Raw genomic sequence first — 72089 nt, 5'->3', positions numbered from 1 at the left:
AGCTGTTGAATTGCGACTCGATTTTGTCTCTGTACTGGGACTTAGCCTGTTTGATTGCAAGATGTACAGTACCAGTCAAAAGTTTGGACACCTACTCATTGAAGTTTTTATTTTATTTTTTACATGATTCCATGTGTGTTATTTCATAATTTTGATGTCTTCACTATTATTCAACAATGTAGAAAATAGTAAAAAAAAGAATAGAAAAAACAAAAAGTGTGTCCAAAACTTTCAGAGGTGCTGTATATGCAACAACTATCAGTGGAGTATGTAGCCTAAAAAGCATGAGATAAAAATATTTTATCGTTACTATGACATGTTTTGTTATAAAGTAAATCAGCCGGTTGGGGAGATATTACATTGCAACAATAAAACCTGGAAGGAACAGACAAATCGAGCCTGGACTTTAGAACACACCGGACCATTTTTTCCCTCAAGGACCCCAAACTAGCCTTTTTTCCCCCTCTCGAGGCCCCCTCACCGGCCCATTTTCTTCTTAAGGGCCCCGCTATTAGCCATATAATTTTACACAACAACAAAAAATCTAGACAGGCCCATCTGGCATTAGCCAGAAATGCCAGATGGCCAATCCGCCCCGGTCCTAGGCTACAATACTATGAATGTGCAAATAGCCTAATAGAATCCCTCAGTCAAGAGAATCCATTACAGAGAGCTGCAGCGCTTGCATTAAAACCAGTGGAAACAGTATGGAATGGACAATTTATAGATACCAGTGTTTTAAACACAGATTAGATGCATGTGCTTGTTCCATAATATATTGAATCCTTAATTTGTGTGCGGTTAAATTAACAATATAAAAATGTAAATTACTTGGGGGGGTGCATCAAGATGGCTTGAGAATATTTTCAGCTAAACTCGCAGAATGGAGAAAGCAAGGAATTTATGAATTATTTTCATATTTTTAAAAACAAAGACAATGCGCATTTCACCCTCATTCAATGGACAAGAAGCCATTTTCTATATAAAATTGTACAACAGAAACATAAGTATTTTTGTCTGGCTGAGCCTGAGATACTGTAGTTACAGATTAGTAGTTAATAGTACTTGTACATTATTTAAGCACTAAGGCCTGAGGTGGTGTGGTATAAGAGTTGCCTTATTGCTATTATAAACTGGTTACCAATGTAATTAGAGCAGTGAAAACAAATGGCTTGTCATACCCGTGGTATACGGTCTGATATACCACGGCTGTCAGCCAATCAACATTCAGTGCTCGAACCACCCAGTTTATAAATAGTTATATAAATGGTAGTTAGTAGTTTCAGCATATATAATATGGTTTCAACAGCTATGAGTTTCAGTACAAACAAAGATGTAGAACGCAGATTTGATAAAACTATGACATTGCAGTAGGGCAGTGAGAGGTTCCGAGGCAGGATTTGAACCTGGCACCTTAGGGCCCAGAGGTGGACACATTACAGCGTTGCAGTGAGCTTGGGATAGCTATATACATTCCAAGACAAGACAAGCAAACATGCAGCTTGTCGTTCCATATAAAAACTGTGTTTCAAATGTACATATTAGACAGACCAATGTGGATCTTTCAGCTCTAGAACCTACTGACTGTTCTTTTACCTTTCACACAAATGTGTAACATACAGTGTGAGTGTAACATAAATGACAGACGAGTGTACAAAACATTAGGTACACCCGCTCTTTCCATGACAGACTGACCAGGTGAAAGCTATGATGCCTTATTGATGTCACTTGTTAAATCCACTTCAATCAGTGTAGATTAAGAGGAGACGGGTTAAAGAAGGATTTTTTAAACCTTGAGACATGGATTGTGTGTGTGCCATTCAGAGGGTGAATGGGCAAGACAAAATACTTTCATGCTAAACAGTTTCCCATGTGTATCAAGAATGGTCCACCACCCAAAGGAAATCCAGCCAACTTGACACAACATGGGCCAGCTTCCATGTGGAATGCTTTCGACACATTGTAGAGTCTATGTGGCCGTGGCTTGCTATATAAAGCAGGCAGACAGGCATCAACTCATTCAGTTACTGTCCGGTTGAACGTTAGAATGGGCAAAACAAGTGACCCAAGCAACTTTTGAGCGTGGTATGTCATCGGTGCCAGTATGTCAGAAACGGCCCTGGCAAGACAAAAAGATCGAAGTGCCTTTGAACAGGGTATGGTAGTACGTGCTAGGCACGCCGGTTTGTGTCAAGAACTGCAACGCTGCTGGGTTTTTCACACTCGACAGTTTCCCGTTCCTAATGTTTTATACACTCAGTGTAGTGAACAGGATGGAAAACAGAAAAGCAACATCAGTTGATCATGTAAGTCAGCCATTGGGGAGGGGGAAAGGGGGATACCTAGTCAGTTGTACAACTGAATGCCTTCAACTGAAATGTGTCTTCCACATTTAACCCAAACCCTCTGAATCAGAGAGGTGCGGGGGCTGCCTTAATCAACATCCACGTCTTCGGCGCCCGGGGAACAGTGGGTTAAACTGCCTTGCTCAGGGGCAGAACTAAATGTTTTTCCTTGTCAGCTCGAGATTCGATCCCGAAACCTTTTTGGTTACTGGCCCAATGCTAACCACTAGGCTACCTGCTGCCCCGTGGAAGGTGGCGATTAGCAAAGAACTCCAGACTTCACTGCGACAACAACTGAAAAACAAAAGGCAAAACACAATAATAGTGTAACAGAGTTGGAAACCATATTCAACCATGGACGATAAATCGATAAATACAACCATTCAAAGCTAGAATAACAATAAATCACAGAACTCATCATACCTTATATTTTAAACTCCAGCTGTGCAGATTTATTCAAGACGTGTTACTGTAAATATGCTATTTTTTTGGCAACATTTTATTTTTATGGCAATGGGAAGTCCAACATGGTACAAAGGAAATCACCTTTTCCACTGTCTCCTTGATGTAGGACTTCTTGTTTGACAGGTCATGACGAGGGTACATTTTAAAAACCTGAAACCCATTGTAAGAGAATAAGCAAACCGTAAGTAACGACAATGACTATATATTGTAAAAAAAAATAAGTTAATCTATCAGGTTGTTAAGATGCACTGTTAAATGAATCCATGAGGAAATGTGTGAGCGTTCAGTGTATGAACTAAAAGATTACAATGACTAACCTTCTTAAAATGTCCTTCATTGTGACTTTCTCCAGGTCGACATGGGCCATCAGTTTCTTCACTGTTGTTTTCAGCTCCTCATTTGATGACTTCCTGGTCATCATCTTAACCAAGGGTTCGTCATCCGAACTGTCATCTGTGATGTCATCATCTGATTCTGAAAGCAGCACTTAAACCAAAAGTGAGAGAAACAATGAAAAACACACAAGTTTTTTTTAAAGAGTTGTGTCAGTGCTGTAAAAACACATACAGCACCCTGTGAAAGCATTTATTAGGCTACCTTGCAGTTTTAACATTGCTGTTTGTTCCGGACCTACACATCCTAAATTGCAATGTCTTGACTAAAAACTCACCTGTTTTCCTTTGCATCAAACGCCTTATCTTTGCTTTCCTCATTGCTTCAATCTGTATTCCAACAGGTGCCAATTTAATATCTGGCACTAAGAAACCATCATTCACATGACATTACAATAATCTCAAATCGATCTAGAGACTAATGACAACCTGCTATGCACAGCCATTAAGCCTAGACCTGGGACGATAAACCAAAAATTATCGACACCGACCGTACGATCACTTTTCACAGGCATTTTGATGATATAATTTATTACAATGAGTATTCTACACTAGAGAAATGTGAAGTTTGCAATGAAATCAGTTTGCTAACATGGGTGATTGTTAATGGGACAACTGATGGCTACAACCATTAAACTAGTAGTAGTTTAAAAGAGAATAAAAACTGTGGTGCACATTAATGTTAAACTTATCGTTCTATTTACCATCATCGCATCAGTTCAGGCAATTCATCGCGATATGGATTTTTGTCTCTAATTTAGCCTATATCATCCAAATTAATTTAAACTCGCCTGCTGTTCATATTCGTTGTCCTCAAAATCTGTTGAGGTAAGGTCAGAGATCTCAGAAACATCCTCCTCATCTGAACATGGTTGCCACATATTTCTGTGTACTGCCTCAATCTTTGTATGTGTGTTTGGCAATACTCTCTTCAGGGGAAAAATAGTCTGCAGGGAACAACGTGTGTTAGTATTCCAGTGAAGTTCTGCACTTTACTGCATGTAAACATTAGGATGAGGTGAATATCTATGGGAATATTTACAGTATAGCTTAAATGCGTAGATTCGGGTACATTATAGCAGATTCAATATAGCCCTGTTTGTTCAAAGCTATGCTCAATCAATAACTTCAAAGTATTGAAAGACTCCAAGATCTGAAGAACCCCCATTCCAAATCACAGTCAGGTGAAAGATGATCACATTTCCTCTTACCTTGGCTGAGGCTTGGTTGATACCATAACCATCCTCATCGTTGGAGTTACCAACATAGTCTAATCTCTTGTGCCTCAACCCAGCCCTCTTGGTTTGAGAACCGCTGCTATTTTGTTGTTCAGCTTCCAGTTCTCGGTCTCTCCCCTCCTCAGTACTCTGATGTGACCTGCTCTGAGTTCTACTGGATTTACTTGTTTGTTTGACAAGAAACATAGCAGAGCGATGGGCACTTCTGCTTAATTTGACAGTAGAGAAATTAAGTATGGTGGGGGTGTACATTGATGGCGTCGGTGGGATTTTTAAGCATGATTCACATGCCTACATATATTTCATGATAATTAGCCAAAACATTAATGAGCCACTCTAGATCATTAACGTATTTCTGTCAGGCGTTGTGAACTAAAATGTCTGATAATTACCTGCGGGAGATGCAGTTTCACCCTCTGAGGGAGAAGTAGCAGGGCTGGTTGGGGGTTCTCTGCGGCATCGGGGGGTTGTGCGACGAGGAGACGGTGTCTTGATGTCTCTTTTCCTTGCCGACTCCAGTTTCATCTCCCTCTCATACTCTTCCTCAGTAATAACCCTAGCTTTCAGTGAGGTCTTCATCTTCTTTGGTCTCGTCTTCTTTTGATTATCTATCTCTGTGAAGACCTCAGCCAATTCTGGATTATTCAGTCCTGCTGCTACCAGGGGGTGGGACATGTACTTGCTGGGAGTTACTGCTGGTGGTGGCGCTGATGGAGTGGGGCTGGAGGGAGTCGCAGTCTTTTGGGGCTGTTGCTTTTTGGATGTCAAGGGAACTATTTTACTCCAATCTATGGCACTGGGATTAAAGGGGAAGATCCCAGCTTTTCTGAACCCGCTGACTACAATCTTCCGCTCTTTGCATTGCTGGTACGGCTGATGGAGAACCATGGGAAAGTCCATCTTGGAAATGACTACGGAGTTTTTGAAGTGGCAAAGGTCTCCAGCCACCTTGAAAAACCCAGTCTTCAAAGCAGAGAAGTAGGTCAAATCCAGGGGCTGCAGAATGTGAGAGCTGTTTGGAGGAAGAACTAGGAGCACAACGTTTTCTTTTCTTGCTGCCTCAATCACCTCCGGATCCAGGTGACTTTTGTGTCCTTCAAACACCAGCAGCAGGGGATGTGTTTTCACAGCATACTTGATGAAATTATTCACAAACCACCCCCTGAAGAGTTCATTGTCAATGTATCCTGATGGTGATGTGCCATAGAGAGCATTAGCTGGACCTTCCTTGGTGTAAAGTTCTCCTGGGAATCTCTTTCCAAAAATTATGAAAGGGGGGACATCTTCACCAGCCGCATTAAAGCAAGCCAGTACTGACACACGGTCACGTGTACCAAGTGCCTGGATGCAATTCTTCTTTGAGCCCTTTGGTGCAAGGACCTTTCTTTTAGATGCATCCATCTGGAACCCTCTCATTACAGTTGTAAATCTGAGAAGGTTTATCCTTCAACCCATGTTGCTCCAGCGTCTTCTCCATGAGCTCAAAGTATTCAGTCATATCAGGTTTTGTAGCCTGGTTGGCTCTGCATCTATTAAGGACGTCGTCTACCTTCTGCATGCTCTGGGTTTTGCATCCGTCTAAAAAACAACCACTATGTTTGGCCTAATGGTGTGACGTTATCTCCTGAGTTTCTTCTACCTCCTAATGGCAGTGCCATATGCCACTCTGGCCTTGGTCAGGGGGAACCTTTCCACTTTGTCTGTCACCTGTGGTGGACCTTGGTACTTTAAACATTACAGATGCCATTACTGATTAACATGCCCTTTTTGCATGCCCCTATAGCCTTCTCCGTGTTTTCATTACTACAAACTTTTATTTTGGTTTGTAATTGAATATACCATGTGGTCTCTGCAAGGACATGCAAACAATATAAATACAAATTATCAAGTCAAGGTTAGTCCCATTCGCATCTCAAAGTTGGCTAACGTTAGTTACTTGTAGCTAGCTATATACTTTTCAAAATCTCTTAATAAATGTCATAGTTAGGCCCTACCAGCTAAAATAATAAATCACTGGTTAATTTATCAAATATCATGACAAAGACATGATAAGCACGGCATCGTATCTCTCTAGCTAACGTTAGCTAGCTAACAGTTATATTACCAAAATGCATGCCAGCCAGGTCACGTTAGATAACGTTAGCAAGCTAGCGAACGTAAGTGTTTACCAGACACTTCACATAGCTAGCCACTACGCATATGCGTCGATTTGGTGATTTCATTTCAGCTCGCCGGGTGAGAGGAATATTACTTTATGACCAATGGAATTTTCTCAATGTGAAACGTCGTCCAACTGGTGCCCCGAGCGAGCTAAAGCAACCGAGTTTTGTTTGTCAATCACTGCCACCTTCAAATGTTTTTTGTTTTGTTGCAAAGTTCTGCTTAAGTAAATAAAAGTAATGATAATATGATCACTAAAACAGCCTATATGACTAATGGGTTGTTATGTAATTCCAATGTCCATTGACTTATATAAAATGACTTTTTATAAGGTATATCTCAACTAACCTCAATTTATTCTACTCATACCCTGCTGTCACTGCAAGACGTACTGCAAATTGTATTAATTTGAATGGGATTAATAGGAAGTGGAATGGCTGTCCTAGAATGGCTGTGTTATGCAAGCATACTTCAAAACAAAACAAACTATTGAAACATTAAAGTAGTGATGGCGCCAGATCACCATTGACATTAAACTCACATGATGATACAAACTTAAGCACAATTCAGTACTATCATACCCCCCCCCTTTTTTTACACTTTTTTATTTATTTATTTCACCTTTATTTAACCAGGTAGGCCAGTTGAGAACAAGTTCTCATTTGCAACTGCGACCTGGCCAAGATAAAGCAAAGCAGTGCGACAAAAACAATACAGTTACACATGGGATAAACAAACGTACAGTCAATAACACAATATAAAAATCTATATACAGTGTGTGCAAATGTAGTAAGATTAGGGAGGTAAGGCAAGAAATAGGCAACAGTGGCAAAATAATGACAATTTAGCATTAACACTGGAGTGATAGATTTGCAGATGATGATGTACAAGTAGAGATACTGGGGTGCAAAAGAGCAAAAATAAATAACAATATGGGGATGAGGTAGTTGGGTGGGCTATTTACAGATGGGCTGTGTACAGGTGCAGTGATCGGCAAGCTGCTCTGACAGCTGATGCTTAAAGTTAGTGAGGGAGATATAAGTCTTGAGGATTTTAGACCATCTTTATCAAGAGCTCACAAGCAGAGATCTCCTCTAACCCTCACAAATAGTTAATGAAATACAGTATAATAAGGTAGTCTTTCCAGAATCTAGCTCACTTTTTCACAAAGCATCTCCAACCATTCCAGCTCCAAAGCCTCAGGTAGTCCCTTTCCAGTCAACAGTGAGAAAAGCATTAGACAATAGCATCACCAAGTGGTGAGAAAGGTGAAGTGTGACAAATCAGTTTCCTAGCTTCTGCTTCTTCCAGTGGAAATTCATGTACCAAACAATATAGGAACTCTTCTTTCAACTATCCATTCCGTCTCAAAGGACCTAAAGGTAACTACAAACATTGTGCCTAGTTCTGCTAGCTCAATGAGCGGGAATAGAGCACCCAAAGTCTGAGAGAAAGATTGAATATCCTCAGAATTACAAAAAAGACCAACTCAGTTGGGAAGGGACTACAGGGTCTATGAACAAACACATTCACCCAGTTGTCCTGGGCGGTAGATTTGCATGACTATTGTGAAATTGCTGGATTTGAGCACCCAACCCCTTTTGTCATACTCAAGCCAAAGGCTAGCTCATTCCCCAGCAATCTCCAACCATTCCAGGCCCAAAGCACTCAGCTTCTAATATTGAGATGGGCGAGGAGCGAACAGTGCCATTAATTCATACATAGTGGGTTTCATTAATACCTTCTGGTAGATTTTGTGTGTGTGGGGGAACTGTAACTCGTCAACAAGGCTTCTGTTTGCAGCGAACATGTTGCCAGAGTAACAATTTCAGTGGAATGAACATTCCAAAATGTAATTTTTTTAAAGGATTACTGTGGATTTTTAGCGACAATATTCAAACTGAAAATGACGACGCTATTCCTAAAATATAGTCAAAGTCTGCATGGACACTTGATTATTTTTTGCGGACGTTTAGACCTGAAACAGACACTTGTGTTCGCGGCTAACACAAATGTCATGTTAGCAAACTATTTCCCTTTCCCAGGAAGGGACAGGGCAGATGGGAAACCGGAGTTATGCTCCTACGATGTCTGGGTATTTATATCCCCACTTTCCATGAGCAGGAGTGTCACCTCAAAAATAGCCATGAAACTCTCCGAATAGGAATGGGAAAGTGTGTGTAAGACAAAACATCGCTCTCCATTGAGGAATGCACCTAGTCAACAAGGACCCTATTTTGGCTCACACATTGACATGAACAACTCAAACATTGGCAATGGCATACAAGAGAGCAATGTGCATTGATGACATTGCAGTATCTGTGGGTTGGAGTAATGTAACGTGTAGACAACATTGCCCATCATAAACATGAATATTATACAACATATAAAGACAAATGGATCGCTGTTTACCCATGCCACTGTTTTTTCTCTAGATCAGGGATATTGAAGTCCTACCCTGGAGGTCCAGAGTACGGTTGCTTTTGTTGCGCTTCTACCTGATAATTAATTGCACCCACCTGGTGTCCAAGGTCTAAATCAGCCCCTGATAAGAGGGAAGAATGGGGGGGAAAGCAGTGGAACTGGCACTGAGGTCCAGGTACTATATACGCTACATAACCAAACGTATGTGGACATTCGTCAAAAATCTCATTCCAAAATCATGGGCATTAATATGGACTTGGTCACCCCTTTGCTGCTATGACAGCCTCCACTCTTCTGGGAAGGCTTTCCACTAGATGTTGGAACATTGCTGCGGGGACTTCCATTCAGCCACAAGAACATTAGTGAGGTCGGGCACTGATGTTGGTCGATTAGGCCTGGTTCGCAATCAGCGTTCCAATTCATCCCAAAGGTGTTTGACGGGGTTGAGGTCAGGGCTCTTTGCAGGCCAGTAAAGTTCTTCCACACCGATCTCGACAAACCATTTCTGTATGGACCTTGCTTTGTGCACGGGGGCATTGTCATGCTGAAACAGAAAAAAGCCTTCCCCAAACTGTTGCCAAAAAGTTGGAAGCACAGAATCATCGAGAATGTAATTGTATGCTGTAGCGTTAAGATTTCCCTTAACTGGAACTAAGGGGGCCATGAAAATCAGCCCCAGACCATTATTCCTCCTCCACCAAACTTTACAGTTGGTACTATGCATTGGGGGAGGTAGTGTTATCCTAGCATCCGCCAAACCCAGATTTGTCCGCCGGACTGCCAGATGGTGAAGCGTGTCCAATGGCGGTGAGCTTTACACCACTCCAGCCAACGCTTGGCATTGCGCATGGTGATCTTAGGCTTGTGTGCAGCTGCTCGGCCATAGAAACCCATTTCATGAAGCTCCTGAAAAACAGTTATGGTGCTGACGTTGCTTCCAGAGGCAGTTTGGAACTTGGTAGTGAGTGTTGCAACCAAGGGCAGACTATTTTTACGAGCTACGCGCTTCAGCCCTCGTCGGTCTCGTTCTGTGAGCTTGTGTGGCCTACCACTTTGCGGCTGAGACGTTGTTGCTCCTAGACATTTCTACTTCACAATAACAGCACTTACGAACTGGTCCGTGTTGAAAGGTGGCATCCTATGAAGGTGCCACATTGAAAGTCACTGAGGTCTTCAGTAAGGCCATTCTACTGCCAATGTTTGGCTATGGAGATTTCATGGCTGTGTGCTCAATTTTATACACTAATTAGCCGAATCCACTAATTTGAAGGGGGTGTCCACATTCCTTTGTATATATAGTGTAGATCTGGGGTATTCAAATCTTACTCTATGAGGTCCGGACTACTGCTGTTTTTCTGTTCTATCTGATAATTAATTGTCCGCTCCAGGTCCTAATCAGTCCCTGATTAGAGGGGAAAATGACACTGATGAAGGCCGAAATGTTGCCTGAATGAAATAAATACTAAAAAGAAACCTTGTATCTCCTTTTTGAGTGCGGACCAGCTACACAATTTTGGTATTCTATTTGCATTTTGGTCGATGCACCTGTTTTGAGTTTAATGGTCACAATACGTTTCATTGATTCAAGTATTATCATAACAGCACAAAGTTGAGCTTGTCAAAGGTCACAACAGGACCTGATTTATGACAGACCTAGATCATGTCAAGCCCTCCCTGGTGTGAAGTCATACATACATGCAGTTCACATTTTGAGAACCGACTAGTAAAAAGACCCACTGGAGCCATGTCGCAATGTGGCCACTTTTAATACAACTATAGCAGACGCAACGCATAGGTGCGTAACGGACACCACTTCCTCTTCAACTTTGACCCCGGGGAGCATGAGTAACACCCTTCAATCGCCGACGACTGCCATCCCTCGCTCATTTCTCTTTTCACTTGACCTTTTTAATACTAACCGGTATATCACCCCTTCTCGCCTTCTGACAGCAAACTAAATGGGACTTGCGACATGGTGTGCGGCGAATGCCAGGGATACTTGAATACCTTTGACTAAACACGAGCCATTTCTAGAGAGAGAGGACACCCTACTGTCTGCACGTGTGTGTGTGAGTGATTGAGAGAATTCTCTAAGTTAGCCACCGATTCAATTTCCACCAGGTAATATCTCCATTGGAAATTATACTGTATTTCTTATCAACATTAACATCAATGAATGAGGTCAAAGCATCCAACAAAGTCCTGTGTCATGCTAAATCAGGTTGACATGGTTAAATACTGCCAACAGCTATGGAGTCATACATTGCCTGGAGTCCAAAAGACAGTGAGGAACAATCATTAGCAAACTCCTGTAACCACCATGCCATGTGATACTGTGATTAAAATGACAATTATCCACATACACTATCAGATTCAACTAATCAGGGTGTTGTTAAGTTAGATGAAGTGTGGTAGGGCTGGGCTGGAACAAAAACGATTGCACACACATCTAGCCTCGAGGAACTGACTTTCAATCAGTTCAATCTGAACCGTTTGTGATTGTGTTTGTTATATCTCACATGACACTTTGGTTTTAGAAGTGGGGTGGCATTTGTATTAGTATTTTTTTATTTATATTTTTCAGTTGGATGAACAGCCTACACGACCGCTCGGAGGTGTCCGCATGGTCCTAAAGGGCACCCGTACCACGTTTTGTATCACATTCCAATGATACAAATGGAGGAGGGGACAAAAATGCAATTTCAGAATGTGGGGGGGACATGCCCACCCCGTCCCCCAGTGAAAGTTGCGCTCCTGCATGACACTACATTTAAGTCATTTAGCAGACACTCTTATCCAGAGCGACTTACAAATTGGAAAGTTCATACATATTCATCCTAGTCCCCCCGTGGGGAATGAACCCACAACCCTGGCGTTGCAAGCGCCATGCTCTACCAACTGAGCCACACGGGACACTATCCATATACATGTCCCGTAAATGCTATTGGTTGTCACAGCACAATAAATTGAGAAGTGGTATAACTACCTAGATAGTACAGAATCATGGTCAATCTATTCATATCCCATTCAAGTCCGCCAAATGATTGTCTCCTGAGGTAATATTGTAATAATATTATAATTTTCCATTTAGCCGATGCTTTAATCCAAAGCTACTTACAGTAATACATCCATACATCTTCCGATGGGTTGCCCCAGTGTGATTCAAATGCACAACCCTGACATTGCAAATGCCATGCTCTACAAATTAAGCCACTGAAGGGTTAAACGTTTAGCGAATTGCAGAGATGTCAACAAGTCCCTCACTTACCTCAGCCAGCTGCAGGATTTCAACAGGGACACCGTGGACCACTACTTTTGTGGATCCATCAGGTTCTGGATGCATCTCTTTCCATTGTGACGCTGGGTACTGTGAACGCATCCCATAGATACGGTAGTACTCTTCTCTTGTTTTTTATGTCAGTTATCCGGTTATCCCAAGGACCTGCACTCCTTCCTTATATTTATTTTCAAAGGGACCCACTCTCTTTTCTTCACAGTGTATCTGGGTTCTCCCTTTGCTTCTTTGGCACTCTTATTTTAGCCCCCCCCAAACCCTTCTCCCTTTCCTTCCCGACTGCTCACTCCAATCTGCCAGGACTGGACCCCTCAGCCTCCACTCAGTCCCTCTCTCCTCTCTCTGGCTGTCCCATCTCTCCCTTTCTCCCTCTGTCACGAGCTGTTCTCCCTTCCCTTCCAGCCTGCACAAACCTTCCTCTCTCTCTCTCATCTCCTATTACACCTCTCTGACTGCCCTCTCTCTCCCCTTTCAACCTTTAAAGAAACACCCTTCTCTTGCTCTCTCTCGCTCCCCATCTCTTTTTACAATGTTCTCTCTAGCTGTTCCCCCCTCCTGTCAGCCTGCTGCACAGACCCTCCCCTCTACCCCCCTACAGGGAGAGGGGCAGCTGTTTTGGTTAGGCTGACATCAGCCTTCCCCATTTCTTGGTGTATGTTCAGCCTCTCTCTTTCTCTCCTCTCATATGGGAGCGATTAGATAGCGCCGCTCACTACGACACCCTGCCCGGACTCTGATGGGGAAGCAGATAGTGAAACGGTTCCTTCCTACCATTTTTCCTCTCCTCCATGTCATGTGGGAACAACAAGAGAGAGTGCCTCACACACTCAAATAGCCTGTCCACCCACCCGGAACTTAAAACTCTACTTGGAGAGAGAACACACACAGGACATCAGTACTGTAGTTCTCTCTATTTCTCACCCTTTCCCCCTCTATGTTTTCCCTAAATATCCCTCTCAACTGAAAACAATGAAAGACTGTTCCTTTAGAACTGTATATATCAAGGGGATGTTGTGGTTAGTAAAAGTAGCGAGGCTGGAGAGGGTCTGCTCCTGTCCTGCGGGAGTCACATGGGGAGCTGGACCTCCTCAGAGAGCCAGCTGGTATTCCGGCCCAACCATCAGGAATAACACTCCACAGCAAAGAACAGCAGGTGGGGAACACAAACACAGTTACACCCCCCCCAACAATGAATTCCCATTCAAAATCCTATTTTCCCTGACCCTAAAATAGCCTTTTTACAAGTAAGGACTGGCAAAATGTCAATTCCCTGAATTTTAGGTGGTTTACTATTCTTGTGAGGACTTCTACTACTCAAGTATAGTAAAATGTGTACACAAACACCTGTCAGCATTCCTGAGGCAAATCATCAAGATGCTGATGACTGTTTTAGCAGAGGAGTCCAGGACCCTCCTGTCCCTGTCGAGCAGGCGTGAGGGAGGGGGACGGGTGGCACAGCAGGACCCTCACCACTTGCCATCATGAGTTCTGTACACAGTGGGGGTTGAAGAGTGATCACTACCAGAGAAACAAACTGACATCTATGTTCAGGTCAGGACCACACCTGGGGTGTATTCATTGAGGTGAAATGTTCCACAACGGTGCAGATTGAAATAGAGCAGACTTCCATATTCTGCATGACAATCATATCTGTTAAACATAATTCATTTCTATCTGAAGGTTTAACTGCGGCACAATGCAAACTGACACCTAATTATTGCTGATTAATGGCCGTCCTTGTCAAGGAACTGCATAAATACAAATTCATATAATGGGCTCTATGGAATAACATTACATATACAGATGAAGTAGGAAGATTACATACACCTTAGCCAAATACATTTAAACTCAGTTTTTCACAATTCCTGACATTTAATCCTAGTAATAATTTCCTGTCTTAGGTCAGTTAGGATCACCACTTTATTTTAAGAATGTGAAATGTCAGAATAATAGTAGAGAGAATGATTTATTTGAGCTTTAATTTCTTTCATCACATTCCCAGTGGGTCAGAAGTTTACAATTAGTATTTGGTAGCATTGCCGTTAAATTGTTTAACTTGGGTCAAACGTTTTGGGTAACCTTCCACAATAAGTTGGATGAATTTTGTCCCATTCCTCCTGACAGAGCTGGTGTAACTGAGTCAGGTTTGTTGGCCTCCTTGCTCGCACACACTTTTTCAGTTCTGCGATACATTTTTAAGGTCAAGGATTGGTGATGGCCACTCCAATACCTTGACTTTGTTGTCCTTAAGACATTTTGCGACAACTTTGGAAGTATGCTTGGGGTCATTGTCCATTTGGAAGACCCATTTGCGAAAAAGCTTTAACTTCCTGACTGATGTCTTGAGATGTTGCTTCAATATATCCACATAATTTTCCTGCCTCATGATGCCATCTATTTTGTGAAGTGCACCAGTCCCTCCTGCAGCAAAGCACCCCCACAACATGATGCTGCCACCCCCGTGCTTCACGGTTGGGATGGTGTTCTTTGGCTTGCAAGCCTCCCCCTTTCCTCCAAACATAATGATGGTCATTATGGCCAAACAGTTCTATTTTTGTTTCATCAGACCAGAGGACATTTCTCCAAAAAGTACAATCTTAGTCCCCATGTGCAGTTGCAAACCATAGTCCGGCTTTTTTATGGGGGTTTTGGAGCAGTTGCTTCTTCCTCGCTGAGCGGCCTTTCAGGTTATGTTGATAAAGGACTCGTTTTACTGTGGATATAGATACTTTTGTACCTGTTTCCTCCAGCATCTTCAGAAGGTCCTTTGCTGTTGTTCTGGGATTGATTTGCACTTTTCACACGAAAGAACGTTAATCTCTAGGAGACAGAACGTGTCTCCTTCCTGAGCGGTATGACAGCTGCGTGGTCCCATGGTGTTTATACTTCGGTACTATTGTTTGTACAGATGAACGTGGTACCTTCAGGCATTTGGAAATTGCTCCAAAGGATGAACCAGACTTGTGGAGGTCTACAATTTTTGTTTTCTGAGGTCTTGGCTGATTTATTTTGATTTTCCCATGATGTCCAGCAAAGAGGCACTGAGTTTGAAGGTCGGCATTGAAATACATCCACAGGTACACCTAGTAATATAATATGAATAGGGTGAGTTATGAATAAGTCCCTTGTTCATAATGACAGACACCCTTAATAAGAGGACGGATGTCCATTGGAAACTTTGATCTATTTGCCAACAAGAAAATTATGTTATTTTCCTATTTCTATTCCTTTTTAAGTTGTACTTCACATATTTACAAGTTGGCACAACGAAATACAGTGCCTACAGAAAATATTCATACCCCTTGACTTATTCCCCATTTTGTTATGTTACAGACTGAATTCAAAATGTATTAAAAATATATTTTTTTCCTCAGCCATTTATACACATTACCCCATAATGACAAAGTGAAAACATGTTTAGACATTTTTGCTAATTTATTGAAAATGAAATACAGAAATCTCATTAACGTAAGTACTCACACCCTTGGCAGCAATTACAGCTGTGAGTCTTTCTGGGTAAGTCTCTAGAGGTTTCCACACCTGGATTGTGCAATATTTGCCCATTGTTCTTTAAGAAATTCTTCAAGCTCTGTCAAATTGGTGGTTGATCCTTGCTAGAGTGTTGAGGTTATTGCCCTGTGTCTGGTGTAAAGCAGACTGAACCAGGTTTTCCTCTCGGATTTTGCATGTGCTTAGCTGCATTCCATTTATTTTTAATCCTATAAAAACTCTTCAGTCCATAACAATTACAAGCGTAACCATTTTAATTTGAACCTTTATTTAACTAGGCAGGTCAGTTAAGAACAAATTCTTACTTACAATGACGACCTACCAGGGAACAGTGGTTTAACTGCCTTGTTCAGGGGCAGAAAGACAGATTTTTACCTTGTCAGCACTGGGATTTGATCCAGCAACCTTTCGGTTACTGGCCCAACGCTCTAACCACGACTACCTGCTGCACCACAGGTAGTCTAACATGATGCAGCCACCAATATGCTTGAAATTATGTAAAGGGGTACTCCGTAATGTGTTGTATTGGATTTGCCCCAAACATAATACTTTGTATTCAGGACAAAAAGTGAATTGCTTCGTCACATTTTTTGCAGTATTTAGTGACTTGTTGCAAACAGGTTTCGGGGATATTTGTATTCTGTACAGGGTTCCTTCTTTTCACTCTGTCAATTAGGTTAGTATTGTGGAGTAACTACAATGTTGCTGATCCATCCATCCATTAAACTCTGTTTTAAAGTCACCATTGGCCTCATGGTGAAATCCCTGAGCGGTTTCCTTCCTCTCCGGCAACTGAGTTAGGAAGGACATCTGTAGTTTTGTAGCAACCGGGCTCCTGAGTGGCGCAGCGGTCTAAGACACTGCATCTCAGTGCTAGAGGCGTCACTACAGACACCCTGGCTCAAACCCAGGCTGTATCACAACCGGCCATGATTGGGAGTCCCATAGGGCAGCGCACAATTGGCCCAGTGTCGTCCGGGTTTGACGGTGTAGGCTGTCATTGTAAATAAGAATTTGTTCTTAACCGACTTGCCTGGTTAGAAAAAATATTGATACACCATCCAAAGTGTAATTAATAACTTCACCATGCTCAAACGGGCATTCAATGTCTGCTTTTTTATTACATTTTTACCAATCTATAATAAGTGCCCTTCTTCGCGATGCATTGGAAAACCACCTGGTTGAATCTGTGTTTGAAATCCACTGCTTGACCATACAGATAATTGTGTCTGTGGGGTACAGAGATCAGGTAGTCTTTCAAAAATCATGTTAAATACTATTATTGCACTAGGGAGTCCATTAAATTTGTGACTTATGCAAATTTTTACTCCTGAATTTATTTAGGCTTGCCATAACAAAGGTTGAATACTTGACTCAAGACATTTCAGCTTTTAATAAATATTTCCACGTTGACATTTAGGTATTGTGTGTAGGCCAGTGACAAGAAAATCTTAATTTAATCAATTTTAAATTCAGGCTGTAACACAACAAAATGTGGAAAAAGTCAAGGGGTGTGAATACTTTCTGAAGGCACTGTACATTTGGTTTGATCCTTGACATCCACCAGATACTCACAAGCCCAATTGATCAATTACCTTGAAATGTTAAAAATGTCATCTCGGAGTAATCCTTACATTCTCTTTAGAGCGGCTCAAATGTTTTCCCAAATGCAGATATTTTCACAGAATGAAGTCTGAATCACCAACAGCTGGCCGAAATATGTAGTTGATGGCTTTTTAATTTGTCACTATTGCGTCAGTCAGCGAGTGTTGAGAAATGTATACATCTGCACTGTGATGGGGGATAATGGTGATGAGATTAAGTTGAGTCTGTGGTGAGGCATTATTTGTTACTGTTGGCTGCCAACAGTAACAAAGACCCACCTAAAGGTCTCTGTTGAAGTGCTGTACAAGTAACTTATGTCTGGATTACTTTGATATGGTATCCCTTGTATATTACTTAATTCTTGTGTATTTTTATTCCTTGTGTTATTGAAATTATATATTTTTAACTCTTCATTGTTGGAAAAGTACTCGTAAGTAATAATCTTTACGGTAAAGTCTACACCGGTTGTATACGGTGCATTTGAAAACTAAAATTCGATTTGAAGTCCCCTGTAGAATAAGTGCTGTACAAGAATCGTCAGTTTTGATGAGTAACTTCAAAACCTATTAAAATATTCATTTAAATGTTTTCCAATTTAAATCGGGAATTAGGATGCATTTTGTCTCCCCATATCAAATCTGGTATAATCAAAACCTCATAGCTTAAAGTAAAACAATTAATCTAATTTGTCACATACGCCCAATAAAACGGTGACTTAATCGTGAAACGCTTGATTACGAGCTCTTCCAGACAATACAGTTAAATAATAGAATGAAAAATAGTACCACAAATGGAATACAATACATAAGAATGGAGCTATATACAGAGTGTACCAGATCAATGTTCAGGTGTACGAGGTTTTTGAGGTAGTTGTGTACATGAAGGCAGGGTAAAGGGACTAGGAATCAGGATAGATCATAATACAAGTAAAATAAAGGACAGAGTAGCAGCAGCATAGTGTGTTGGTGTTGTGTACGTGAGTTTTTTTTGCATTAGTGTCAGTGCAGTGTGTGAGTGAGTATATAGTGTGTGTATATATAGTCTTGTGAATGTGGATAGTGTCAGTGCAAGATAGGTCAGTGCAGATAGTTAAAATGGTTACCCGGACTAACTATTTAGCAGTCTATTGGCTTGGGAATAGAAGCTGTCTCGGAGCCTATTGGTCCAAGAGCCGATGCTCCGGTACCGTTTGCCGCACTGTAGTCTATGGCTTGCGTGGCTGGAGTCTTTGGCAATTTTTCTGGCCTTCCTCTGACACCGCCTGATATGGAGGTCCTGGATGGTAGGGAGCTTGGCCCCAGTGATGCACTGGGCTGTCAGCACTTCTGTAGTGCTTTGCGGTCAAGAGTGGTGCATTTGCCATACCAAGCGGTGATGCAGCCAGTCAACATGATGGTGCAGTCATAGAACTTTGAGGATCCAAAAGGCCCACGCCAAATATTTTCAGACTCCTGAGAGGGAAGAGACGCTCTCGTGGTCTTTTCACGACTGTGTGGTCCATGTTAAGTTCTTAGTGATGTCAACACCAAGAAACTTGAAGCTCTCGTCCTGCTCCACTACAACCCTGTCGATGTGGATGGGGGCATGCTCTCCCCTCTCAAAAATGTAGTCCACAATCAGCTCATTGGTCTTACTGATATTGAGGGAGAGCTTGTTGTCCTGGCACAACACTGCCAAGTCTCTGACCTCCTCCCTTAAGGCTCCCATCGACGTCGGTGTTCAGGCCTACCACCACGTCAGCAAACTTGGTGTTGGAGTTGTGGGTGAATAGGTAGTACAGGAGAAGACTAAGCACACACCCCAGAGGGGCCCACATGGTGGTTGTGTTGTGGCCTACCCTTATCACCTGGAGCCAGCCCGTCAGTGGGGATCTGATAGGTTGTCTCTGAAAATATTGATAATTATTACACTGCTGTTTACTCTGTCATCTATGCATAGTCACTTTAATAACTCCACCTACATGTACATATTACCTCGACTAACCTGTGCCCCCGCACATTGACTCTGTACCGGTACCCCGAATATAGCCTTGCTACTGATATTTTACTGCTGCTTTTTAATTATTTGTTACTTATTATTTTCCTTCTTAACTACATTGTTGGTTAAGGGCTTGAAAGTAAGCATTTCACTGTTGTAGTCAGCATGTGACATAAAATTTGATTTTGAATAAGAATGTCCAAGCTACTTCCCAAAACACTGTCAAACACCTTCCCGGTACATCTCAATAGATCAGTAGCACTGCTTGCTGGCTAAAGTTCTGTCCTACACTAGTAGTACCAGCTTCAAACATTTCTCAAAAGGTATACTTTCATTGGGTGCACTCTTTTGCAGCGGATGTCTGGTTATTAGCTGTGTGGGCAGAGTTGGCACTCGATATGCAATTTAGTAGTCTGGTGGCAAATGCCGATTGCCCCACTCACAACAGACCAGCTAGGAGTTAAAACTTTAATTTTTTAATGCTTGTGGTAGAGAACTTCTGATCATTAAGAAACATTAGAACCGCCACAAATCAATGCTCCCTTTATTGATCAGCTAATTTTTCCTGATCTATCGTCTTTTAGTTAGTGACGACATTCACCGCCCCGTGCTCTACAGTACTCAATTACAACGGCAAACTCTGCCTTCACTTATGTAGTTCAGTGTCCGCCGGCGGGGTAAAATAAGCACCCGCCCATTGAGAACAATGTCATTATGAATATTGGCTGGACCAATCGCCGAGAATATATACTTTTATCCTACTCAGCCAGCTGTCAGGTAAAAAAACCACTGCCTTTTTAACTGCACATGAGATTTAATAGGTCAGGCTGACAAGCAAGCATCCAGTAACCAATTCTCATCCTTTTCCACTGGGGAGAAGGATGGAGCCCAACGCATACCATCACAAATGTAAACAATATGTTTTTACCCCACTTTTTATTTATTTATTACAATTAATTCAATTTTCCATATTTTCTTGTGTCGACTATTCCTTTCCTTTTCCATTTAAAACAAGTCAGTATATGACTATTCTTTTTAGAAACTGAAAAGTCCTGAAAAGGGTAGGGGAGGGAGGGTTACGAGTAAGGAAAGTAGGTAGGAGTGACGACCTCCCAGGTGTCTCTACACCAGGTGAGGAGACTTTCATATTTAATGTGAGATTCTTTCATTGGCTGGATCTTCTTTTCGCTCCACCGCTCTCGCTTTATTCTACGCTGTCCTCCGCGTCGTCTCCTTGCTCGCTGTCCATTAGCAAAGCGGCGTATTTACTGGCTGAGCTGAATTTCTGAAACAAAAAAAACTCAGATCAGGAGAGATCCTAACGTTGCTCATTTGGTCCCACATTACAATAAATGTCCTTAGTTATGCATTTTCATGGTACAGTGCTACTACAGGTAACGGGTCAAACACTTAAATACTGTCACAATGTGCACCTAAACTGCACATTGTATTATATATATATTTTTTAAAATCAGATTTAAGTGAGAAGTATTTGCTCCGTTATATTCCTGTTTGTGGCCCACCTGTTAGCTTGCACGATTCATGCCATTCTCCTTTTACCAATCATCAACAAGCTGTTTTCACCCACAGAACTGTCGCTGACTGGATGTTTTTTGTTTGTAGCACCATTCTCGGTAAACTCTAGACAGTAGTGCGCGAAAAGGCCAGAAGACAGGCCGTTCCTGACATACTGGCACCGACAACCATACCACGCTCAGTCGATTGTTTTGCCCATTCTAACGTTCATCCGAACAGTAACTGAATGAGTTGATGCCCGTCTGCCTGCTTTATATAGCAACTCACGGCCAGACTCCACAGTTGTAAAGTTGGCTGATGTCCTTTGGGTGGTAGATCATTCTTGATACACAGTGAAACTGGAGAGCGTGAAAAACCCAGCAGCGTTGCAGTTCTTGACACAACCCGGTGCGCCTGTCACCTACCATACCCTGTTCAAAGGCACTCACTCTTTCTTGCCCATTCACCCTCTGAATGGCGCACGTACACAATCTGTCTCTCAATTGTCGAGGCCTAAAAATCCTTCATCTACACCGATTGAAGTAGATTTTAGTGACATTAATAAAAGGGATCACAGCTTTCACCTGGTCAGTCTCATGGAAAGAGCAGATGTTCATAATGTTTAATCCTCAGACATATATGCACACACACAGTACCAGTCAAAAGTTGATACCTACTCATTCAAGGTTCCTTTACTATTTCCTACATTGTAGAATGGTGAACACATCAAAACTATGGAATCATGTAGTAACCAAAAAAAGTGTTAAACAATTCAATATATATTTTATATATTTGAGATTCTTATAAGTAGCCACTTTGCCTTGATGACAGCTTTGCACACTCTTGGCATTCTCTCAACCAACTTCATGAGGAATGCTTGTTCAACAGTCTTGAAGGACTTCCCACATATGCTGAGCACTTGTTGGCTGCTTTTCCTTCACTCTGCAGTTTAACTCATCCCAAACCATCTCAATTGGGTTGAGGTCAGGTGATTGTGGAGACCAGGACATCTGATGCAGCACTCCATCACTCTCCTTCTTGGTCAAATAGCCCATACACAGCCTGGACGTGTGTTGGGTCATTGTCCTGTTGAAAAACAAATGATAGTCCCACTAAGTGCACACAAGGTGGGATGGCGTATCGCTGCAGAATCACCCCCACACCATCACACCTCCTCCATGCTTCAGTCTGAACCACATGCAGAGATCATCCGTTCACCTACTCTGCGTCTCAAAAAGATACGGCGGTTGGAACCAAAAATCTCACATTTGAACTACTCAGACCATAGGACAGACTTCCACCGGTCTAATTTACATTTCTCGTGTTTCTTGGCCCACGCAAGTCTTCTTTGCTGCAATTTGACCATGAAGGCCTGATTCAGTCTCCTCTGAACAGTTGATGTTGAGATGGTGTCTGCTACTTGAAAAGCTACTGTGAAGCATTTATTTGGGCTGCAATCTGAGGTGCAGTTACTCATGAGAGCCAGATTCACAGGGCTTGATGGTCTTTGAGACTGCACTTGAAGAAACTTTCAACATTCTTGAAATTAAAAAACATTTTGGGAAAAAAAGGACAACTCAGCTCCAGCATTCATTGAATCAGATAGCTTATCAGAAAACCAACTGATATTGCAAACTACTTTATTTTTTCATTGGCAAGATTAGCAAACGTAGGCATGACATGCCAAAAACAAACACTAACACATCCAAGTTTATCTGACCAAATTATGAAAGACAAGCATTATCATTTTGAATTCTGTAAAGTGAGTGTGGAAGACGTGAAAAAAGTATTGTCTATTAACATGACAAGCCACCGGTGTCAGACAACTTGGAAAAGTTAGTTTCAGAGTGGGTGGCAAGGAATAAGCTAGTCCTAAATATTTCTTAAACTAAAAGCATTCTTTTTGGGACAAACCATTCACTAAACCCTAAATCTCAACTAAATCTTGTAATAAATCATATGGAAATTGAGCAAGTTGAGATGACTAAACTGCTTGAAGTAACCCTGGATTGTAAACTGTCATGGTCAAAACATTGAGTCAAGAGTAGTTAAGATGGGGAGAAGTCTGTCTATAACAAAGCGCTGCTCTGCCTTCTTAACACTATCAACAAGGCAGGTCCTACAGGCCCTAGTTTTGTCGCACCTGGACTACTGTTAAGTCGTGTGGTCAGGTGCCACAAGAAAGGACTTAGGAAAGTTGCAATTGACTGAGAACAGGGGAGCACGGCTGGCCCTTGGATGTACAGAGAGCTAATATTAATAATATGCATGTCAATCTCTCCTGGCTGAAAGTGGAGGAGAAATAGACTTCATGACTACTTTTATTTAAGAGAGGTATTGACATGTTGAATGCACTGAGCTGTCTGTTTTAACTACTGGCGCAAAGCTCAGAAACTAATGCATATCCCACAAGACGTCTCTTCACAGACTCTTCACAGTCCAGAACAAACTATGGGAGGAGCACAGTACTACATAGAGCCATGACTACATGGAACTCTATTCCACATCAAGTAACTGATGAAAGCAGTAAAATAAAAATAAAAAACACACCTTATGGAACAGCAGGGACTGCGAAGCAACAAACATAGGCACATGCATACACACACGATAACATATGCACTATACACAGATTTTGTACTGTAGATATGTAGTAGTGGTGGAGTAAGGGCCTGAGGGGGCACAGTCTGTTGTGAAATCTGTGAATGTATTGTAATGGGGATCCTAAATAAAAACAAATACAACAACTGATTGGCTCAACAAGGCACACCTGTTAATTGAAATGCAATCCAGGTGACTGCCTCATTAAGCTGGTTGAGAGAATGCCAAGAGTGTGCAAAGCTGTCATCAAGGCAAAGGGTGGCTACTTTGAAGAATCTCAAATATAAAATAGATTTTGATTTGGTTAACACTTTTTGGTTACTAAATGATTCCATGTGTTATTTCATAGTTGTATTCACTATTATTCTACAATGTAGAAAATAATAAAAAGAAAAACCCTAGAATGAGTAGGTGTCCAAACTTATGACTGGTACTGTATTTACACATTTTAGTAGGACAATGTAAAGTCCATTATTCATCTGAAGAGTAGGAATTGGGCTGTATGAGAAGGTTTCAATCCTAAGCAACCTGCATACATACCATCATAGCTACTGTAGTTGGTCAAAGCTGTGTGGTGGAAAACCTTGGTGGAGCATGCATTGTGGTGCTCATGTGAATTTATTTTCTTTTCCTGCTTCAGACCAATGCCTACTTCACACTTAACATAATTTTTAGTTTCCATTATTTTTACACCGGAAAGTGATTACAGATTTCCACATGCAAAAGGTGTCTTCAGAAATGTAATTTGCACTTCAAAGTGTAAATTGTCTCAATTTAATGTCCAGAACCCGGTTTCGCAAAAGCATCTTAATGCTAAATTCACCCGTAGGACCTTCGTAGCCACCTTGTTAAATTTCAGAGCCTTTTTCCAAAACCATTGTAACAAAAGTTGTACTTAAAACACAAATTTACCTCAGAGCACTCGTAGAACAGCTAACTGGGTCGTTCAATGCTTTTTTTTGCCCTCCGTGTCACTTCATACATACTCTCCTCGATAAACAAAGAATCAAGATTGACCACCGATAACTTCAGAACGAAGTTGACTACAATACCAAGTCGCTAATGTCTTTGCAATTGTTATAAACAAGCAAAGGGTAAAAAGATGCTTCAAATGAAAACCGAGATAACTGCATTAAAGACAATTGGCTATAGGCCTATATTATTCAATCATAATGAAATCCTTTTCATGTTCAATCAGTTGAGTTCCATTTAGCTAATTGTATGCTGTAATTTTTGCCTCAATTCCATGGTATAGGACTAACATGTGCGCAATGTGACAAATATTTGATTTAGTGCATAGCCTAAGCATTAAAATAACACCGACTACACCACTCGTGTTACAAAATAAATTTAGAAACCTATATTATTCAATTATTGCACCCACTGCTCGCGAGCAGTTACCAAGGGCTAAAATAGAAGTCAGTTCTATTTGTGACGCAGATCGCGCTGCAAGTCCTGCCTCTCCCATCTTCTCATTGGTTTATAGAAGCAGATACCCACGTGCCATCTCCTCATTGGTTATACCCACGTGGGTGATTGAAAGAAACTGTGTTGTCGGTCATCTTGGTAATACTATGAAAGTTTAGATGCCACTCACCATAAAGTTCAAAGAAGAAAAATCCTTGAAGGAGGAAAGATGACTAGAAACGATTCGGTTGCCCGTTTTATGTGTGGATTAATTGTCGCAGTAGAGGACCTTGTGCATTTCAGGTAAAATAACTCAATGTTTAACTTATTTGGGACTAGGGGGAAGTATTGAGTAGCTTGGATGAATAAGGTGCCCAAAGTAAACTGCCTGCTACTCAGGCCCAGTTGCTAATATATGCATATTATTAGTAGATTTGGATAGAAAACTCTGAAGTTTCTAAAACTGTTTGAATGATGCCTGTGAGCATAACAGAACTCATATGGCAGGCAAAAACCTGAGAAAAAATCCAACCAGGAAGTGGGAAATCTGAGGTTTGTAGTTTTTCAAGTCATTGCCTATCGAATATACAGTGTCTATGGGGTCATATTGCACTTCCTAAGGCTTCCACTAGATGTCAACAGTCTTTAGACCCTTGTTTCAGGCTTCTACTATGAAGGGGAAGCGAATAAGAGCTGTTTGAACCAGTGGTCTGGCAGAATGCCATTAGTTTAGTCACGTGAGAGCGAGCTGCGTTCCCTTTCATTTCTAAAGTCAAAGGAATTGTCCGGTTGGAATATTATTGCCGATTTATGATAAAAACATCCTAAAGATTGATTATATACATCGTTTGACATATTTCTATGAACTGTAATGGAACTGTTTTGACTTTGTCTGGACTAAGTGCCTGCGCCTTGTGAATTTGGAATTGTTAAGTGAACGCGCAAACAAAAAGGAGGTATTTGGACTTAAATGATGGACTATATCGAACAAAACAAACATTTATTATGGAACTGGGATTCCTGGGAGTGCATTCCGATGAAGATCAAAGGTAAGTGATTAATTTGAACGCTATTTCTGACTTGTGACACCTCTCCTTGGTTTGAAAATGGCTGTATGGTTTTCTGTGGCTAGGCGCTGACCTAACATAATCGCATGGTGTGCTTCTGCCATAAATCCTTTTTGAAATCGGTTGGATTTACAAGAAGTTTATCTTTAAAAATTGTGTATAATACTTGTATGTTTGTGGAATTTTAATTATGGGATTTCTGTTGTTTTGAATTTGGCGCCCTGCAATTTCACTTGCTGTTGTCGAGGTGGAACGCTACCGTCCCACTGGTGCCAGAGAGGTTAACAGTCAATCCCAACATTTTCAAATCCAATTGTCACTTTATGGATGCTATAACCTCATTTTAATCCGACGTCTTCAATCTGAGCTAGGTAGGCACAGAAAATACTCAGTCAATTGCTAATGACCCTGTTAAAAACATCCAGTATGTGGTTCTCGGTAAAGGCCGGAACGGCTCAGGACGAGGGGCAGGAAGTGTGTTGTATATCTCCAATCAAGTCGATTGGCTTAGATATGATGGTTGGGAGAATTTAATAACATTGAGCTTTAACCAATGCCTATCGCCCCCACAATAATATGTGTGGGTAACTATTTATATAAATATCAGTAAACTTTTCATTAAGCGGGACCCATGTTTTTCCCTGATGTGTGAATTTTGCAATAAAAGCCAAAAAGAAAGAACAAAAAGACTGAGGAAAAAGCTGGCGACATTGAGGGATACTCTAAAAGATTGGTTCCATGGGCAGTTTCAGTAGAACACTGAAGCCAATGTGAGAAGATTATGGGGTAAAGGACTGAAGACAGTTTGGGGGACAGGTTCAGTGAAAGACGAAATTGTTCAGGGGGAGTTTCAGGTTTTGAAAACTGAACTCAACTGTGTGGGAGTTTGAGGAAAATCCAAATCCACTATGGGGTGGGTCAAGAGCACTTGATGTGACACCAGGACTCACGGGAGTTGGGGACTCTTCGTATTTCTTTGGCTCTGGTGCTGGTCTTGAGTCCCGGTCTCTTCTGTTATCCTTTCTACAATCAGAATAAACACTAAGTTAAACTTCACTGTCCAGCTAAGTCTTGAGGGTCAGAGCCTGTGAGTGCACTAGCACACCGTTCAACAGTATGACACCAAATCTTTCCCAGTCAAATTGATCCAATATAATCCACTCATAACTGTAAATGCAGGAGAAGACTAATAGTATTCACACCCTCACAATCTCTCGTATAACCTCTAAAGGCTGGTTAACAGTTAGTCATCAATAGGAGTGTTTTCGCCGGTCCTCAAGTAGGCTACCCCAAACATGACATTTGTTACACCCCCACCCACACAAGCTTGCCTACTCAACTAATGATCAAGCTCAGGTGTGATTGTATGGGGCTTGATAAAAAAAAATTGTTAGGGAAAGGAATCGAGGATCACTGCCTAACATTGGTGTGAAAAAACATGGTTATGTACACAACCTAAAGCACTTCCCGGGCCCGATAAAATGTGATTTCCCCCTAAATTGTTTAATATTCTTTAAATTAAGTTCGGTCAAATTCTGGTTTTAAATTTTTGGGGGAATTGTCACTCAATTTGTTGTTCATAGAGAAACAACAAAATTGGATGTTCAGAGTCCATGTCCATGCTTTAATCAAATCCGATTTATTTTATATGTAGCTCAGATTTGTTATTTTTTTTGTTCAATTACCCTTTAATTGCACATCTAGCGAGTGAGGAATGTGCCATCTAAATTTGCCGGTCTAGCGATGATTTTGTACTGCTCATGTCATAAATGTTTGCAAATAAATAGATAAATGTACTTAATAACATTTAATTGAGAAAGTATGTGTCAACCCACAAGGCAGTTATCACATCAGTGACAGACAAACGTGTGCACCACACAGACAGGGGCAATATTGATGGAAATTAATTGGCAGATAGTGTTAGTTTTGGCTAGTTGGGAGCTTGGGGTGTCTGACACTTGTGAGATTTGTTAATGAAAGTTTGCGGTGGAACACGTGAAAATCGCATGTACTTTCAAAATTGTTTGGCAAGCTACTCATTAGGTGGGCTGCGAGCTACTGTAAGAGACCCCTGTTCTGTAGCCGCATCAATTATTTGTCAATATTTACATAAGTCAACATTTCTGTGTTTGTGACATGATGTTCAAATCCTCCAAATGATCATTTTGTGCTTTTGTAGTGGAGGTAAGCGAGTCCTAATGCTGTGCCGTCATGTTCGGGAGAGCCAAGAGTTGAGAAATTACAGCTTGCATCCGTAATATCCTCACTGAGGAGAGTATTAGGCCCTAGTGAAGGCACTTCCATTAGGCTAGCAAGCATTTAACCTAATAATAGGGGCAATTGCATTGCTTTTAACTTTCTTAATTTCCAACAGTTGACATACCGACCAGAAACCAGTCTTTAGAGGTGCCCTGGCTGCAATACCCTCCCTGCCTGTTCCACTATTGCCGCTCGTTTTGGGCTGACCTGTCTTCCTCCCTTCGTCGATCTCTGTTGGCCCCTTCTCCTCGGCCCCGCCCTGCTCCAGGCCCCGCAGCCCCCCCTCTCCCCCGTGGGGGGCCCCGGTCCCGACGCACACCGTCCACTTTATTCTCTTCTGGAAGGGAGAGCCCAAACAGTGAGGATGGAGGGAGGGGTTTGGGTGGCTGGAACTCCACTTAAGGCTACACTCCACAATAGCATTCCACACCGCCTCTGGCCCAGGGTTGCATTCAAGATCGTAACATTTGCAGTTAAGCAAAACATGTATTGTCAAATGGGAGGTTCACACGTCTAACTTCTGTGATCTTGAATACAACCCAGGCCTAGGGAACCCATTTTCCTTAATGGCCGCAGGGTCTGCTGCTTTTGCTGACTTGACAAACGTCACCTGATTAATAAACTATATCCATTAAAAAATGAATAATCTTACGTCATTTCCCAGGAGCTAACCACATATTAATGGAAGAATCTGTCAAGAGCTTGACAACAGGGTCATGTTCAGGAGGCACAAACGAGAACTTTCAAAACATATTATGGGAAGGGGTGTTGAAGGTTGAAAACTAGGTGTTTGGTGCCTACAGAGCACAACCCTGGGAAAGAATCAGACACTGCACCCATACAGGATCAAGGGTTCCCCACTTTAACTTTACACCAGGGCTGCCCAGTTTGGTTCCTGCTACCTCTTCTCTCCTGGGTTTTATACCAACTGATAATTCAGTAAATTAGAGTTGGATTCCAATACTTCAAAGTTGCTTCTGATGTCCCATCACAATCAATTTGAAATAATTTTGTGAAATACTGGTGGGCAAGGTAGTTGGGACCTTCCATATTGCTTTTTGCCAACCCTTCAAACCAGTGCTTTAGTTGCAATAAGGAGTCCTGAGATAGCTAGCCAATGAAACAGGCAAGAGAACCAACAGGAGAGATTATCCAGAACCATAATTGGGCAGTGCTACACTATTTTGATCCATGTTAGTCAAGTTGTGGCCTCGTCCCAATCCACCCAATCGCCCCTGCTTTAGCTAAATCACCAAACCCCGAGAAAGTGGAAAAAAATCAATCATTTCCTTTTAGAATTGGAATGTGATGTTAGATATCACAATCCAGCAGTCATTCAAGGGCGAGGGGGTGAATAAAACCCCAAAGTGTCAGTAACACTCACGCTTGACTTCAGAGCAAAATCTCTTAATCTGAGAGTAGGACCGAAAGGCCTAGTTGGTCCACTCTGGGATTAGATTAGGACAAAGTCTCCATTACACCTTATTTGGAATGAACCACTAACAAAAACACACAAACACAAGTTCTTTGCAGTCCGAGTGCCTTACCCCTTCCAGATCCTCTTTCATCTGCAGAACTTGAGCTGAAAGAGACCGGACATTCAGACCTTTAGCTAGCTCGCTTGCAAAGCAAAAAGTCCAAGCATTTTTTTTGCCTCAGTCACTATAAGACAGGCTTTTGGTAATGATGTGACAAATTGGCCACACCGTTATCTACAGATGCTATACAATATACAAGACGTATAAGAACGTGTTCTGACCTCAGTTTGGGACATGCCGCGTCACTGGGGGAGACAGGGGTGGACCCTGCGCTCACCGCAGGGCGCTTGGCCCAGGCATTCTCCTTGGGTGGTGGTGCGGGCATCACCTTGAGGGGCTCCTTGGAGGAAGATGTGGAAGAGTTGGCGGAAGTAGGGCGAGCTCCGGGAGAGGGAGGGTCGTCCTCCTTACCACTGAATACTTCATTCTCAACTGATCGCTCGCTCTCTCTGCGCCGCGAGACTGGACAAAAGAGGGTGAGATTTCAGTATTAAAACTGACTGTTTGGGTTGTCTCGGGCGTAAAAGGGGCTACCTCTGCGCCTCTCCTTTAACTTGTATTGAAAACAAATTTGTTATATTCACCCATGCCGTCTTTTTAGTTCGGTGCAGACGGAAGAGGAAAGGAAGGCATACACACAGTAACAGTCGGAAGTACTCATTCAAGGGTTTTTCTTTATTTTTACTATTTTCTAAATTTTTTAATAATATTGAAGACATCAAAATTCTGAAATAACACATATGGAATCATATAGTAACCAAAAACATGTTAAAATCAAAATATATTTTATATGAGATTCTTCAAAGTAGCCACACTTTGCCTTGACAGCTTTGCACACTCTTGGCGTTCTCTCAACCAGCTTCATGAGGTAGTCACAGGGAATGCATTTCAATTAACAGGTATACTTTATTAAAAGTACATTTTGGAATTCCTTTCCTTCTTAATGCGTTTGAGCCAATCAGTTGTTGTGACAAGGTAGGGGTGGTATACAGAAAAACCTATATTACGGCAAGAACAGCTCAAATAAGCAAAGAGAAATGACAGTCCATCATTACTTTAAGACATGATTGTTAGTCAATACGGACTTTGAAAGTTTCTTCAAGTGCAGTCGCAAAAACCATCAAGCGCTATGATGAAACTGGCTCTCATGAGGACCGCCACAGGAAAGGAAGACCCAGAGTTACCTCTGCTGCAGAGGATGGCCATTAGTTACCAGCCTCAGAAATCAGCAATTAACAGCACCTCAGATTGCAGCCCAAATAAATGTAAGACATCTCAACTAGGGCTGCACCGATATTTCCCTTGCAAAAAAAACCCAGATACATAAAGTTGGCAGCCTTAAGCATTCTAGTACAGTTAAATAGTTGAAACACATACTGACCAAAAGGTTGGCATTTACGTATGTCCCCATTACCAGTAAAACAATCAAAACCTATTTCTTTCACTTACTTGCTGTGCGGTTTCATTGTTAATTTGTTTAATTCCCAACCAGGATTTCAAACATGTCAGTGAAGTTTCAGCTGTCTGTGGCCTCTGTCGTGGGTACTCTGTGCGCACGCACCATCACTGTGTCCGTTTCCGTCTTGTCCAGCTGTGTAACTTTTCACGTAAACCAGATTTCATGTCTGCATCCAAGTAGCAGTCCTTGTACCTACCGTAGAGCATGGTGGCAACACCGTAGAGGCTCAGAGAGAATGCCACCAAATCGCTTGTTCACGGCCTCTAGTAGAGTACTTTTGCAAGTTAACCCTACGGACTGTGTCGGCAGTTTTGTTGATCAGATGCTTCAGTGCCATGACAGAGGGTATCACGTCTGCTTCAAACGCAGTTGATGAGCTTATTTCTCGAGTCAGTTCGAATGGAGCTAGGAGTGTGTTCATGTTTTCAATGAGAGTCCACTGGTTTGTGCTGATAGTGTCAGGTAACTCCGTCTACGTACACGCCAAGCACTTCTTTATATTCCAGCAGGCTCTCCATGTAAAAAGTACTGTTCCATCTGGTGGAAACATCTTGCTTAAGCCTATTTGTTTTCACTCCAAGATCCTCCTGTATTGCTTGCAGGCTGTGAGTATTTAAAATGACCCACTATCTTCCTACCTGTTGCCACTGTCAGATATGCCGCTTTTTTATTTATTTATTTTATTTCACCTTTATTTAACCAGGTAGGCAAGTTGAGAACACGTTCTCATTTACAATTGTGACCTGACCAAGATAAAGCAAAGCAGTTCGACACATACAACACATAGTTACACATGGAGTAAAACAAACATACAGTCAATAATACAGTGAAAAATAAGTCTATATACAATGTGAGCAAGTGAGGTGAGATAAGGGAGGTGAAGGCAAACAAAATATATATATATCTATAAAAATATAAAAAAGGCCATGGTGGCGAAGTAAATACAATATAGCAAGTAAAAACACTGGATTGGTTGGTTTGCAGTGGAAGAATGTGCAAAGTAGAGATAGAAATAATGGGGTGCGAAGGAGCAAAATAAATAAATAAATAAATACAGTAGGTAAAGAGGTAGTTGTTTGGGCTAAATTATAGATGGGCTATGTACAGGTGCAGTAATCTATGAGCTGCTCTGACAGCTGGTGCTTAAAGCTAGTGAGGGAGATAAGTGTTTCCAGTTTGAGATTTTTGTAGTTCGTTCCAGTCATTGGCAGCAGAGAACTGGAAGGAGAGGCGGCCAAAGGAAGAATTGGTTTTGGGGGTGACCAGAGAGATATACCTGCTGGAGCACGTGCTACAGGTAGGTGCTGCTATGGTGACCAGCGAGCTGAGATACGGGGGGACTTTACCTAGCAGGGTCTTGTAGATGACCTGGAGCCAGTGGGTTTGGCGACGAGTATGAAGCGAGGGCCAGCCAACGAGTGTACAGGTCGCAGTGGTGGGTAGTATATGGGGCTTTGGTGACAAAACGGATGGCACTGTGATAGACTGCATCCAATTTATTGAGTAGGCTTTGGGCCAAAACATTCGTTTACAGCCAGTTGCAGCGTGTGTACCATGCATGGCAAACTGGAGACTCCGCATTCTTCCAAAGCCTTTGTCATGTTACGTGTATTATCACATAGCACAGCGTGTATTTGTTCTTTGGGATTTTCCAAGTTTGAAACATGTTCTCAAATGCCATTGAAAAGGCAGCAGCCGTATAAGAACCAGCACATTCTTGAGCATGCAATACAGCTTTCCTCAGTAGGAAATCCTCATCGACCCACTGTGCTGTCAGACTCAGCATGCTCATGGGGCTGACGTCGCTGGTCCAAATGTCAGTCATGAAGCTAATATCAGTGACACCCATTAGCAAGTAGCTAATGGATATGCATTTCAACAATACTGTGCAACTCCAGGTGGGGCAACATCTGAAAAATAGCACCTACTTAGTGTGTACCGGGGCTCTAGGTGCTCGACCAGTCGGGCGAAAGCCAACATCATCCACGACAGAGAACGGTTGATTGTCAAGGGCAATGAATTCCATTATCTTGCCGTTAATGGATTGAGCTTTTGAGTTGTCTCGCTGAAACTCTTTCAAATGACTGCTCGACTTGAACTAGTTCAGTTGGAGGTGCGGTTAGTTTTTTTTCTGCTTTTATTCTAAGTGGTCGCTGAACGTCTGGGGGTGATGCACTTTCAAATTAGTAATTACGTTTGTGGTATTGGACGATTTCACTTTCTCCTCTCAGGAAATAATAGCAGCACAAACGTTGCATATGGCCTTTTTGTTATCTTCCTTTGAAACTTCAAAATAGATCCACACAGCAGACATTGTGGGCTGGGTTAGGATCTGTGTTGCATGTGTAGCGCTCTATTTTTTGTGGCATCATTATATCATCTACCTACGTTATATTGGTATGCACGTCAGCTTTGACATCGGTTTTTCACATCGGTGTTAAACTAGACATCGGGCCAATAGCGATGTTGGCATTTATAGCCAATATGTTAACCGAGATATCATGCACCCCTAATCTCAAAATCAACTGTTCAGAGGAGACTGTGAATCAGGTGTTCATGGTCAAATTGCTGTAAAGAAACCACTACCGAAGGACACCAATAAGAAGAGACTTGCTTGGGCCAAGAAACATGAGCAATGTACATTAGACCAGTGGAAATCGGTCCTTTGGTCTGATCAGTCCAAATTTGAGATTTTTGGTTCCAACCGCCGTGTCTTTGTGAGACGCAGAGAAGGTGATCGTTGCATGTGTGGTTCCCACTGTGAAGCATGGAGGTGATGGTGTGGGGGTGCTTTGCTGGTGACACTGTCTGATTTATTTAGAATTCAAGGCACCCTTAACCAGCATTGCAACCACAGCATTCTGCAGCGATACACCATCCCATCTGGTTTGCACTTAGTGGGACAATCATTGTTTTTCAACAGGACAATGACCCAACACACACCTCCAGGCTGTGTAAGGGCTATTTGACCAAGAAGGAGAGTGATGGAGTGCTGCATCTGATGACCTGGCCTCCACAATCACCCGACCTCAACCCAACTGAGAAGGTTTAGGATGAGTTGGAGTGAAGGAAAAGCAGCAAACGAGTGCTCACCATATGTGGGAACTCCTTCAAGCATTCCAGGTGACTACCTCATGAAGCTGCTTGAGAGAATGCCAAGAGTGTGCTAAGCTGTCGTCAAGGCAAAGGGTGGCTACTTTGAAGAATCTCAAATGTAAATATTGATTAGTTTAACACTTTTTTGGGTTACTACATGATTCCATATGTGTTATTTCATAGTTTCGATGTCACTAGTATTCTGCAATGTAGAAAATAGTAAATAAACAAAAAACACTTGAATGAGTTGGTGTCCCCAAACTTTTGACTGGTACTGTATATAAACACATATTTATGCAACAGATCACACCATATATACACATTCCTTGAAATACTGCTGAAAAGGAGTGGCTGTTGCAAGGAACCACTAATTTGATAGCTGACAAAAAACATATCTACAGTGAAAATACAATGGATAGTGTGGTTGACATTTAAAAGTTGATCATGTATGCGTGCTCACACCACAAGTAAAGAGACTACAAAGAGAACTGGATAAAACTCAGAAGATCAATAAGGTTGATCACCTCTTCCTCCAGATGTACTTCCCGTCTGTGATGACTCACTTCCTGTGCGGGAGCGTGTAGCAGGTCGCTCAGAAGGTGGCTCCTCACTCCTCCAACTTGGGTCCCTAAGCACAGAAGAGAAAGATTGAGTAAATATATTCAACAAAAATGTAAAAACGCAACATGCAGCAATCTCAACGATTTTACTAAGTTACAGTTCAAATAAGGAAATCAGACAATTGAAATAAGTTAATTAGGCCCTAATCTATGGATTTCACATGACTGGACAGGGGTGCAGCCTCGGGTGGGCATAGGCCCACCCCCTGGAGAGCTGAGCCCACCCACCCAGAACAAGTTTTCCCCCCACAAAAGGGCTTTATTACAGAAAGAAATACTCCTCATTTTCATCAGCTATTTGAGTGGCTGGTCTCAGACGATACCGCAGGTAAAGAAGCCGGATGTGGAGGTCCTGGGCTGGCATGGTTACATGTGGCCTGCAGTTATGAGGCCGGTTGGACGCACTGAAAAATTCTCTAAAATGGAGGCGGCTTATGGTAGAGAAATTAACATTTAATTCTCTGGCAACTGTTCAGGTGGACATTCCTGCAGTCAGCATGCCAATTGCACGATCCCTTAACTTGTGGCATTGAGTAGTGACAAAACAGCCTTGATCATTACACAGGTGCACCTTGTCCACAGCCCAAGGTGCACCTGTGTAATGATCATGCTGTTTAATCAGCTACTTGATGTGCCAAACCTGCCAGGTAGATGGATTATCTTGACAAAGGAGAAATGCTCACTAACAGGGATGCAAACAAATTTGTGCACAAAATTTGAGAGAACATTTCAGCTCTGGCACTTTCCAGCTACACCCTCAACACCACACCTGTCTCTGTCGCGGGGTTTCCTATCAAAGCCCCTGGTCTTGTCCTCTTCCAGCTGCCTCTGGAGTTTCTCCTCCACCTCCCGCTCCTTAGCTGCAGTGTCCACGGGCTTGGCTGCTCCGAAGATGGAGGCACGGCCAGAGCTGGGGGCAGTCGCTGGAGCAGCTGGGGCAGCTCCCCCACCACCGCTGCGGGCCTGCTCCTCCTCCTTGGGCGTGCTGCGTGGCTTCAGGACCAGCTTGGGTCTCTGGGTGGTACCACCTGGGTGTGGAGGATAGGGGGGGGACAGTGGATTCGGGATGACATATTTTGCATTAATTTAATCTGTATTTGAACCTTGGATACATCATCACCAAGGGAGACCTGTTCATATTATATAATACAACACTGCTCAGTAATTAAAGGGGGACCTAGGCAGGGGACCTGAGGGGAGGATGGTGTCAGCAGGTGTAAGAGGATGGACATGTGGTTGACATCATACAGAATATACTGCAATAAGCAAAATAATATTGAATGTAATTTGAGGGTCAATTACCCTCACCTCCTCTCTCCTCGCGCCTCTCATATCGGTCCTCTCTGTCCCCGCCGTAGCGATCCCGTTCCCCGTAGCGGCCACCACCACCCCCGTCATCATCACGGCGGTAGCCACTGCCAAAGGCACGTCGCCCGCCATCATCCCGGTCCCTGCGGGAGCCAAAGGCTGTGGTGGAGTAGAGGGAGTACAAGGGCCAAGACTTTACAAGCTGTTCACAAAACAAAAAAATACAGCTGCCATACTTGAGAAACGAATAGATTTTAGCACCAGCAACCACAGTCAGATCAATGTAACTGCAGGACCTTGCTACTCAGCATGGTGTGTCGGTTTGAGAAAAGTATAAATTCTGAACTATTTATACTAGTGGAAATGACAGACAATGTCACGACGGCACGGGAGCTGAGCTGTAAGTCGCAAAGTGAGAACACCCTTCAGATAGAAAATCCTCACGATTTATCAGCTGTGATGTTGTACAGTGGAGCATGCATAAAGACATTCAGATTTTCAAAAACGCACTGTCGGGAAGTGCCATTAGTCGGAAATTAGCAAGGCTAAGAGCAAAAAAGAGCATATGGATTGACATTCATAATCATACAGGAGGCTTGATGGACTGATGACATTCTGACAGAGGAGGATCTGGATAACAAAGTGAAGCTTATTCTAGATTGTCGATGATATGCTAAGTTTTGAGCAGTGGTTTTACCTCCGCTCTCACCTCCCCGGTCGTCATAGCGGTCTCTGCCGCCGAAGCCACGGTCTCTGCCGCCGTCCCGGTCGCCGCCAAATCCGCGGTCCCGGTCGCCGCCAAATCCGCGGTCCCGGTCGCCGCCAAATCCGCGGTCATTGTCCCGTCTCGGCCCGTCACGGTCTCCATAGCGGTCGCGTGACCCTGAGAGGGACAGAAAGAAAATGTCAGTTAATACAATTACGAAAGGCATGCAAATCAAGTGACTGTCTGTTGAGATCTAAGCAATATTAAGTAAAAGTTACAGAACGTACGCAGTTCTTGTCATAAGGTTGAAGATAAGAACTTGAACTGTATGATGGACAGCCTAAAACATGACCATGCATGCTTAACATTTCAGATAAATAGTGTAGCACGTAGCCTTGAGACAAAGGACATTGGACATTAAGAAAGAGGTCCGCCATAGCCTCATTTGCGACACTGTGCCTTTTCTCTCCTTCCTTGGTGTACCCGTGCTTACAAGAGCCAAGCCGTGAGGCATCGCCCTCCCAATTTTAGCAGGGTGCTTTAAAAAAGAAGGGATGTGTGCTTGCTGAGGCCACTTTGAGCTTAGAGGGAGTGACTCACCGAAAGCGGATTCCTCTCTCTTTGGGGGTCCGTCATCAGCGTCAGCAGTGGGCCGGGCCCTCCAGTCGTCACTGTCTGTCTTGTCGGGGCCCCCCATGTCTCCCATACGGCCCATCCTGTCCCGTCCGCCCATCTGGCCATTATCTCTCCCCTCTGGCCATAGGAGGTTAGGTATAGAATTAGAAGATAAAGGCCAACACACTGTAAATGCCCCCAGGTGCCTTATTTCTGCACCACATTAGTAAACATTTTTTGTTGCCCTAGCACTTCTTCAGTGTTTTTTTTGCCCCGGCATTCTATGAGAAATGTGGGATGTGCATCAAATGTTCTCCTGACATATGATTGGTTTCCCGGAAGCAGAATAAGCCTAGTCCTGGACTAAAAGCACTTGCAATATTCTCCATTAGCTTTATAGCCCAGGACTAGGCTTAATCTGTGCCCAGGAAACCTCCCCATAAAGTCTAAGGCTGGATTTAAACTCCTGTAGATGTACTCCATAGAGACTCTGCAACATCTCCACAAACCACAGAGATTCCAGAACATGCTTTAGCTTGTAACTTTACGTACGAGTCATTGACATCTTGCTACGAGGAACGTTTGGAGTAAAAATCCAGCCTAACATCGGACAAAAAAGATGCTACTACAGTTTTGATGTGTTACTACCATTTGATCTATGATGCTTACAAAGCCCAGGTCAAGTGATATAACATTTGGCCATTCTGTTCCCATAGTACAGTAGAAAGCTAGAATCATGGGTTGTGTATAACTCATGGAAAACAGAAAGGAAAATGCCACACACTGCTGCTCATGCGCCCAGGTGATATTTATTTACAACGTTTCGACCCTTAGGTATGGATGCCTGATGAAGACCTAAGGGTCGAAACGTTGTAAATAAATATCACCTGGGCGCATGAGCAGCAGTGTGCGGCATTTCCCTTTCTGTTTTGCATGAGTCTGCCTACAACTCCAGCAACTGGGGAAAGTACCTGGGGGTGCCCATGTGCTTCAGATTTTGTGTATAACTCACCCTTGTCGTTGGACTGATCTGCAATATCCACCCGGATCCTGCGGTTTCCCAGGTTCTGTTAGGTCAGAGGTGCAGGGAACAAGCAAGTCATTACCAATAATGTGGCCTAAATTAACCAACTCATCTTCTTTCCATACCTGCATGTTCCAGTGTGATAGCTGGAAACAATTTACCTGTCATTTACATTAAAATGCAATATATTGGTCTTGAACAATTCATTTGATTAACGCATTTACGAAAAGCTCTCTGTTACTAAATTAACATTTGTTCTTTGTCCCTTGTAGTCAATAACCAAAGTTGAATGGATGTTGATATGGGTTGAAATTATAGAAAAATATCTATGGGATGAATCCCAACTAAGTGAGTGGGTCATCATGCATTGCATTGATCAGTGTTCTGAAGAATGGAACTCTAGTTAAGACCCTTTGATCCTTCCTGGTGCTATTCCTTGCGCCCTTTCCTTACCTCCTCATTGAGAGTCAGCGCCCTCAGGAGGGAGTCCACATCATCAAACTCGGCGTAGCCAAAGCCCTTCAGCCTCTCTGGGTTACTGGGCTCCCGTGGCAAGCGCACAGCACTGATCTGAGAACAGAGGGGAGACAGAGCAGTGAGCTGATGGAGAACTTTGCTGGTATGAGGTCAAAAATTAGACTGATGAGTGATCGCTGATGCGGACAGTCTCAGAACAGATGAGAAATATTGCAATGACATAACAAGAATGAGTTACTGTATCATGAGATTAATCAAAATGTACTTGAGGGCAATAGGATAGCGACAAACTCCTTTGCATACATTGGCAGGTCTCCTCCCACATTCAACTTCTCTCCATATAGGCTAACCTACAGTACTTACATTCCAACATTTATACGACTCAACTCCTTTAATAAAATCTATATTTTTGATGCCTCCCATGTTAACATTGAAGATAGTTCAGTATATGGTGCTTGTTTGTGTAAACAGCTACATTTCAGGCAAGTCATCTTAACCTTTGGACAAGTAAAATAAAAAATGCTGTCGACTTGCCCATTGGGCAAGTGTCCAACTGTTAATGTCCATCCCCAGAAGACAACTGGTGGTTTCAAGAACAGGTTAGCCAGGTTGATGGTTCCAGTTAAGCCTCCTATAGATAGGATAATAATATATACACTAGTGATGCCCCAATATCACATTTTTCTAACCAAAAAAACTACGTTATTTACAACTTTAGTGGCCTTTTACACATTCTAGTACAGTTACATAGTTAAACACACATGGATGCAGCGGTCTAAGGCACTGCATCTCAGTGCAAGAGGTGACACTACAGTCCCTGACTCGAATCGAGGCTATCATATCCGGCCGTGATTGAGAGTCCCATAGTGCGGCACACAATTGACCCACCGTCTTCCAGGCCGTCATTGTAAATAATAATTTGTTCTTAACTGACTTGCCTGGGTAAGGTTACACACACACACAAAAAAGTTATTTGTTGGCATTTACGTATGTCCCCATTACCAGTAAAACAGAATCAAAACCTATTTCTTTCACTTACTTGCTGTGTTTCGTTGTCCATTTGTTTAGTCGTTTCATTCTCTACCAGGATTTCTATTGAACTCCGTTTGGGTCTTGCGTGTCAAAAAAGATAAACATCAAATAACACTGACGTGTCAAATAGCAAGCCAACTATATAGCTAGGTGTCATCTAAAATAACCCTCATTTATAAGATAGTTCTTATTTGATTAATGGTGGTCAGACCCATCTATGTGAAGCTAGCCACATTAAGGATTAGCCACAATAGTGGACTTTGCGGTTAGCCTTCAAAATAAAAGTATGGCATAGTTATACTATTTGTATTCATTTGCATTACTGTAAATGACATACTTTTATGTTGAAGGCAAACCGCAAATTCCACTATTGTGGCTAGCTTCACAACACATAACCAGGTGTGGTCGACTCTCACTAGCCAGATGAAGCTAGCTGGCTGCTTATAATATTAGCTTTGGGCAACAGGGTTAAGTTGCTGACTAGGTATTTATTTTTCATGAACTGAAGTTCAATTTCAATAGGCGAACAAGTGGCAACCTAGCTAATACTTACACAAGGATTCCTAAATCATTGCTAAGAATAATGAAAATGACTGCAGGTTCTACTGGTCATTGTTTTCAGGCTGGTTGTATTGATGCTAGCTAGGTACCAAGCTAAAGCTAGCTACCCCAGAAGTTGCAGTCGAACAAATGATGCTTTACCAAAGTGGTATTGTAAACACATCGTTCGTGGCTGTTTGCAGACTTTTTTGTACAGCTTTGACAGTGCTACTGTATCTTTGACACGCAAAGACCCAAACGGCATTCCATAGTATGTAAGTCGTGAAGCTAATAGCAGTGATGCCATTACTGTGTAACTCGTGGGAGCAAATTAATTACTTAATCATACAATGTGATTTTCTGGAATTTTGTTTTAGATTCCGTCTCTCACAGTTGAAGTGTACCTATAAAAATTACAGACCTCTACATAATTTGTAAGTAGGAAAACCTGCAAAATCGGCAGTGTATCAAATACTTGTTCTCCCCACTGTAGGTATGCACGTCAGCTTTGCCGATACCGATGTTGCCATTTTTAGCTAATCGGCCAATTCCGATAATCTCGCATCCCTAATATACACGTGTATATTAACTGGCTAGACAGGTTGATGGTTCCAGTTTAGCGTCCTATAGAAAAATATATATACACACATATGTGTGTGTATATATATTAGAGGTCGACCGATTAATCGGAATGGCCGATTAATTAGGGCCGATTTCAAGTTTTCATAACATTCGGAAAAGGGTATTTTTGGACACCGATTTGGCCGAAATTTTAAATCTTTTTTAACACCTTAATTTAACTAGGCAAGTCAGTTAAGAACACATTCTTATTTTCAATGAAGGCCTAGGAACGGTGGGTTAACTGCCTTGTTCAGGGGCAGAACGACAGATTTTTACCTTGTCAGCTTGGGGATTCGTTTTTGCAACCGTCCGGTTACTAGTCCAACGCTCTAACCACCTGCCTTACATTGCACTCCACAAGGAGCCTGCATCGCAGGCTGACTACCTGCTACGCGAGGGCAGCAAGAAGCCAAGGTAAGTTTCTAGCTAGGATTAAACTTATCTTATAAAAAACAATCAAACATAATCACTAGTTAACTACATAAACATGGCTGACATTACTAGTTTATCTAGCGTCACCTGCGTTGCATATAATCGATGCGGTGCCTGTTAATTTCTCATCGAATCACAGCCTACTTCACCAAACGGGTGATGATTTAGCACTGTCGTTGCACCAAACCTAACCATAAACATCAATTCCTTTCTTTAAAATCAATACACAAGTATATATTTTTTAAACCTGCATATATAGTTAATATTGCCTGCTAACATGAATTTCTTATAATTAGGGAAATTGTGTCACTTCTTTTGCGTTCCGTGCAAGCAGTCAAGGTATATGCAGCAGTTTGGGCCGCCTGGCTCGTTGCGAACTGCGTGAAGTCCATATATTTCTAACAAAACTTAATTAATTTGCCAGAATTGTAGATAATCATGACAACATTGAAGGTTGTACAATGCAACAGCAATATTTAGACTTTGGGATGCCACCCATAATAATAAAATACAGAACGGTTCCGTATTTCACTGAAATAATAAATGTTTTGTTTTCGAAATGATAGTTTCCAGATTCGACCATATCAATGACCAAAGGCTCGTATTTCTGTGTGTTATGTTATAATTAAGTCTATGATTTGATAGAGCAGTCTGACTGAGCGATGGTAGGCAGCAGCAAGCTCGTAAGCATTCATTCAAACAGCACTTTCGTGCATTTGCCAGCAGCTCTTCGCAATGCTTCAAGCATTGAACTGTTTATGACTTCAAGTCTATCAACTCCCGAAATTAGGCTGGTGTAACCGATGTGAAATGGCTAGCTAGTTAGCGGGGTGCGTGCTAATAGCGTTTCAATCGGTGGCATCACTCGCTCTGAGACTTGGAGTAGTTGCCCATCGCTCTGCTTTTGTGGAGCGATGGGTAACGATGCTTTGAGGGTGGCTGTTGTCGATGTGTTCCTGGTTTGAGCCCAGGTAGGGGCGAGGAGAGGGAGCTATTCTGTTACACTGGCAATACTAAAGTGCATATAAGAACATACAATAGTCAAAGGTATATGAAATACAAATGGTAGAGAGAAATAGTCCTATAATTCCTATTACAACAACCTAAAACGTCTTACCTGGGAATATTGAAGACTCATGTTAAAAGGAACCACCAGCTTTCATATGTTCTCATGTTCTGAGCAAGGAACCTAAATGTTAGCTTTTTTACATGGCACATATTACACTTTTACTTTCTTCTCCAACACGTTGTTGTTGAATTATTTAAACCAAATTGAATACGTTTCATTATTTATTTGAGGCTAAATAGATTTTATTGATGTATTTTATTGATGTATTATATTAAGGTAAAAGAAACGTCTTCATTCAGTATTGTTGTAATTGTCATTACACTTTTATTTTATTTTTTATTTATTTTTTAAACCGTCTGATTAATCGGTTTCGGCTTTTTTTGGTCCTCCGATAATCGGTATCGGCGTTGAAAAATCATAATCGGTCGACCTCTAGTATGTATGTATGTATATACACTGCTCAAAAAAATAAAGGGAACACTTACACAACACAATGTAACTCCAAGTCAATCACACTTCTGTGAAATCAAACTGTCCACTTAGGAAGCAACCCTGATTGACAATAAATTTCACATACTGTTGTGCAAATGGAATAGACAAAAGGTGGAAATTATAGGCAATTAGCAAGACACCCCCAATAAAGGAGTGGTTCTGCAGGTGGTGACCACAGACCACTTCTCAGTTCCTATGCTTCCTGGCTGATGTTTTGGTCACTTTTGAATGCTGGCGGTGCTTTCACTCTAGTGGTAGCATGAGACGGAGTCTACAACCCACACAAGTGGCTCAGGTAGTGCAGCTCATCCAGGATGGCACAACAATGCGAGCTGTGGCAAGAAGGTTTGCTATGTCTGTCAGCGTAGTGTCCAGAGCATGGAGGCGCTACCAGGAGACAGGCCAGTACATCAGGAGACAACAACCCAGCAGCAGGACCGCTACCTCCGCCTTTGTGCAAGGAGGATCAGGAGGAGCACTGCCAGAGCCCTGCAAAATGACCTCCAGCAGGCCACAAATGTGCATGTGTCTGCTCAAACGGTCAGAAACAGACTCCATGAGGGTGGTATGAGTGCCCGACGTCCACAGGTGGGGGTTGTGCTTACAGCCCAACACCGTGCAGGACGTTTGGCATTTGCCAGAGAACACCAAGATTGGCAAATTCCCCACTGGCGCCCTGTGTTCTTCACAGATGAAAGCAGGTTCACACTGAGCACGTGACAGACGTGACAGAGTCTGGAGACGCCGTGGAGAACGTTCTGCTGCCTGCAACATCCTCCAGCATGACCGGTTTGGCGGTGGGTCAGTCATGGTGTGGGGTGGCATTTCTTTGGGGGGCCGCACAGCCCTCCATGTGCTCGCCAGAGGTAGGCTGACTGCCATTAGGTACCGAGATGAGATCCTCAGACCCCTTGTGAGACCATATGCTGGTGCGGTTGGCCCTGGGTTCCTCCTAATGCAAGACAATGCTAGATCTCATGTGGCTGGAGAGTGTCAGCAGTTCCTGCAAGAGGAAGGCATTGATGCTATGGACTGGCCCGCCCGTTCCCCAGACCTGAATCCAATTGAGCACATCTGGGACATCATGTCTCGCTCCATCCACCAAAGCCACGTTGCACCACAGACTGTCCAGGAGCCACCTCATCAGGAGCATGCCCAGGCATTGTAGGGAGGTCATACAGGCACGTGGAGGCCACACACACTACTGAGCCTCATTTTGACTTGTTTTAAGGACATTACATCAAAGTTGGATCAGCCTGTAGTGTGGTTTTCCACTTTAATTTTGAGTGTGACTCCAAATCCAGACCTCCATGAGTTGATAAATTTGATTTACATTGATCATTTGTGTGATTTTGTTGTCAGCACATTCAACTATGTAAAGAAAAAAGTATTTAATAAGAATATTTCATTCATTCAGATCTAGGATGTGTTATTTTAGTGTTCCCTTTATTTTTTGAGCAGTGTATTACACACACATTTTAAACTTCATATTCATCTCCTGCACACCTATATCAATATGAAAATTGGCTGTTTCTATTTTTTTGTAGGAAAAAAGATAAGACGCACATCGTGTGATTTAAAGCAATTATGAGTAGGCATTGCCAACATTGTGGAAACTCCTTCATGACTGTTGGAAAATCATTCCATGTGAAGCTTGTTGAAAGAATGCCAAAAATGTGAAAAGCTGCCATCAAGGCAAAGTGTGGCTACTTTGAAGAATCTCAAACATATTTTGATTTGTTTAACACTTTTGGTTACTACATGATTCCATGTGTTATTTCATAGTTTCGATGTCTTCGCTATTATTCTACAATGTAGAAAATAGTAAAAATAAAAGGAAAAACCCTTGAATGAGTAGGTGTCCAAACTTTTAACTGATACTGTATATATAATAAGCAAGTTTATTTTATTACACCCATAGCAGTTAATACAAACTGAAATCCATGAGCATACAAACATACAGTGGTGTGATACTTTTAGTATTTTAAAGTATCTGTACTTTACTATTCATATTTGACAACTTTTACTTCACTACATTCCTCATAAAAATGTAATACTTTATACGCAAAAAAAAAATCTGACACCCAATAGTACGGAACGCTTAGGACAGAAAAACTGTCAAATTCTCGTACTTATCAATGGAACACCCCTACCGCCTCTGATCTGGCAGACTTACTAAACACGTTTCATTTGTAAATTATGTCTGAGTGTTGGAGCGTGCCCCTGACTATCTGTAAATTTAAAAAAGAAAATGGTGCCGTCTGGTTTGCTTAATATAAAGAAATTGAAAGAAAATGATTTATACTTTTGATACTTAAGTATATTTTAGCAATTACATTTACACTTAAGTATATTTAAAAGCAAATACTTTGACTTTTACTCAAGTAGGATTTTACTGGGTGACTCACTTTAGTCAATAAGGTACTTTTCCCACCACTGACAAACATGGATAAAAATAAAATAGAAATAGTAAAACAAATTAACTAATAATGTCCTGCGATTTTAAAGTGACTCATGAATCAATGAGCAGAAATATGGGATTGGTGACCTCGTGTACCATTCAGTTCTAGACTTTCGTAGTCAGTTTGTTTTGGCTGCGGACGTTCCTGCCTGTCAGTGAGGGGGTAGCCAGTCTCTGAATTTAGATTTTAAGAGGCTGACAGCAATCAGTGCAGAGTTGTATGTCGTTCATGGAGCTGAGGTAGGGACAGGTATAACTGGAGAGTCCTCCTGGGATGGTGCGGCATGCTCTCTTCTGAAAATGCTCCAGGTCATTAGACTGGGCTGGGTCAGTGAGCTGTGCCAAGCAGGAGTGGCATTCTCTAGGGTGGGGCATATGTAGCGGGTGTACATGTTCACCAGGTCTTCCTGTGGCACATGGAACCTTTTAAGGCGGCGAAGGAGAAACAGTGATCTGTTGCTCTTGGTTAGCATAGTAGCAACCTGCTCGCCCCACTGTAAGTGCTTCTGTACAATTACCCCTAAAATGTTAACATATTATTTTTTGCAGGTGCTCTTATTGCTTTTGTAAGTTGCTCTGGATTAGGGTTATGTTTCTTTCAAGGGAACAGAGCTAGTCAGCTCTGGGATTCGAACCAGCAACCTTTCGGTTACTGGCCCAACGCTCTTAAGTGCTAGGCTACCTGCTGTACTGTCACACACAGATCCTGGCCCTCAATCCAGAGGTGGCATGGGACAGGTGGATTTCTTGTTAAGGTTACTGATAGGACCTTGCACTTGGTAGGGTTCAGAGGCATTCTGCTTGCATGAACCCACGTGTCGAAGTTGCAAAAGGGTGTTCAACTCAATATTAACTTCTTATGGCTGGGTGGCAATATTGAGTAGCTTGGATGAAAAGGTGCCCAGAATAAACTGCCTGCTACTCAGGCTCAGAGGCTAAGATATGCATATTATTAGTAGATATGGATAGAAAACGCAGAAGTTTCTAAAACTGTTTGAATGATGTCTGTGAGTATAACAGAACTCATATTGCAGGCAAAAACCTGAGAAAAAATCCAACCAGGAAGTGGGAAATCTGAGGTTTGTAAATTTGCCTATCCAATATACAGTGGGATATTGGTCATATTGCAATTCCTAAGGCTTCCACTAGATGTCAACAGTCTTTAGAACCTTGTTTGATGCTTCTACTGTGACTGAGGGAAGGAGAGCTCTTTGAGTCAGGTGTCTGGCACAAGCTGAACATGCGCGCTCACGTGAGAGCGACCTGCTTTCCATTGCATTTCTGAAGACATAGGAATTCTCCGGTTGAAACATTATTGATGATTTGTTAAAAACATCCTAAAGATTGATTCTATACATCGTTTGACATGTTTCTACGAACTGTAATGGAATTGTTTGACTTTGTCTGACCTGTGCGTCATGAATTTGGATTACTGGACTGAACGCGCGAACAAAATGAAGGTATTTGGACATAAATGATTGACTATATCAAACAAAACAAACATTTATTATGGAACTGGGATTCCTGGGAGTGCATTCCTGGGAGTGCAAGGTAAGTGAATATTTATAATGCTATTTCTGACTTCTGTTGACTCCAAAACATGGCGGATATCTTTATGGCTTATTCGGGCTCTGAGCGCCGTACTCAGATTATAGCATGGTGTACTTTTTCCGTAAAGTTTTTTTAAAATCTGACACAGCGGTTGCATTAAGGAGAAGTTTATCTAAAGTTCCATGTTTAATACTTGTATCTTTTATCTCTATTTCTGATTTTTGTGACTCCTCTCTTTGGCTGGAAAAATGGCTGGGTTTTTCTGTGACTAGGTGCAGACCTAACATAATCGTTTGGTGTGCTTTCGTCATAAAGTCTTTATGAAATTGGACACTGTGGTGGGATTAACAACATCTTTAAAATGGTGTAAAATACTTGTATGTCTGAGGAATTTTAATTATGAGATTTGTCCTTCTGAATTTGGCACCCTTCACTTTCACTGGCTGTTGTCATATCGCCCCGTTAACGGGATCTCAGCCGTAAGAATTAAGGTGTTACTAATGTTTTGCACACTCAAGAGTATATTAACAGGCTAGACAAGTTGATGGTTCCAGTTAAGCCACCTCCTATAGATATAGGCAATGATTAACCTCAGGTGGGTTGAATGTCCTGTTTGTGTCCTTCAGTTTGACAGGAATTAGGTATGTTAACGGTTAACCGTTAAAATTGGTTAGCCGCCGAAAATACATTTGACCGGTCATGCTTATTGTTCTATAGGTACATTTGAATAATTTTGTGGAATTAAATATTTTGTTAGTTGTTAAGCATCTTATTACACGCGTTCATCATACATCATAGGCTATTCTGCTCCTCAAACTAGGATATTGCCTGTCAGACATCACGAGAGCATGTGCTTTTGTAAGCCCAGTCATTGCACAACGAATAAAAATTATAAATGTAATTGTGTGTTAACTGTTTTATAGCCACAATTAACTTGTAATTACAGCAATCAACTCGTAATAACAGCATTTGAGTGCATAGGCTATATCAACGGTCACACACAACTTTGCAATGTGAACTTGAAGGAATATAACGGTTTGAAACCCAAACGTTTAACTTTAAATAAATGAGGCATGTATTACCTTGCTTCAAAGTAGCCTAGCCAAAATCCAACCATAGAAAGTGGAGGCAATTATTTTATGAAGATACAGAATGTCTCTTCTGTTCTATTGGTTTTCGTATAAACTTTCTTTCATTGTCCATAAGCCAAAGGCACAATGCTCCTATTAGCAACCCATCCTAGTCATTACGATAAAATTCCCCTTCTCTAGGTTTCTAACTGAGATTGGTCTATCACATATCTAACTGATTGCTTTAAGTGCGCTGTTTAGAACAGTGATTTCCCACGAATTGAATTTCGGCAAATGTTCAAAAATTACTTTTTATTGGCTGCTTCATTACAGGAGTTGCATGTTCGATAATAAACTATAGCCTTTTGACTAAGACAACAGGTTTTCTATTGTTGCATGTTTCCAGTTCTTAAAGAAAAATGTCTGCTCCTTGTATACATGCATAGTATTTTCTGTTGGTCACCTCATTTTACTGATTGGGGGGGGATGTTTGTTGACCGGTTAATGAGGGGTCGGTTAGTCGGCAGCAAAATTGACCAAAATGTGCATCCCTAACAGGAATACAAACTGGTGTATAAATAGCTGACCACAAGCATCAACACAACCACAGTCGTTCAGTTTCTCATATCTCCTTCAAAACAGAAAACTTTTCTGCAGCGATCATTGGGAGGCAAATCAAATTAGAATCCTGATAACACATAATAGATCTGTCATATAATCACAATGACTGCCAAGAAATACACATCACACTATTTCTAGGCACAATTTAGCATAAAGTGTCCTTCCCCTTAATGTTGCTGAGTCAGTTATTGTCAAACTGCACAGCGACCGTCGGTGAAAGTGTTGTTTTTGGCATCCATTTGACCGTGTCTGCTACAAGAGAACAGCAACGGCTTCGATTGGTGCCAAGAGGCTCACCGTTGGCAGGTTCAATAGGTGTATAATTCTTAAGATAACGAGGCTGGTCAGCAAAAACTAAGTTTGGTAAAGAGTCTAATAGATTTGTTTTTGGTGCAAACCCTTATAATAGTAAATGTTTTACAGTTCCCCTTTCCTATATACTGATAGTAGCGGTCAATCAACACAGATCTACACTGTGTTGAAAATGTAGATCTATCTCCATAAAGATCTACATGTTTGGGCTCCCGAGTGGCACAGCGGTCTAAGGCATTGCATCTCAATTAGGGCTGGGCGATATGGCCAAAATATTATATCACGGTATTTTTTTAAATTTGTATGGTATTTGACTGTTTTTAGTTTTTGAATAATAAGTTGTACATTTGCTTTATGAGTAGTGAGTGATCCTAGGGTGGCAACACACCAAGTGATTTCAATGAGTCTTTCTCCATTCTGATGGTTGAATTGAACAGTATAAAACAAAAACAAATTTCAGCACTTCTATCATTACTGCATTTCCTGCACTCAATTGCAGTGGTGGAAAAAGTACCAAATTGTCATACTTCAGTAAAAGTAGACACGTTAACAGAAAATTACTCAAGTCATCCCACTAAAATACTAGTTGAGTAAAAGTCTAAGTATTTGGTTTTAAATATCCTTAAGTGTCAAAAGTAAATGTAGTTGATAAAATGTATTTAAGTATCAAAAGTGAAAGCATAAATCATTTTAAATTCCTTATATTAAGCAAACCAGATGGCACCATATTTATTTTTTAAACAGCTAGCCAGGGGCACACTCCAACAATCAGACCTAATATACAAACAATGCATGTGTGTTTAGCGAGTCCTTCAGATCAGAGGCAGTAGATGACCAGGTATGTTCTCTTAACAAGTGCGTAAATTTGACAACTTTCCTGTCTGCTAACTTTAGGTGTCAGGGAAAATGTATGGAGTAAAAAGTACAGTATTTTATTTAGGAATGTAGTGAAGTAAAAGTTGTCAAAAATAAAAATAGCAAAGTAAAGTACAAATACAAAAAAAGAAACGACTTAAGTAGTACTTTCAAGTATTTTTATTTAAGTACTTGACACTAGTGCTCAATTGAGAATTTCCACACTGCCACATAATTTGCCCATATCGTGCAGCCCTATCTAGGACTTTTTACCCAAATGTTGCAATGCGATTTGACTTGCGAATTAGAGCAAAACTGTTGGAATCATGGAAATAGAATGACTGTTCTATGGTTAGAATATAATAGTGCGCACTTTGAATACAGTGTTGTTTGAGACAACAAATTAAAATGCCAGGGAGGAGTTATTGTGACAGGCTAGGAACTAAAATGTTAAGTGTTTCCTAGTAGACCCTATAAGCTTTGGCTACATTGCATGTTCTCTCTTAGCTACTTCATGTAGCTAACATATTCTTGCTTTTCATACTCCTCTGATTTAGAAGATACTGTTGCACAAACATGCCGATTTAGGTCTACACCATCACTGGTATTATCAGGCTGTGTTAGCTAGTGACGTTTGCTCTTACTCAGTACATTTATTAGCTAGCTAGATAGCTATTAGCAATTAACATTTAGTGTCTCAAGATTCAGGGCAACTTGCTAAGAAAAGACAAACTAGCTGTTTGCTGATGTAAGAAACAAACGAATCGTGTCATTATAGAATGCTAGTGGATTTATATTAAGAAGCAAAGTGAAAACAGCATTGTTGTTGTCAACATTGTTACATGTGCTGCATTGACCATGCAGACTGAACGCAAGTGGCATGGTTGAGAAACATCAAATGCACTCCTTGAGTGACAGGGGGCTTGGCTAGATTGTGGAAAGTGGCATGGAGAGAAAGAACGGAGAGAGATGACTCAAGTAGTAAAGTGAACTATAAAGTGACATTACACATGGCGTATCACATTTAACAAACCAAACATTAAAATGCCGGTATATTGCACTCCACACTGCCCTTTCCCACCTGAACAAAAGGAACACCTATGTGAGAATACTGTTCATTGTCTACAGCTCAGCGTTCAACACCATAGTACACTCAAAGCTCATCACCAAGCTAAGGAACCTGGGACTAAACACCTCCCTCTGCAACTGGATCCTAGACTTCCTGACAGGCCACCCCCAGGTGGTTAGGGTAGGTAGCAACACATCTGCCACGCTAATCGTCAACACTGGAGCTCCCCTGGGGTGCGTGCTCAGTCCCGTCCTGTACTCCCTGTTCACCCACGACTGCATGGCCAGGCACAACTCCAACACCATCATTAAGTTTTCTGACGACACAAGTGGTAGGCCTGATCACCGACAACAACGAGACAGCCTATAGGGAGGAGGTCAGAGACCTGGCCGGGTGGTGCCAGAATAACCTATCCCTCAACGTAACCAAGACTAAGGAGATGATTGTGGATTACAGGAGCACCGAGCACGTCCACATTCTGTAGTGGAGCAGGTTGAGAGCTTCAAATTCCTTGGTGTCCACATTAACAACAAACTAGATTGGTCCAAACACACCAAGACATTCGTGAAGAGGGAACGACAAAGCCTATTCCCCCTTAGGAAACTAAAAAGATTTGGCATGGGTCCTGAGATCCTCAAAAGGTTCTACAGCTGCAACATCGAGAGCATCCTGACCGGTTGCATCACTGCCTGGTACGGCAATTGCTCGGCCTCCGACCGCAAGGCACTTCAGAGGGTAGTGCGTACAGCCCAGTACATCACTGGGGCAAAGCTGCCTGCCATCCAGGACCTCTACACCAGGCGGTGTCAGAGGAAGGCCCTAAAAATTGTCAATGACCCCAGCCATAGACTGTTCTCTCTACTACCGCATGGCAAGCATTACCGGAGTGCCAAGTCTAGGACAAAAAGGCTTCTCAACAGTTTTTACCCCCAAGCCATAAGACTCCTGAACAGGTAACCAAATGGTTACCCGGACTATTTGCATTGTGTGCCCCCCCAACCCCTCTTTTACGCTGCTGCTACTCTCTGTTTATCTTATATGCATAGTCACTTTAACTATACATTCATGTACATACTACCTGAATTGGCCCGACCAACCAGTGCTCCCGCACATTGGCTAACCGGGCAATCTGCATTGTGTCCCACCACCCGCCAACCCCTCTTTTTACACTACTGCTACTCTCTGTTCATCATATATGCATAGTCACTTTAACGATACCTACATGTACATACTACCTCAATAAGCCTGACTAACAGGAGTCTGTATATAGCCTTGCTACTCTTTTTTCAAATGTATTTTTAATGTTGTTTTATTTCTTTACTTACCTACACACCTTTTTTTCCACACCATTGGTTAGAGCCTGTAAGTAAGCATTTCACTGTAAGGTCTACACCTGTTGTATTCGGCGCACGTGACAAATAAACTTTGATTTAGAAGGTAAAGTAAAAACCCAAACTGGTCACTGCATCAATACCAGTACATCACAAAATATGTTATACCACCCTGCCCTAACCTCAATGCAAGACGCATCGCTACAGTCCCTGGAACGAATCCGGGCTGTATCACATCCGGCCTTGACTGGGAGTCCCATATGGCAGCGCACAATTGGCCCAGCATTGTCCAGATTTGACTAGGGTAGGCCGTCATTGTAAATAAGAATTTGTTCATAACTGACTTGCCTAGTTAACTTCTAGTTCCTCCCAAACCCGGATCCGGGAGCACCCCCCACAGTAAAAAAGCTGACTAGCATAGCCTAGCATAGCGTCACAAGTAAATACTAGCATCTAAATATCATTAAATCACAAGTCCAAGACACCAGATGAAAGATACACTTCTTGTGAATCCAGCCATCATTTCTGATTTTTAAAATGTTTTACAGGGAAGACACAATATGTAAATCTATTAGCTAACCACGTCAGCAAAAGACACCACATTTTTTTACTCCACCAGTTTTTTACTCCATCAGTAGCTATCACTAATTCGACTAAATAAAGATATATATAGCCACTAACCAAGAAACAACTTCATAAGATGACAGTCTGATAACATATTTATGGTATAGCATCTGTTTTTTTAGAAAAATGTGCATTTTTCAGGTATAAATCATAGTTTACCATTGCAGCCACTATCACAAAACTCACCAAAGCGACTAGAATAACTACAGAGAGCAACGTGTATTACCTAATTACTCATCATAAAACGTTTCTTAAAAATACACAGCGTACAGCAATTGAAAGACACAGATCTTGTGAATCCAGACAATATTTCAGATTTTCTAAGTGTTTTACAGCGAAAACACAATATATCGTTATATTAGCATACCACATGAGCTAACATCACCCCAGCATTGATTCAAGGCAAAAAGAGCGATAACGTTATCACCACCAAAATATATTAATTTTTTCACTAACCTTCTCAGAATTCTTCAGATGACAGTCCTGTAACATCATATTACACAATGCATATAGAGTTTGTTCGAAAATGTGCATATTTAGCATCACAAATCGTGGTTATGCAATGTAATCAGTCAAAACATGGCATGCATTCTGTCCGGCGCCATCTTGGAAAGGTACCTAAGTTTACGATTATTTATCGATTAGATTGACAAAAAAAATACAGGTTGGACAGCTAATGAAAGATACATTAGTTATTAATGCAACCGCTGAGTTAGATTTTTAAAATTAACGTTACTAGACATACAGTGTGCGTTACAGCCAGACTAGTGCCGCAATAATGGCCGACAAATGCGTTTACATTTTTCCACATAAATACGGAATAAAATCATAAATAGCTCTTACTTTTGGACGAGCTTCCATCAGAATCTTGGGCAAGTTGTCCTTTGTCCAAAATAATCGTTGCTTTGTTGTAAAACGTCCTCTTCAACTTCGGAACTAGCAGCTAACAATAGCTACGTGGCACACACATGTCCAAATCCTCAAAGCGCAATACTACGAAAATTCCGAAAATAGCAATATACTCGCATAAACTGATATAAATCGGTTTAAAATAACTTCGTTATGATGTTTCTAACACTTATATCGAATTAAATCACAGACGGATATATCTTATGCCGATAACGAGAGCTTTTGAGCATGCCATTCTGATGTCCTCTCTTGCGCCTTGACGAGCGTCCAAAAGAACGGACATGTCACTCCATGGCCTTTTATAAACTCTGAGAAATACGTAGAGACTCCATTCCACTTCTCATTGGTTACTGACATCCAGGGGAAGGCGGGTGCAGTTCATTTCGACCCATAGGGCACACACAGAGCTTTAAACTGATCTGAGAACAGAGCCTAGATTTCTGACCTTCGCATGTCCTGTCATGATTTTCGCTGTAGAAAGAGTTCTGGTTCACCCACAGACATAATTCAAACGGTTTTAGAAACTAAAGATTGTTTTCTATCCAATAGTAATAATAATATGCATATTGTACGAGCAAGAATTGAGTACGAGGCAGTTTAATTTGAAAATGTAAAAAAAAATAGTGCTAACAGCTCCCCCTATTGACAAAAGGTTAAATAAATAAGATATATAAATAATAATATACAAGTCAAAAAGTGTGTGGTATCCTTCCCACACCAGAGTCATGTTGAGTCGGCACAACATAGACATGTCCAGGTAGGAGTGCAAAGCATTTTTGCACCATTCTGTGCCTACTGAAAACACAGATTTTGTTAACACAGTTGCCATTCTGACAGGATCTAGTACGTACCGCTAGGCCCCGGAAGAAGTCCATGATAGATTCCTCGGAGACGTCGTAGGGCAGGTTGCCCAGGAAGGCGGTGTAGGGGGGGCTGCGGGGGAGGCGTGACCGGTCCACGTTGGGCTCGCGGGCCGACCGTGGCGCCGTGGGCAGGATGTTGCGATCTATGGCCGGGGCCCGATAACTGTCCTCCCCTGAGTGCCAGGAGGTGGACACTGAGAGAAAGAGTGGGAGGAGTAAGGAAGAGGGATATGTTTTTTCATGGACAGGTGCAACGTTATCGAAAACAGATAGAAATGTACTGTGGAACAACAAGACATGATTCCCAATGCTACACTTCACTGATCTGCATAGTTATTAGCATTGCACCCTAGTGAATGTGAAACCCTGGTAAGTTTGCATCTTTGGATGAGCCCCCATATGAGATCTCATCAAGCATCATGTTGTGTCTCTCACCATCTCCCTCCAGGTCATCCGTCTCGTCAGCCCAGCTGGTGGACTTGGCATAGCTGGGTTGCGGTGGTGGAGCATTGCCTCCACTCCCATTGTCCTCTGCCAGGAAGTCAGTGAGGGTCAGGGTCTTCCCCTTCTTATTCCCCTTCTTCTTAGCTGGAGAGGGAGAGAGGGAGATCAGTGGGCTGCATGAAACATTGAAGGGAAATGTAATGTACAGAGGTGAACTGTCCAAAAACGACCACTAGTCCCTAGTTTCCAATCTAAGGGTCTGGATTAGCATGGTTGCCAGTCTCTTACGTAAGAGATAGAGGGTACATTTGGAAGACATTTTGTATGATGTAATTACGAAGTCATAGACCACTACAAGCGGTACATTTAAATTGATTTGTGACTACTAGACTCGAGGTAGAGGTCTGCGAGAGATGGATTTATTAATTCCGCCCGCAGCTTTTCATACCGCACTCCGCTGGATTTCTGTTCTACTCCTACGCGCAACAGGTTCGACCCCAACCACAGTCCTTCAATGTTATTTTAGGCGTATGTGACACAGCTCACTTGCCAGCCATGGTCCAAGCAATTTTGCACCCTACAGGCAATATCAAAATCCACAAAAATAACCCAAGAAATAGGTTAAATTGCCAGAGATTGTCACGTGTCCCATTATTAGGCTTTCGGTATTACTGGCTGATAATCAAACAGGCTAGACGTAGTTTGAAGAGACGTGCACTTTCTCTTGAGATATGTTTTAGGAGTGAGACTGTTTTCAGATAGAAATAAATATTTATCACCCATATTTGTCTAGGCAATGTAGTAAACTATAGCCTAATCATATTTAGGAAGTAAATTCCCTTGTAAAGATAACGGCCCTGTGCTTTGCCGCCCATGCATAGGCTATAGCCTACTAGGGTTGGGCGGTATGGAGATTTTCATACCGTCTCTTTACCATAGTGGGGTATACGGGTCGGTATAATTTGACATCTTAGATTTCTTATAATTAGTTTGTAAGCAGTTGAGTAGCACACAACACCCCCTAAATAAAATTTATAAAACAGTACTGAAAATCATACCATCTGTATTTCGAAACATACCCCAGTATATGATATAAACAGTATCACCCAAGCCTAGTCTTGAATTGAGACCACACATGCACTTGAACTCCACGTATGGATAATGAACTTGAAGTTGCAAAAATGTTGAGGACAGTTGCACTTTCTCGTTAGCATATAGGATATAGCCTACCTTTTAGGAGGACGATTTGCAAGCAGAGACAAATGGGCAAAAAATATTTATAGAAAATGAAGAGGCAATACTCGCTCACCATTTTTAGCCTACGCGCGCATTGTGTCTTTTCAATAATCTATTTGTTTGATTGCACCTCGACTCAAGTCTGTTGAGCGCCCTTCACTTCTTACCATTATTATTTATTTACAGACACTGTAGTAAACTATTGTCTAATCACATTTAATAAAAAATCCTTGGAAAGATAACTGCCACCTGATTCTCCACCAATGCATAGGCAGCCTACTCTATTTAATTGAGACAACACATATACAGATGCACTTGATTTTGCACACCTAACTAGGAGGAGAGGCAGGCTACTGAACTTAAAGCACTATGACTATGTGAATAATGCAACAAATAGGTGTTTTTAATACAGTAGGCAGGCTAATGCATACAACGCAGAACGAAAGCCGTTTTCAAATCTGCGAAACAATTATTTTCATCCCAAAATAGTCAGACAGACTGCCCGCTCCCAACCGCAGCATGAAAAATGCTGATTGGCTGCTATGATCTCTATTGGGACCAGCAGGTCCTGTTGGCATTCCGCAGGAGTGCAGCCCTCTACCTCCAGGCAGTCCTGCATTGCGTTGGAAACCAATGAAAGTGTCTATACCGAGCTAGTGGAAATTCATGAAACTATGTTACGTCATTTTCACAAACTGCCATTGACATTCTCTGACGAAGGCAAAACAAGCGCATTGGTTAAGAAAAGGCCTCAATCCACCCTTTATGCCAACAGCTGCATGCGAACAAATAGTAATTTCTCACTGTTGTGGACTGCTCCAGTCCAGCATCGTCAGATAAAGGAGCAATGACGTGCAGGCCATGACAATGAAACAGTGTGTCTGTCTAATAGGTCTTCATAGTGTGTGTGGGTCCAAAGCCAGCCAGATGAGCCTTGGGCCCACTCTAAACTGCAGGATGACATTTATTGAGATTAATTTTGTACTGGAGGCAGAGCTGAGAGATTTCCACTAGATTGGCCAGCTGCAAAGTTGAAGCTGGCTACATATTGTAAAAATTAATGAAAACAAAAATGTGCTTTTTGGTCTAAATTTAAAGTTAAGGCATAAGGTTAGCAGTGTGGTTAAGGCCAGCTAGTGATTACCCTGCAAAGCTGCCTCCAGTACGCTAGTCATTCCCATGAATGCCAACCTGCTTCTAAAACAGGGAGTGGTCTCTCTCACCGCATATTAACTGCCACTATATTGAAACGCTCTAAAACAAAATTGGGCATCACTGATAAGTGCTTTTACAGTTTATCCTATTTTCAGCAACAGAGAGTTTGGTTGTTTCTTCAAGGGCAACAACACTTTAGGTGTGTGTGTGTTACAGACATTACATTTGTTATTGTGACTAAATTGGTTGGCTACTGGTTTCAATGAGACCCAGCTCTTCTGATGGAGCAGGTTTGGTTGGTTTGTTTTGGTTTGACGCGGACTGGGAAAAACAAAGAGGGCTGGCGGCTTCATTGTGAAAATCCCAGCTGTCAGGGCATTCTTTTAACACACTACAGAGCATCACACACACAGCCTGTTTACAATTGGTATCTTGTCAGTGGGTCACACACGGTTTACAATGAATGGTGATGGTACTCGTGCAGTGAGTGACAACAATACCATTAATACACACTGTAGAACAAGCTACAATATTAAATTATCCTAGCAAACAGCGTGTAAGTCAGGCCTAGGTGCAAAGTAGTGCCTTCCACGTGGTGAATCATTATGAATTACGTGAAACCAAACTGGGGAAATAGCCAGTGAGTCATTCTTGCCAATGTAGCCATATTTCCTTAAACTAGCCAACATTAACCAAATAATTTCGAAACTGGATGGTTCCAAGCTAACTAATACAGCTGAAACGAATACAGCTGAAGCTACCACTGGTATGTTAGTAAGCTAACGAGCTAGCTAGTTGCTTAGCTAGCCATTGTCATTACATCCACTGGCTTCGTCAGCAAAGGACTGCTTACCGGGAATACTTTAAGGCCTATGCTAGTGGCATGTGGCTGACATCATTAAATACGCCAGCCTGCTAACATTTGAGGGGAGGCCAGCGATAGGACGCGTCCAGCAACTGTCCTACTTCACCAATCGGTTACCAAAATCCGCACGTGGGAAATTCCTTGAGAAACCCATGCCACTGAACCAGACCCTCCTACAAGAAATGCGCTTGCTTGTCTTAGCGCCACAGTAAATCGTCGACTACTTAGACACAATGTGTCAGTTGCTTATGAATAACATTACGAACTACTTAAATGTATGATACAATCCAAAGTCACACCCTAAAGTCAACGCAATACCCGTAACATATCACTCAATGAAAAACACCGGGAAGAAATTATTAAACTCTTGAGCAAATAGCTGCCTCGCGAAGCTAACGACGTTAGCTAGCTAGATCACTTAGCCGGCAGCGGCGTCTTTATCCCTGAGAAACAGTAATTTTATGAAAATATACACATAGAACACCGACACAGATTGACACGACAAGCTGTAGACACTCGTCAAACGATATTTGCTAAATTGTGTCGAGCTAATACCCTCTGAAATCTCCCACCCGACCTAGCTCGTTCACCCACATAAACCTCACCTGGCGCCGCCATGTTGGAGAGCGAGTTCGTACAAGATTCCCGGATGAAGGCGTCAGAGGTTTATAATCGAGAACGCGCATCTGGTCGCGAGCCTCAAATTTCTCCAGCCTTGCACTTGCTGTCTACTATTTTCTATTAATAATAGAGACCAATTTCAGGCATTTCAAATATATTTGAATACCTTTTGTGTAATAAAAACAAATAGTAGAAGAAAGTAGTATGCATAGTAGTAAAACTGATGTGGTCACAATGTTTTTATTTTTTATTTTATTTCACCTTTATTTAACCAGGTAGGCTAGTTGAGAACAAGTTCTCATTTGCAACTGCGACCTGGCCAAGATAAAGCATAGCAATTCGACACATACAACAACACAGAGTTACACATGGAATAAACAAAACATACAGTCAATAATACAGTAGAACAAAAGAAAACAAAAAGTCTATATACAGTGAGCGCAAATGAGGTAAGATAAGGGAGTTAAGGCAATAAATAGGCCATGGTGGCAAAGTAATTACAATATAGCAATTAAAACACTGGAATGGTAGATGTGCAGAAGATGAATGTGCAAGTAGAGATACTGGGGTGCAAAAAAGCAAGATAAATAAATAGAGTATGGGGATGAGGTAGGTAGATAGATGGGTTGTTTACAGATGGGCTATGTACAGGTGCAGTGATCTGTGAGCTGCTCTGACAGCTGGTGCTTAAAGCTAGTGAGGGAGATATGAGTCTCCAGCTTCAGAGATTTTTGCAGTTCGTTCCAGTCATTGGCAGCAGAGAACTGGAAGGAAAGACGACCAAAGGAGGAATTGGCTTTGGGGGTGACCAGTGAAATATACCTGCTGGAGCGCGTGCTACGAGTGGGTGCTGCTATGGTGACCAGTGAGCTGAGATAAGGTGGAGCTTTACCTTGGCTTTGGTGAAAAAACGGATGGCACTGTGATAGACTGCATCCAATTTGTTGAGTAGAGTGTTGGAGGCAATTTTATAGATGACATCACCGAAGTCGAGGATCGGTAGGATGGTCAGTTTTACGAGGGTATGTTTGGCAGCATGAGTGAAGGATGCTTTGTTGCGATATAGGAAGCCAATTCTAGATTTAATTTTGGATTGGAAATGCTTAATGTGAGTCTGGAAAGAGAGTTTACAGTCTAACCAGACACCTAGGTATTTGTAGTTGTCCACGTATTCTAAGTCAGAGCCGTCCAGAGTAGTGATGCTGGACGGGCGAGCAGGTGCGGGCAGTGATTGGTTGAATAGCATGCATTTCGTTTTACTTGCGTTTAAGAGCAGTTGGAGGCCACGGAAGGAGAGTTGTATGGCATTGAAGCTCGTCTGGAGGTTAGTTAACACAGTGTCCAAAGAGGGGCCAGAAGTATACAGAATGGTGTCGTCTGCGTAGAGGTGTATCAGAGAATCACCAGCAGCAAGAGCAACATCATTGATGTATACAGAGAAGAGAGTCGGCCCGAGGATTGAACCCTGTGTTACCCCCATAGAGACTGCCAGAGGTCCGGACAACAGGCCCTCCGATTTGACACACTGAACTCTATCAGAGAAGTAGTTGGTAAACCAGGCGAGGCAGTCATTTGAGAAACCAAGGCTGTCGAGTCTGCCAATAAGAATGTGGTGATTGACAGAGTCGAAAGCCTTGGCCAGGTCGATGAATACGGCTGCACAGTAATGTCTCTTATCGATGGCGGTTATGATGTCGTTTAGGACCTTGAGCGTGGCTGAGGTGCACCCATGACCAGCTCTGAAACCAGATTGCATAGCGGAGAAGGTACGGTGGGATTCGAAATGGTCGGTAATCTGTTTGTTAACTTGGCTTTCGAAGACCTTAGAAAGACAGGGTAGGATAGAAATAGGTCTGTAGCAGTTTGGGTCTAGAGTGTCTCCCCCTTTGAAGAGGGGAATGACCGCGGCAACTTTCCAATCTTTGGGAATCTCAGACGATACAAAAGAGAGGTTGAACAGGCTAGTGATAAGGGTTGCAACAATTTCGGCAGATCATTTTAGAAAGAGAGGGTCCAGATTGTCTAGCCCGGCTGATTTGTAGGGTTCCAGATTTTGCAGCTCTTTCAGAACATCAGCTATCTGGATTTGGGTAAAGGAGAAATGGTGGGGGCTTTGGCGGGTTGCTGTGGAGGGTGCCGGGCAGTTGACCGGGGTAGGGGTAGCCAGGTGGAAAGCATGGCCAGCCGTAGAGAAATGCTTATTGAAATTCTCAATTATAGTGGATTTATCAGTGGTGACAGTGTTTCCTAGCCTTTTGCATATATAGCTAGTTAAAGCATAAATTATGAATGTGATATGTCAAGTATGACTGTATTTACAAATATGAAGTGGATAATGTCTTGGTGTTGCAGTTGAATAAAATAGTATATAAATAGAACAGCAGTTTTGACAGTGTGTGTGTGTGTGTGTGTGTGTGTGTGTGTGTGTGTGTGTGTGTGTGTGTGTGTGTGTGTGTGTGTGTGTGTGTGTGTGTGTGTGTGTGTGTGTGTGTGTGTGTGTGTGTGTGTGCGTGTGTTTTCCTACATAATCCGGACCCCAAAAGTCCTATCATTTAAGACTTTTTTCAAGTCCTGAATTTGTTCAAATGCTATTTTAAGCTTAAGGGGTTTGATTTTGGGTTTTGGTGTTCAGGTTAATGTTATGGCTAGGGTTAAGGTTAGGGTTAAGGTTAGGGTTTTTGGGGTTACGGTTAGGGTTAGGTTTAGGATAAATGTTAAGTTTAGGGTTAGGGGTTTGGGAAAATAGCAGTTTTAATGGTCAAACATTTTTACCCTCCAAAAAGTCCTGACATTTCACGAAAACATACAATGACAACTTTAGAATTGTACAGTAACAGCTTATTTAACCAGGAAAAAAAACATACAACAACACGTTATCAAGAGCAATCCGGCCTACAGGAAACATTTACACTCCTCCTGAACATAGTGAGTTTAAAACTCTGGCCTAAAACTAAGGGGCACTAGTACATCTAGGTGAAGTTCCATGCCACATTTTGCAGACTGTTCCATGCCTCTGGTGCACAATAGGAAAAGGCAGTCTTGCCTTTCTCCGTAACTGCCCTGAGGCTTTACCAACCACCTAGTAGACCGTGTCTGGTAACTGCTACTGGTGAACAAGAGCCGGCTACAGAGGTAGAGAGGTCGTTTACCCAGAAGGGCTTTGTAGATGAACACATAACAATGTAACTGTCTGTGCATGTAAAGCAAGGTCCAGCTCACCATTTGATACAAGGTGCAATGGTGGGTGAGCGACTTGGCCTCAACATCAGCATATACCTCAATGTCAGCAAATAGCTGTCTGCCTTTCATCACCTTACCTAAAGCAATCAAAGAATATTACTTTATTGTGGCTTATAAGTATGCTATAACACACCAAAACAAAGATTAGGATGCAGTAATAATGATGTGCTGCTCATTGACAAAAAGGTTAGAAATGAATCACATTGACAGTCATTATAATGCTGTATGATCCTTGAGGAAAAAGTGACCAGCAATTATGAAGCGCTACATATGTTGCTGTACATTATAAGTGATTATGACTGTAATGCATCAGAAGAATTGTATTTATTTTATTTAACCTTTATTTAACTAGGCATGTCAGTTAAGAATAAATTATTATTTACAATGTTGGCCTACACCCGCCAAACCCTAACTTGGACGACGCTGGGACAATTGTGCACTGCCCTATGGGACTCCCAATGACGGCCGGTTGTGATACAGCCTGGAATCGAAACCAGTGAAGCCTCTAGCACTGAGTGCTAGAGATGCAGTCCTTTAGACCACTGCGCCACTCGGGGGCATGAGTTTATATGAGTCTTTATGTGTCTATAACTAAACTTATACTGAATTATTACTATATCATAGTGCATTATGGGTACATGTATAATGCTGTATAATAGAAAGTCTTACCCAAATATTATCTAAGGTGCAGGTCTGGGCAGGTAGACAGCTAGGGTTAGCTGTTCAACAGTCTGATTGCCTGGTGGTAGACCTGATGCGGAGTGAATAGTCCGTGTGTGAATAGTGAATAGTCCGTGGCTCGGGTGACGGAGTCCTTGACAATCTTCCAGGCCTTCCTCAGAAACCGTCTGGTGTAAATGTCCTGGAGGGCGGGGATTGATGATGTTTTGGGCCGTTCCCAGTTCCCACCACCCTCTGTAGAGCCTTGTGGTCGCAGTTGTCATACTAGGCGGTGATGCAGCCAGACAAGGTACTCTCGATGGTGCATATATAGAAGTTCTTGAGGATCTGAGGGGCCATGCAAAAATTTAGTTGCCTGAGGTTGAAGAGGGGCTGTCGCGCTTTCTTCACCACGATGACGGTGTGATGGGTCCATGTCAGGTCCTCTATGATGTGCACGCTGAGGAACTTGAAGCTTTTGAACCTCTCCACTGCAGCCCCATCAATTTTAATCATTTCAGCATGATGTAACAGCAGTTTACAGCATTTTTTGTTTGTTTTTCTTCCTCTCCCCAGTCCACTTAAAGTTTTCTTCATTTCCTATGGGCTTCACCCAAGTAGTGGCTGGAATACAACTGTATTAAGCCCCTTACAACACTACCCTGCAAAAATGTAATGTTGTCCCAAACATTTAACTGGCCTCAAAACAGAGGACGTAAGTACTGGTCAAGAGAACACCTGAGAAAACTGAACTAACACCCATATAACTGTCAGCGTGTGCGCTACTGGTGATGAAGTCAGGTGCAGGAGAGCAGAGAGTTGTGATCAGGCGCACACTTTATTCGGCAGAAGCAAACAACAGAGGGACGCAACAGTGTCCAACAAACCTCCAGCCAAAGGCAAAAGTGCAAAGTGCGACAAAGTCATAAATAAGCAAAACATGTTTAACGATTAAACATACTCCGGGTTGCAACATAGTACCCGGGGGGAAAACCAGCTAGGTGTGTCAATACAAAACACGTAACAAAACAATCCCACACAAAGACATGGGGGGAACAGAGGAATATATATATATGCAGTTGATTAGGGAATGTAAACCAGGTGTGCGGGGAACAAGATAAAACAAATGGAACAATGAAAAATGGAGCGGCGATGGCTAGAAGGCCGGTGACGTCGACCGCCGAACACCGCCTGAACAAGGAGGGGAGTCGACTTCATCAGAAGTCGTGACAATAACTATATAGACATGCCCAGTCTACCTATATCGGCAAAGACGCAACTCCTACTAAACATTATCTCACTGTGATTAGTAAAGTCAATTTTTATTATATTTAAATGAACAAATCTGAACATCTCTAATTCATATCCTGATAAGCGCTTGGCAGCCCTAAAGTGGCTCCCGAGTGGTGCAGTGTTCTAAGGCACTGCATCTCAGTGCAAGAGGTGTCACTATAGACACCCTGGTTCAAATCCAGGCTGTATCACAACTGGCTGTGATTGTGTTTGGCCGGTGTAGGCTGTCATTGTAAATAAGATTTTTTCTTAACTGACTTGCTTAGTTAAATAAAGGTTAAATAAAAAAAATATTAAAAAAGTGTTAAAGGTTTGGATGTCTCTGGGCCTCCTCTGCCGGGCTGAACGGTGGGGCAAGGTCATGGTTGACCCCAATGAATCAGTGTCCACTTCATCATGGAATGATTAAGTCTCTGAACCATCAGCTCCTCCCAGACCTCTGTGCTGGAGTGGTTCCTTTCTCCTCTACTCTACTCAGTGCTTGAACTGGCTCCTCAAATGGTAGGGAATTACATGACATGAGCATATTGCGATGCAGAACCCAGGCCCTGCCTGTACCCCTCTCGGGTTTGACCTCATAGACAGGGCTGTCATCACCTTTCCTGTTTACCGCCACGTGTATTTGATCCTCCCAGTGTGATCTTAGCTTTCCCGGCCCCCCACGTTCTGACATGTTCCCCACCAGTACACGATCCCCTGAGACCAGAACCGAACTCATTTTCTTCTGAGGCTTTTCACTTTGCTGTTCATTTCTCCATGTTTCTTATGGCGATGTCATAGGCTTCCGCCATCTGTTGTTTCCACTTCTTAGCATAATCCTGGTATGATTTCTTCTGTTACTTTATCTGTAACCCAAATACAAGGTCAACAGGTAGCAGTGGAGCCCTTCCAAATTGCAGGAAATATGGTGAGAACCCAGTAGCATCACCGGTGATATAATTACATGCATGAATTACCTTTTTAAAACTTTTTTGGGATAGGGGGCAGCATTTTCACTTTTGGATGAATAGCGTGCCCAGAGTGAACTGCCTCCTACTCTGTCCCAGATGCTAATATATGCATATTATTATTACTATTGGATAGAAAACACTCTGAAGTTTCTAAAACTGTTTGAATGATGTCTGTGAGTATAACAGAACTCATATGGCAGGCGAAAACCTGAGAAAAATCCAACCAGGAAGTGGGATATCTGAGGTTGGTCAATTTTCAAATCAGCCCCTTTTGAATGCACAGTAGGATATGGATCTGTATCTGTTTGCACTTCCTACGGCTTCCACTAGATGTCAACAGTCTGTAGAACCTTGAATAATGCTTCTACTGTGATGTGGAGCCAGATGGGAGCTGTTTGAGTCAGTGGTCTGGCAGAGAGCCAGGTCCTGGTCACGCGCATTTCACATGATAGCGACCTGCGTTCCATTGCTTCTCTACAGACAAAGGAATTCTCCGGTTGGAACGTTATTGAATATTTATGATAACAACATCCTAAAGATTGATTCTATACTTAGTTTGACAAGTTTCTTCGACCTGTAATATAACTTTTTGAAGTTTTCGTCCGACGTTCGGCTGGACCTGCACGAGCGTTTGGATATGTGTCCTAAACGTGCTGACAAAAGTAGCTACTTGGACATAAATAATGGACATTATAGAACAAAACAACAATTTATTGTGGAACTAGGATTCCTGGGAGTGCATTCTGATGAAGATCATCAAAGGTAAGGGAATATTTATAATGTAATTTCTGATTTCTGTTGACTCCAACATAGCGGAATTATTTTTTGTTGTTGTTCTGAGCGCCGTCTCAGATTATTGCATGGTTTGCTTTTTCCTTAAAAGATTTTTGAAATCTGACAGAGCGGTTGCATTAAGAACAAGTGTATCTTTAATTCTTTGTAAAACATGTATATTTCATCAAAGTTTATGATGAGTATTTATGTTATTTGACGTGGCTCTCTGCAATTTCTCCGGATATTTTGGAGGCATTTCTGAAAATGGCGCCAATGTAAACTGAGGTTTTTGGATATAAATATTAACTTTATCGAACGAAACATATATGTATTGTGTAACATGAAGTCCTATGAGTGTCATCTGATGAAGATGATCAAAGGTTAGTGATTCATTTTATCTCTATTTCTGCTTTTTGTGACTCCTATCTTTGGCTGGAAAAATGGCTGTGTTTTTTTGACTTGGCGGTGATCTAACATAATCATATGTTGTGCTTTCGCTGTAAAGCATTTTTGAAATCGGACACGATGGGTAGATTAACAAGATGTTTATCTTTCATTTGCTGTATTGGACTTGTTAATGTGTGAAAGTTACATATTTCTTTGAATTTCCCGCGCTGCCTTTTCAGCGGAATGTTGTCGAGGGGTTCCGCTAGCGGAACGCCTGTCCTAGACAGATTTTAAGATAATCACCCCAGTTAGCATTTCTCTCTTAATCTGTGTGCACAACATTGACAATAGGTTAAATCTCTTGCCTGGATTCCCCTGTGGAGGATATGGCGAGGCTCTGGAATTGGCTATTCCCGTACAGTTCTGCAGGCTCTGAATAACTGATTTTCAAACTCTCCTCCCTGATCGTGATGGATTTTTGACACAAAGCCAAACTTTGGGGAAAAGTCTTCAAAAAAATGTTTTTTGCTGCAGTTCTCCCCGACTTATTTTTGGTGGGTAGGCTTGCACAAATTTTGTAAGGTTATCTAAAATAATTAAAATGGATTCGTAGCCCCATCTGCTTTTCTCCAAATGCACATAGTCAATTAAAATCATCTCAAAAGGAGCCCGTGCATGTTGCATTGGGGCCCTAGTTATTACACTGGGTTTATTTTATTTGATACACTTACACAATTTAGTGATTAAGTGTTCAATTAAAGTGTTCTTGTGCTAAGTTCATGTAGTGGTCTGGGTGTAGCTGGTGCAGAGGAGTCAGGCGCAGAACAGCAGAGATGAGTAACACAAGTAACTTTACTCAAATATTCCAATAACATGTCGTAATACCGAGCCCACAATAACAGACCAAACATACATAAAACAATCACGCACAAAAACCATGGGGAAAACAGAGGGTTAAATAATGAACATGTAATTGGGGAATTGAAACCAAGTGTGTAAAACAAAGACAAAACAAATGGAAAATGAAAAGTGGATCGGCGATGGCTAGAAGGCCGGTGACGTCAACCACCGAACGCCGCCCGAACAAGGAGAGTGTAACGGCTCTCGTTGGTGGTAGAAATAGTAGACCAAGGCGCAGCGTGGAAAGTGTTCATGATTTTAATTTAAAAAACACTCAAACAAAATAACAAAATCGAAAACGCACAGTTCTGTCAGGCAACAGTAACTAAACAGAAAACAAGATCCCACAACCTAATGGTGGGGAAAAGGGCTGCCTAAGTATGATCCCCAATCAGAGACAACGATAGACAGCTGCCTCTGATTGGGAACCACACTCTGCCAAAAACAAAGAAACAGAAAACATAGAATTTCCCACCCGAGTCACACCCTGACCTAACCAAACATAGAGAATAATAAGAATCTCTAAGGTCAGGGCGTGAAAGAGAGGGACCAACTTCGGCAGAAGTCGTGACAGTTCAACACTCTTTCTGTTCCTTTATGGGCCATTTCAGTGTGTAAGTACTTGTAAATTAGTGTTCTATACTGACTTGGTACCACAATTTGTGTCCTTTTTGCTGTTTTCCTTTGTAATAATCCCTCTGGTGAGACATGGAGTCTGTTCCACTCTTGCAGTAACTGTTTGACTTTGCATGACTCTTGTTGACATTCTGTTGGTTTTGGCTTAGCCCTTTGCCTTTTCAGTTCCAAGATTCTTGATACAGCTGCATCCTTTAACTGAGCCTGCATGAGATCGTGTGGAGACAGTCAGTCTGTAATTGTTCCCCCTTACCTTGACAGCTCATCTTGCACTGATGGCCTTAGCGTGACCACGGATATCCAAGTTACTCAAGTCATGCTATTGTGCCTGAACATTATTGAGTGTTGCTTTTGCCGTCTCAGGGGAGTGTTTCTCTGTGCATTCTTCCATGTAATGTTCAGCAAGCAAAGGAGAACGTGACAGAAAGTCTGAGTCAGTGTTTACCTTTCCAGGACGATACTTCAGTGTGAGATTGAAGTCAGACAGCTCCGCCACCCAGCGATGACCAGTGGTATTCAGTCTCGCTGTAGTTAGTACATACAGTACCAGTCAAAAGTTTGGACACACCTATTCATTCCAGGGATTTATTTTATTTACTATATTGTAGAATAATAGTGAAGATATCAGAACTATGAAATAACACATATGGAATCATGTTGTAACCAAAAAAATCAAAATATGTTTTATATTTGAGATTCTTCAAAGTAGCCACCCTTTGCCTTGATGACAGCTTTGCACACTCTTGGCATTCTCTCAACCAGCTTCATGAGGTAGTCACCTGGAATGCATTTTAAATTAACAGGTGTGCTTTGTAAAAAGTTCCTTTGTGGAATTCCTTTCCTTCTTAATGTGTTTGAGCCAATCAGTTGTGCTGTGACAAGGTAGGGGTGGTATACAGAAGATAGCTCTATTTGATAAAAGACCAAGTCCATATTATGGCAAGAAGAGCTCAAATAAGCAAATAGAAATGACAGTCCATCTTTACTTTAAGACATGAAGGTCAGTCAATACGGAAAATTGCATACGGAAAAGTGCAGTCGCAAAAACCATCAAGTGCTATGATGAAACTGGCTCTCATGAGGACAACCACAGGAAAGGAAGATCCAGAGTTACCTCTGCTGCAGAGGATAACTTCATTCAAGTTCACTGCACATCAGATTGCAGCTCAAATAAATGCTTCACAGAGCTCAAGCAACAGATACATCTTAACATCAACTGTTCAGAGGAGACCTTCATGGTCGAATTGCTACAAAGAAACCACTACTAAAGAACACTAATAATAAGAAGAGACTTGCTTTGGCCAAGAAACACGACTGGTGGTAATCTGTCCTTTGGTCTGACGAGTCCAAATTTGAGATTTTTGGTTCCAACTGCCGTCTCTCTGTGAGACGCAGAGTAGGTGAACGGATTACCCACCATGAAGCATGGAGGAGAAGGTGTGATGGTATGGGGGTGCTTTGCTGGTGACACTGTCGGTGATTTATTTAGAATTCAAGGCACACTTAACCAGCATGGCTACCACAGCATTCTGCAGTGATACATCATCCCAACTGGTTTGCGCTTAGGGGGACTATCATTTGTTTTTCAACAGGACAATGACCCAAAACACACCTACAGACTGTGTATCTCAAATATAAAATATATTTTGATTTGTTTAACACTTTTTTGGTTACTACATGATTCCATATGTCTTCACTATTATTCTACAAGGTAGAAAATTGTAAAAATAAAGAAAAACCCTTGAATGAGTAGGTGTGTCCAAACTTTTGACTGGTACTGTATGTCAAGGGGTTACTATCCCTGTACACTGTCACAGAGGGAGCGTTAAAGAGATCATCTTGAATCCGCTCAGTCACTGCCCATTTGAAGGCCAAGAATACCAGTTTCCCCAAGGGAAGGTGATAGTTTCTCTCTGCTTATGTCAGGGTGAGGAGCCATATCCAATTACCATCAATTTGCCACTTTCTTGTTGGTATAACACACCTCCCTCTTCGGAGGCATCAACATGCAAGATAAAAGGGTTCTTGAAATTTTGGTTATGCAAGCACAGGTGTATTAGTCAACACACTTACCAAGTGTTCTAATACTCTCTGGTGAGCATCCTCCCATATAACTTTCTGGTGGGGCGGAGCCTGTCCCGACTGCATAGCTATCTTGGTCTTTCGCTTCCCGGATGCTGGGGTCTCCGACTTCACTGCTAGTAAGTCATAGAGCCATTTTGCATGTTGTGATAAGTTCTGTACATAACCCCTGTAGTACCCTAGAAACCCCAGTAGTTTCCTAAGCTCTCTCACGTTTGTTGGTGGCCTGTTTACCAGTTCTTGCACTTCTACAATTTCTTTAACATACATTCTGTAACCCTCAGCAGAAATTATTTTTCATAAACAGCAGACCTCATTCTTGAATAGGTCACACTATTTATTTTGCTGCCTGAGTACCTGACGGACATCTTCCTCATGTTGTTCAAATGACTGACTAAAAACAAGCACATCATCCAAATATGGTATCTCTTATACCCTCTAAACTTTTCTCCATGCTTCGTTGGAAGGCAGTTTGATAAGCCAAAGGGAATTATGCTCCATTCATAAAGGCCCAAGGAGTGCTGAAGGAAGTGTATTTTCTGGACTCCTCTTTCCGTACACAGACCAGAGGTGATGTGTATGATTAAGTTTTAGTTCAAGAGCCCCTGGAGGTGGCTTTTCACCTCAGCATACAAGGGGCGTGGCACTCCATTGTATCTCTTTGACACTGGGATGTTATCAGTCAATGTTATCTCCATTTGGAGAGTTTCAATGCACCCTATGTCCATGTCATCTTTGGCAAAAATGGCAGATTCTTCTCTGAGCATCTGTTTGACTAATTCTTGTTCTTCATGGCTCTATTGCTGTGCATCTACAGGTGGGTCCCATCACTCTGTGACTGGTGTCAGGGCTCCGGTGGGGATCTCTCATGAACCTGTGCTACAGTAACCTTTTCTCCACTGGGCACAGGAACCGGGTGACACTAGCAATCTCTGTAATGTCGCTATCACTGTTTGTCTTGGTAAGGTAATGTCATAATGGTAGTATTCACTACTGCAACGTCAACTTGATTTTTGCCAGTGGTCTAATTGTGTGTGTGGCAAATACCGTCTTCTCCATTCCTCACTTATGATGGATACCTGAGCCAGTGTCCCAAAGTGCTTGTGTCTTTACGCGCTCCATATAACACCACACTTTAAAAGAAATTCCAATGAGCTGTGCTACATTACAATGTCCTGGGATAGCTGGAGTAGTTGGCCCCCACTCTCTCTGTTTCATGGGACAAGATGAGTTGTGGTCTTTCCTTTTGCGGGCAGTCTTAGTCTTACATGTAGGTTGGTACTGTTTCCAATGATCCTGTTGGCACACTTCAGAACAATAGGCAGCTTTATGACCCAATGAACACAACTTCAACTCTGAGGTTCTCTCTCCCTTTGCCCTGCAGCCGCTACAACACTGGATGGAACTAGATGTATCTGAGGTCACTCTGCGTTCCATGGTGGTGACCCCCAGGCGTTTCCTGATGAATGTGCTTTGCCCCTGATCCTACATCCTACTGCCCAATGGCTATCACTGTTGACCAGTCTGTTGACCAGTCTGTTGACCAGTCAGATGACCAGTCAGATGACCAGTCTGATGACCAGTCTGATAACTTTTGCATTTTCTTCTCTCTCTTTTGGTTGTACATGGTTTTCTGTTGGAGCGATTCCTAACTGAACTGTCACTCTGGCCCTGCACCGACTGTACTAATGATGTTACCTGTCAGGTCAGTTCTTTGATTGCTTCATTGCTCGCATCAATTTTACTCAGGAGGAGATTGTATTTATTTTGTTTTCAGACTGTGGTCTGTAGGGGTTCTGCCTGGTCACATTCCTCTCCACTATCCTATTTATCCTCACTCTGTACTGCGTTCACTCCAGTAGGGGTGAACTTACCTGAAACCATGGCCTTTTGC

General features: G+C 42.1%; 1 protein-coding gene and 2 non-coding genes across 11 annotated transcripts; all 3 read right to left on the bottom strand.

Moving 5' to 3' along the window:
- Positions 1–20330: 20330 nt before the first annotated feature.
- Positions 20331–59351, bottom strand: LOC139536236 (eukaryotic translation initiation factor 4B-like). Of its 9 annotated transcripts, none has more exons than XM_071336576.1 (15): positions 59258–59351; positions 55388–55540; positions 54941–55146; positions 39077–39193; positions 38612–38666; positions 37585–37737; positions 36976–37161; positions 36273–36437; positions 35740–35998; positions 34875–34978; positions 30017–30257; positions 29805–29839; positions 28465–28594; positions 26874–27021; positions 20331–20696 (listed from the first exon to the last, which is right to left on the bottom strand). In XM_071336576.1, exons 1-15 carry the CDS (start codon positions 59268–59270, stop codon positions 20616–20618), a joined length of 2046 nt encoding a protein of 681 aa, XP_071192677.1. In that variant the 5' UTR covers positions 59271–59351; the 3' UTR covers positions 20331–20615. The 9 variants fall into 9 exon arrangements, 7 of the variants coding, with proteins under 7 accessions (XP_071192677.1, XP_071192679.1, XP_071192678.1 ...); XM_071336578.1 differs by having other exon boundaries at positions 26949–27021; XM_071336577.1 differs by having other exon boundaries at positions 36279–36437.
- Positions 37363–37538, bottom strand: LOC139536632 (small nucleolar RNA SNORA81). The gene has a single exon (XR_011667357.1). It is a non-coding gene; the product is annotated as a small nucleolar RNA SNORA81 (small nucleolar RNA).
- LOC139536624 (small nucleolar RNA SNORA16B/SNORA16A family) lies at positions 49143–49278 on the bottom strand. The gene has a single exon (XR_011667350.1). It is a non-coding gene; the product is annotated as a small nucleolar RNA SNORA16B/SNORA16A family (small nucleolar RNA).
- Positions 59352–72089: the final 12738 nt, after the last annotated feature.

Source organism: Salvelinus alpinus, chromosome 12 (genome assembly GCF_045679555.1).
Source record: "Salvelinus alpinus chromosome 12, SLU_Salpinus.1, whole genome shotgun sequence".
Classification (NCBI taxonomy): Eukaryota; Metazoa; Chordata; class Actinopteri; order Salmoniformes; family Salmonidae; genus Salvelinus; species Salvelinus alpinus.
This window is presented reverse-complemented; position numbering and strand designations above follow the sequence as displayed.

Bases quoted from the DNA above. Each gene is read 5' to 3' on its own strand.
- LOC139536236 (XM_071336576.1), bottom strand. The intron at 37,162-37,584 runs GTGAGTCACTCC...TGTCCCTCTCAG, and splicing joins GAGAGAGGAATCCGCTTTCG to GGTCACGCGACCGCTATGGA. The intron at 20,697-26,873 runs GTTGAGTTCAGT...TTTTTGTTTCAG, and splicing joins TTTCCTCAAACTCCCACACA to AAATTCAGCTCAGCCAGTAA.